The 71,373-nt window shown below is 42.0% G+C and overlaps 3 protein-coding genes across 3 annotated transcripts; all 3 read left to right on the top strand.

Annotated features, from left to right (window-relative positions):
• The first annotated feature begins 12,019 nt into the window (after positions 1 to 12,019).
• LOC135094304 (general transcription factor II-I repeat domain-containing protein 2A-like) lies at positions 12,020 to 12,628 on the top strand. Its single transcript, XM_063994299.1, has one exon. It carries the CDS (start codon positions 12,020 to 12,022, stop codon positions 12,626 to 12,628), a length of 609 nt encoding a protein of 202 aa, XP_063850369.1.
• A 16,968-nt stretch (positions 12,629 to 29,596) lies between these two features.
• LOC135094303 (trichohyalin-like) lies at positions 29,597 to 54,136 on the top strand. Its single transcript, XM_063994298.1, has 18 exons — positions 29,597 to 29,667; positions 39,197 to 39,308; positions 39,816 to 39,903; positions 43,234 to 43,421; positions 43,811 to 43,892; positions 44,721 to 44,830; positions 45,062 to 45,241; positions 45,553 to 45,682; positions 45,956 to 46,053; positions 46,187 to 46,315; positions 46,454 to 46,621; positions 47,732 to 49,857; positions 49,952 to 50,000; positions 50,134 to 50,259; positions 50,668 to 51,195; positions 51,378 to 51,518; positions 52,583 to 52,689; positions 53,212 to 54,136. The coding sequence occupies exons 1-18, from the start codon at positions 29,597 to 29,599 to the stop codon at positions 53,987 to 53,989; spliced, it is 5,211 nt and encodes a 1,736-aa protein (XP_063850368.1). The 3' UTR covers positions 53,990 to 54,136.
• A 9,859-nt stretch (positions 54,137 to 63,995) lies between these two features.
• Positions 63,996 to 70,200, top strand: LOC135094512 (ras suppressor protein 1-like). Its single transcript, XM_063994670.1, has 7 exons — positions 63,996 to 64,173; positions 65,522 to 65,693; positions 66,550 to 66,671; positions 67,073 to 67,155; positions 67,596 to 67,710; positions 68,648 to 68,780; positions 69,581 to 70,200. Exons 1-7 carry the CDS (start codon positions 64,065 to 64,067, stop codon positions 69,675 to 69,677), a joined length of 831 nt encoding a protein of 276 aa, XP_063850740.1. The 5' UTR covers positions 63,996 to 64,064; the 3' UTR covers positions 69,678 to 70,200.
• The last annotated feature ends 1,173 nt before the right edge of the window (positions 70,201 to 71,373 follow it).

The following is a 71,373-nucleotide window of genomic DNA, read 5'->3' as shown; positions in this document are numbered from 1 at the left end:
CTTTTATTTTCGGATATCTTAGATTGACATTTCCTTGCACTTCACAAGATCAGAAAAACAGTTAGTGTGACAGAAGTGATAGAAGATAGTAAGAGATGCAACCTGGTGGCAAAGAAAGAGAGGATGAAGAGTCAGTTAGAGGAGAGTTCGTAAGACAAAAGGTTTCTGATTCCATCCTGTTCAAGGGAGCAGTATGAGTAGAATCCCACACATATGTGAAGCATACTCCATACATAGACAAATAAGGCCCTTGTATACAGGGTTAGCACCTATTTGACAGAGTGAAAAAAAAAAAAAAAATTGTGGATATGGCTCAAAATCTTTCAACTTCATGAAACTTTTTTTTCATATAAAAAAAAAAATGTTTTTAATAAGAAAGTTCCAGTTAAGATTACTATTAAAGGACAGATTGAGGATGTTCAGTGTAGAAGAGGGAGGCAGCTGAATATCAATGAAGAAGACGGGAAAGTTATCAGGAAGATTGTGTCAAGTTCATGGATTGAGAAATTTGTTTTTTGAGGCAATGAACAACACTAAAGTTTGCTCTGCTCCAGTCAGAAATTCTGGAAAAATCAGAAGTTATTTTGTTGTTTATTTTTGAATGAGTTAATTCCTGAGCAGTCAGATATCTAGGAAAATTAGAGTGGTATCATCACCATAGGAGTGGATAAGACAATGAGTTTGGGTCAGATCATTGATGAATAATAGAAAGCGTTTGACAGTCAAAAACCTTGAGGAACACCACTGTTAAAAGACTCAAGAGAAGAACAGTGACTGTTTACCACAGCAGCAATAGAATGATCAGAAAGAAAACGATGTTAATTGACAAAAAAAAAAAAAACATAGGAGGATAGTTTGAAAATTTAAGCTTCTGTTAAGTCTAAGGCAACTGCAAAAATTTCACCAAAATCCCTAAAAGAGGATGGCCAAGACTCAATAAGGAAGGCCAGAAAATCACCAGAAGAGCATTTGCAATGGGACCGAGGTGTAGTAAAAAAAAAATACCCTACCTTTGGCCAAAAAAACAAGTAATAATAAAAACTCACAATTTTGATTTAGTCTCCTTCAAAGTATTCGCCTTTGGAGTCTACACACTTCTGCCAGCGTTCCTGCCACTGTTGGACACATTTCTGGAAATAACTGTTTTAGGATGCTGTAGAGATGTGCTGTTGAATTTTACTTTTTTTTTTTTTTTATGTAGGAAGGACACTGGCCAAGGGCAACAAAAATCAAATAAAAAAATATGCCCACTGAAATGCCAGTCCCATAAAAGGGTCAAACCAATGGTAAAAAATTGATGAATAAGTGTCTTGAAACCTCCCTCTTGAAGGAATTCAAGTCATAGGAAGGTGGAAATACAGAAGCAGGCAGGGAGTTCCAGAGTTTACCAGAGAAAGGGATGAATGATTGAGAATACTGGTTAACTCTTGCGTTAGAGAGGCGGACAGAATAGGGGTAAGAGAAAGAAGAAAGTCTTGTGCAGCGAGGCCACGGAAGGAAGGGCATGCAGTTAGCAAGATCAGAAGAGCAGTTAGCATAAAAATAGCGGTAGAAGACAGCTAGATATGCAACACTGAGGCGGTGAGAGAGAGGCTGAAGACAGTCAGAGGAGAGGAGTTGATGAGACGAAAAGCTTTTCATTCCACCTTGTCTAGAAGAACAGTATGAGTGGAAACCCCCCCCAGACATGTGTAGCATACTCCATACATGGACAGATAAGGACCTTGTACAGAGTTAGCAGCTGGGGGGGTGAGAAAAACTGGTGGAGACGTCTCAGAACACCTAACTTCATAGAAGCTGTTTTAGCTAGAGATGAGATTTGAAGTTTCCAGTTCAGATTATAAATAAAGGACAGACCGAGGATGTTCAGTGTAGAAGAGGGGGACAGTTCAGTGTCATTGAAGAAGAGGGGATAGTTGTTTGGAAGGTTGTGTCGAGTTGATAGATGGAGGAATTGAGTTTTTTTAAGGCATTGAACAATACCAAGTTTGGTCTGCCCCAATCAGAAATTTTAGAAAGATCAGAAGTCAAGCGTTCTGTGGTTTCCCTGCGTGATATGTTTGCCTCTTGAAGGGTTGCACGTCTATGAAAAGACGTGGAAAAGTGCAGGGTGGTATCATCAGCGTAGGAGTGGATAGGACAAGAAGTTTGGTTTAGAAGATCATTAATGAATAATAAGAAGAGAGTGGGTGACAGGACAGAACCCTGAGGAACACCACTGTTAATAGATTTAGGAGAAGAACAGTGACCGTCTACCACAGCAGCAATAGAACGGTCAGAAAGGAAATTTGAGATGAAGTTACAGAGAGGATAGAAACCGTAGGAGGGTAGTTTGGAAATCAAAGCTTTGTGCCAGACTCTACCAAAAGCTTTTGATATGTCCAAGGCAACAACAAAAGTTTCACCAAAATCTCTAAAAGAGGATGACCAAGACTCAGTAAGGAAAGCCAGAAGATCACCAGTAGAGCGACCTTGACGGAACCCATACTGGCGATCAGATAGAAGGTTGTGAAGTGTTAGATGTTTAAGAATCTTCCTGTTGAGGCTAGATCCAAAAACTTTAGATAGGCAGGAAATTAAAGCAATAGGACGGTAGTTTGAGGGATTAGAACGGTCACCCTTTTTAAGAACAGGTTGAATGTAGGCAAACTTCCAGCAAGAAGGAAAGGTAGATGTTGACAGACAGAGCTGAAAGAGTTTGACTAGGCAAGGTGCAAGCACGGAGGCACAGTTTCGGAGAACAATAGGAGCGACCCCATCAGGTCCATAAGCCTTCCGAGGGTTTAGGCCAGCGAGGGCATGGAAAACATCATTGCGAAGAATTTTAATACATGGCATGAAGTAGTCAGAGGGTGGAGGAGAGGGAGGAACAAGCCCAGAATCATCCAAGGTAGAGTTTTTAGCAAAGGTTTGAGCAAAGAGTTCAGCTTTAGAAATAGATGTGATAGCAGTGGTGCCATCTGGTTGAAATAGAGGAGGGAAAGAAGAAGAAGCAAAGTTATTGGAGATATTTTTGGCTAGATACCAGAAATCACGAGGGGAGTTAGATCTTGAAAGCTTTTGACATTTTCTGTTAATGAAGGAGTTTTTGGCTAGTTGGAGAACAGACTTGGCATGGTTCCGAGCAGAAATATAAAGTGTATGAGATTCTGGTGATAGAAGGCTTAAGTACCTTTTTGTGGGCCACCTCTCTATCATGTATTGCACGAGAACAAGCTGTGTTAAACCAAGGTTTAGAAGTTTTAGGACGAGAAAAAGAGTGCGGAATGTACGCCTCCATGCCAGACACTATCACCTCTGTTATGCGCTCAGCACACAAAGACGGGTCTCTGACACGGAAGCAGTAGTCATTCCAAGGAAAATCAGCAAAATACCTCCTCAGGTCCCCCCAACTAGCAGAGGCAAAACGCCAGAGGCACCTTCGCTTAGGGGGATCCTGAGGAGGGATTGGAGCGATAGGACAAGATAAAGATATGAGATTGTGATCGGAGGAGCCCAACGGAGAAGAAAGGGTGACAGCATAAGCAGAAGGATTAGAGGTCAGGAAAAGGTCAAGAATGTTGGGTGTATCTCCAAGACGGTCAGGAATACGAGTAGGGTGTTGCACCAATTGCTCTTGGTCATGGAGGATAGCAAAGTTGTAGGCTAGTTCACCAGGATGGTCAGTGAAGGGAGAGGAAAGCCAAAGCTGGTGGTGAACATTGAAGTCTCCAAGAATGGAGATCTCTGCAAAAGGGAAGAGGGTCAGAATGTGCTCCACTTTGGAAGTTAAGTAGTCAAAGAATTTCTTATAGTCAGAGGAGTTAGGTGAGAGGTATACAGCACAGATAAATTTAGTACAAGAGTCACTCTGTAGTCATAGCCAGATGGTGGAAAACTCGGAAGATTCAAGAGCGTGGGCACGAGAGCAGGTTAAGTCATTGCGCACATAAACGTAGCATCCAGCTTTGGATCGAAAATGAGGATAGAGAAAGTAGGAGGGAACAGAAAAGGGGCTACTGTCAGTTGCCTCAGACACCTGAGTTTCAGTGAGGAAAAGAAGATGAGGTTTAGAAGAGGAGAGGTGGTGTTCTACAGATTGAAAATTAGATCTTAGACCGCGAATGTTGCAGAAGTTAATGAAGAAAAAGTTGAAGGGGGTGTCAAGACACTTAAGGTCGTTGACAGAAAGGCAGTCCGACCTGGGGACATTTATGGTCCCCTCCCCAGATGGGGACTCCGAGGCTGGTGTAGGAGTCGCCATGATGATTTTAAAATTTTTGAGTGAAGGGTGTGTGTGTTATTAGGTGCTTGTAGTTTTGTGTGGAGGAAGAGAGTTGTCTTTAGAGGGCAGGCTGTGACTGCCCCCTTGTGTTGTGGGACACAAAGGGAAACGTTCAGTGAGGTCACAGCTGGGTTTAATTATAAGTTCACAGCACCCCCTGAACAGTGCTTTAGACCTCACTGGGAGTAATTATCGTTTTGGCAGGTGTCTACTGCCTCCTTTGAGTGGGAATAGCCAAAAGTCACAAGGGGCCAAGTCTGTGGAGTAGGAAGCCTGATGAACAAAGGATGTGTTTTGCCTGATAAGGAATGCTTGGACGATGTGGACGGAATGAGCAGATGCATTGTCATGGTGGCCTTGCCAATTCTTTGCTGTCCACAGGTCGCTGCACAGCTTCACAAAGGCGCCAAAGAATCCACAGGTAGTATTCTTTGTTAATTGTCTGACCTTGTAGTGTATATTCATGGTGCACAATACCTCTGTTTTAAAAAAAAAAATCATCAGTTTAACATTGCTGCGCACCTGTCTTACTTTTTTTGGTCTTGGGAAGGATGACTGTTTCTAATGGAATTATTGCAATCTTGTTTCAGGTCCTAGCTGTAGACCCACGTCTTATTGCCAGTGATGATAGTGTTCATGAAGTTTTGATCTTCGTTAGCACATTCCAGCATGTCGTGGGAGATTTCCTTTCTGTTTTCTTTCTGCTGGTCAGACAGCAACTTTGGTACAAATTTGGTGACACCCTCCTCATAAACAAATCTTCTGTTATAATTCAGTGAGCTGTCCCATGGCGGATTCCAACTTCAGTAACAATCTTTTCAATAGCCACACGACGGTTGTCAAACTTTTCCTTGAACCTTTGCAATTATTTCGTCATTCCTGCCAGTGAATGATCTGCCACAACGTAGCTCACTGTCCACTTAAGTGCTACCATCTTTGAACCAGTTGTACCACTACTTTATTTGTGTTTTTCCCATAGCATCATCTCCAACGGTCTTCTGAATCTTCTTGGTACTCTGGGCTTGTGTATCACCAATTTTTTTGCCAGAATTTGATACATTATCTTTGCTCAATGCGCTCGGTCATCTAGACTCAAAAAGAAGAGTTACACTCTTCACGTCTGTACTCAACGCATCACTGCGGGAGACCGGTGACACCTACATAAAATACATTTTTTTGCGCATGTTTAGTAAGGACGCGGAGTGCTGGCGTGGGGACACACCCTTGCCGTTCACATTCCATGGCGCACCTTTCCCGTTGGGACTTGACGGCCCTGGCCAACCTCGCCTTTATCCCCACTCTGACCGTCTCTGGCCATCTCGGCTATCATCCTTTTGTCTCCACGGGCTTGCTCCACGGCCGGGTGGGCTCCTAGGACCTCACAAGCCCTTTAGTTTTCTGGTCACGTGACCTCCCTTCATCTCATGAGTCCCAACCATGACCTGAGTCGGCCCCAGCAACCACCCCATCATCAGTAGTCCTTGTCCGCCTGGCCTCGGTGGTGGACATCAGTAGTCATGTCCACCCAGGCCTCGGAGATGGACGTGTGGCCGCCGGCAGCTTCACTCATTATTATCTTTTATACAGTATTATTTTATTAATATATCTTGACCGCTTTACAACTGTATTTCTTTGGTCAGCACCTCTCCAGAAGTACTAGAAGAAACATATTTACCTAGTACAGCGGCCACCCAATACCCATGAGGATTTTGCTCTTGCATTATTACTTTGTGCTAACAAATTCAAGGTTGGATACTTTTTGACTTCATCTCGTATACTGGCAATCAGATATTTCGTTGTGAAGTGACATGTTTAAAGGCTTGTCTACACGAACATACACTATCTGCAGACAGAAGCGAGAATGTTGTTGGTAACAGACACTGCCTCTGTCTGTGGGCGAACTTTGTGATACAGGTTGACCAGATACATCAGACACTGTGGTTCGTGGAGTGATTCTGCCGCTAGACAGATGGTTGCATCTGGGGGATTGTATGCCAGGAATGTAGTGCATTTATGATGCCAGGGTATTCGAGTTTTAGCTGGAACACTCAAGTGAGAGGTAACTGCACTTGAACACTTTTTTCGTTAGTCAAGAGGGGAGGAAAGGTTTGTGAAGATGAAAGGAAACACAGATTAGTTACATCTAGAAAGGTAACTAGCTCAGCAAAGGCGAGGAATAGCTTAAGTGTTTATTACAGAAACTGTAGAAATATTTTGAATAAAACAGACTTGGTTAGAGGAATGTAATGTGTAGAAAACTTTGATATCATTGCTTTAACAGAAACTTGGTTAGATATGTCAAGGAAAGTATTTACTATATTTGCCGGTGTATTAGATGCACCTCTGCATAAGACGCTTCCCTATTTTACAAGGATGTTTTGTGAAAAAATGTTTTATCATAAATTTATTAAAAAAAATGTAGTGTGTGTGTGTGTGTGTGTGTGTGTGTGTGTGTGTGTGTGTGTGTGTGTTTTACGGAAAAAGGGCCACTGACCAAGGGCAACAAAAATTGTTAATAAAAAGAAAGACACACTTAATGCCAGCTCCCATATATATGTCAGATATAATAGTAATAATAATAATAATAATAATAGTAATAATAATAATAATAATAATAATAATAATAATAATAAAAGTCAGAATAATAAAAAAAGAAGAGAAGGATGGAAGAAGAGAGGATAGATATCTAGAAAGCTGTGTAGAGTTGATAGATGGAGAAATTGAGTTTTTGAGGCATTGATTACTAAATTTGCTTGAAACCTCCCTCTTGAAAGAGTTCAGATCACAGGAAGGAGGAAATACAGAAGCAGACAGCGAGTTCCAGTTTATCAGAAAAAGGAATGAATGATTAAAAGTACTGGTTAACTCTTGCATTAGAGAGGTGGACAGAATAGGGATGAGAGAAAGAAGAAAGTCTAGTGCAGCCAGGCTGCAGGAGGTAGAAGACAGCAAAAAACTGCAACACTGTGGTGATGAGAGAGAGGCTGACCACAGTCAGTTAGAGGAGAGGAGTTGATAAGACGAAAAGCTTTTGATTCTACCCTCTCTAAAATAGCAGTATGAATGGAACATCCCCTTCATACACGATGATCAAATTCCGTACATGGATGGATAAGGCCCCTACACAGAGTTAGCAGCTGGGGTGCGGGGAGAGAAAAACTGGCAGACGACGACTTAGAACACCTAACTTCATAGAAGTTATTTTAGCTAGAAATGAAATGTGAAGTTTCCAGTTTACATTATAAGTAAAGGACAGACCGAGGATGTTCAGTGTAGAAGAGGGGAACAGTTGAGTGTCACTGAAGACGAGAGGATGGATATCTGGAAAGTTGTGTAGAGTTGATAGATGGAGAAATTGAGTTTTTGAGGCATTGAACATTACTAAATTTGCTCTGCCCCAATCAGAAGTGTTAGAGAGATCAGACGTCAGGCGTTCTATGGCCTCCCAGTATGAGCTGTTTCTTTCCTGAAGGGTTGAACGTTTACGAAAAGACGTGGAAAAATGCAGGGTGGTATCATCAGCGCAGGAGTGGATAGGATAAGAAGTTTGGTTTAGATTTAGAAGATCAATGATGAACAGTAAGAAGAAAGCGGGTGACAGGACAGAACCATGAGAAACACCACTGTTTATAGACTTAGGGGAATATTGACCGTCTACCACAGCAGCAATGAAACGGTCAAAAAGAAAACTAAAGATGAAGTTACAGAGAGAAGGACTATAAAAAGCTTTTGATATGTCTAAAGCAACAGCGAAAATTTCACCAAAATCTTTAAGAGTGTGTGTTTTGTTCTTACATCTGGTGTAATGCAGCGCTGTGGCTTTGCAGTACTACCTCACATATAAAACCGTGTGTATCTCTCTCTCTCTCTCTCTCTCTCTCTCTCTCTCTCTCTCTCTCTCTCTCCTTCCCGTCCTTCCTTTCCCCATCCCTGCCCTCCTCTCCCTTTCATCTGTCCCTTCCCATTCCCTCCATCTCCCTTTACTGACCTCCTCCTTCCCTCCCTCCATCCCACCCACCCACCCTCCCTCCTCCCATTCTCTCTCTCTCTCTCTCTCTCTCTCTCTCTCTCTCTCTCTCTCTCTCTCTCTCTCTCTCTCTCTCTCTCTCACACACACACACACACACAGAGAGAGAGAGAGAGAGAGAGAGAGAGAGAGAGAGAGAGAGAGAGAAGTCCTGAGGATTGCTAAATAGAATGAGACCGATTAAGAATGCAAATGGATGGGAGGAGCACAAGTGCGAAGGAAAAAGATAGAGGAAGAATTAAAAGGAGTGGAGGACAGGAAAAGAGAATAGGTACTTATTCCTCAGTGCTTCCTCTCTCCCTCTAATTCTTCACGAACTCCTCACCCTTGCTGCTTATAATTATTCTTTCTACTTTTTCCCTGTCCTCCCATCTTCTTCCCTCACCCTTCCTCCACTTCCTTGCCCTATGTATTCTTCTTCCTCGGTTATGTCCCTTCCTGCCCTTATCCTTTCCTCTTCTTTCCTCTTTCGTCTTGTCTCAAACCTTCCTCCCTGTCACCCCCCTCCCCCTTATCTGTTAGAGATAAGGGACAAGGGAAAGGAAGGGAGAAAAGGGCAGGCAAGGGGGAGGGAGGGTTGGAGAGAGAGAGAGAGAGAGAGAGAGAGAGAGAGAGAGAGAGAGGATGGATGGATGGATGGATGGAGGGAATAGGAATGGGAAGGGGAAGAGAGAGAGAGAGAGAGAGAGAGAGAGAGAGAGAGAGAGAGAGAGAGAGAGAGAGAGAGAGAGAGAGAGAGAGAGAGAGAGAGATTATTAGTAGTAACAATATTTGTGTTTAGTGTAGTACTGCTTCAACTTCACATTTATAGGCCTAAGCTTACAGGCATCTATACTATGACCGCATTAGACGCACGGTAACTATTTTATTAGGTACTTTTTCAGGAAAAAAGTGCGTCTAATTCACCGGCAAATACGGTAATACAGAGGGTCAGATAGATGGTATACATGGTTATACACTATTGTATAAAGATAGGGAGAATAGGAGAGGAGGAGGCATTTCGTTTTATGTTAGGAACACATTACAATGTTGTATTATCAGTAACATAAAAACATATGACAAAACGATATGAGCTGATATTAAGGAAGGATCACGATCAGTAGTACTGGGATTAGTGTACAGGCCATTCAATAATGCAAAGGAAGCCAACAGCGCACTATGACAGGAAATAAATAGAGCAGGCATTTACAATTAAATGTGTGGTAGATTTTAATTTTAGGCATATTTACTGGAGCCTGATGGTAAGTAACAATAAAGCAGAAGAATTTCCTACTGTAATTCAGGATAATTTTTATAAAAACAGGTAATCTTAGAACCATAGCTGGGCATGTTGACAAAAAAAAAAAAAAAAAAAATCACGATAACCAATAAATCGATAACGACAACCTTATTGGCAATGACCAATAACACATTGTAATTCTTTGACTACTTAACTTCCAAAGTGGAGCACATTCTGACCCTCTTCCCTTTTGCAGAGATCTCCATTCTTGGAGACTTCAATGTTCACCACCAGCTTTGGCTTTCCTCTCCCTTCACTGACCATCCTGGTGAACTAGCCAACAACTTTGCTATCCTCCATGACCAAGAGCAATTGGTGCAACACCCTACTCGTATTCCTGACCGTCTTGGAGATACACCCAACATTCTTGACCTTTTCCTGACCTCTAATCCTTCTGCTTATGCTGTCACCCTTTCTTCTCCGTTGGGCTCCTCCGATCACAATCTCATATCTTTATCTTGTCCTATCGCTCCAATCCCTCCTCAGGATCCCCCTAAGCCAGGGATGTCAAACACGCGGCCCGCGGGCCGCATGCGGCCCGCCACACTACTATGTGCGGCCCGCGGCACGTCTCATATTTCAGTCTTACAGTTGGTCTTTTTACAGGAATGATTAAGCCAGCCAGCCCTTTGCATTTTAAAGTCATTATATAAAGATATAAAGATACTATTATATTTTTTGGGCGGTGATGTTCCTCTGTGGTATAGTAACTCCCAACCTCGTCAAGTGTGTGTGTGTGTGTGTGTGTGTGTCCGGCTCGCCGCCACCCGCCAACATTCTCTCTCTCTCTCTCTCTCTCTCTCTCTCTCTCTCTCTCTCTCTCTCTCTCTCTCTCTGTGTGTGTGTGTGTGTGTGTGTGTGTGTGTGTTATTGTTAAAAGTATTTTTCTTAATTAAAGTAAGTGATTGCAAACACAATGTCACCAGCAGGAACTTTACCATCTGCTTCAAGTTTTCTATCGTGTTTTGTAGTGAATGAATTATTCTCATATATTTTTACGTAAATCATGTGACCATTTCGTCTCGTCGACTGCGTTCCAAAGCCAGTGACTATAGGTGACGAGAATACACGTAGTCGTACGGGCCCTGCTCCGTAATATACATGTATTAGACGTGACCATAACTCGTCATTCCTTCGTCTCACCGAGAATCGGCCTTTGACTTCAGTCCTGCTTTGTCCTTCGAGAGCGTCACAGCGTCAGATTTTGGTGTGACTCTTACTGCATATCATTTCATCATGATTTCCAAGAAGCGAACAGTTACTGAAGAACATCGTGTGATGCAGGAAAAGTGGAAAATATCTTACTTTTTTGCTGAAGTGAATGGATAACCAACTTGTTTGATTTGCAACCAAATTATAGCGGTGTCAAAAGAATATAACATTCGGCGACATTACACAAGCACTCATGCTTCAAAGTATGATGTGTATAGTGGAAAACTTCGTGAAGAAAAAGTAAAGACGCTAGAACAGTCTCTCAAAAGGCAGCAGTCAGTGTATCAGCGTGTTCATGAAGCCAGTGACACTGCAGTACGGGCAAGTTATAGGATTGCACGGGAAATAGCTGTGTCATCGAAACCATTTTCAGAAGGGGACTTTATAAAGAAATGCATGATGATGGCCGCAGAAGATATTTGCCCTGAAAAACGTAGATCATTTGCAAACATAAGCCTTTCAAGAAATACAGTTGCAGAAAGAGTAAATGAACTGTCAGAAAATCTTAATAGTCAGCTCAAAGAAAAAGTTGCTAAATTTGTAGCATTTTCTGTAGCAATCGATGAAAGTACAGACATTACTGACATAGCTCAACTAGCAGTGTTCATACGTGGTGTTGATGAAAATATGCAGGTAACTGAAGAATTTGTGGAATTAGTACCAATGAAAGGAACAACAACAGGGGATGATATATTTGTGAGTTTGACTGGTGCACTTGATAGGATAGGTGTTGACTGGAAGAAAACTGTGAGTCTGACAACAGATGGAGCATCTCAAATGGTTGGTAGAAAGGCTGGCGTGACAGCAAAGTTAAAGGAAAAACTACTCACCCTGAATTCAGACCATCAAATTCAGTGTTCATTGCATAATTCACAGGGAAGTGCTTTGCAGTAAAATATTAAAGATGGATCACGTTATGGATGTTGTTGTCAAGGCAGTAAACTTTATACGAGCGCGAGGTCTGAACCACAGACAGTTCAACTGCCTATTGGAGGAAACTCACTCTCACGGTCTGCCTTATCACACTGATGTTCGTTGGTTAAGCCGGGGAATTGTGCTGAAGCGCTTTTATGAATTAAGAAGTGAAATACAAAGTTTCATGCATAACAAAGGAAGAAATGTCCAGGAACTGAAAGACTATGATTGGCTTCAAGATTTAGCCTTCATGGTAGATATGACAGAACACTTGAATTTGCTCAATACAAGACTGCAAGGTCGCAATAAATTGGTGACAGACATGCATGAGTCCATTCGTGCTTTTGAGGTGAAGCTCAAACTTTTTGAACGTCAACTAGCAGCGAATAATGCTGCACACTTTCCTACACTGAAATCATTGCAAAGCACACCTGAGTTTCGTGGAATTATCAGCAGAGAAAAGTACTGCAACATGATTTCCAAGTTACTGAACGAATTTGGAGAAAGATTTGCAGACTTAAAGAACCTTGAGAGTGATTTCTCGATCTTTCGAAATCCTTTCGCTGCAAATCCTGATGAGACACCAGAGGATATTCAGTTAGAACTAATTGATCTTCAGTGCGATTCTGCGTTGAAGGAAAAGTTCTCAAGTGTTGATATTGGTACATTCTATCAATATGTTGGGCCAAGATATCCTCGAATCAAATGTTTGGCATCAAAGATTATGTCAATGTTCGGCAGTACCTATGTCTGTGAGCAACTCTTCTCACTGATGAACTTGAACAAGTCTGGACTCAGGTCTCGGCTCACTAATGAACACCTCAACTCAACACTGAAAGTAGCCATTGCTCAGTCTCTGGCGCCAAACATAGACGAACTTGTACAGACCAAGAGGTGCCAAGTTTCTGGGAGCAGCACGACCAGGAATTAAGGTAAATGATGCTTCCTTTTCTTTACTGGTTTATCTTTTGGTTACGTGTGTGCAAACGCGAGTGAAGGTAGAATATATTATTATTATTATTATTATTATTATTATTATTATTATTATTATTATTATTATTATTATTATTATTATTATATAATTACCTATTATTATTATTATTATTATTATTATTATTGTTATTATTATTATTATTATTATTATTATTATTATTATTATTATTATTATTATTATTATTATTAATATTATTATGGTCATACGTGATTATCTGGCCCGCACATTGAATGTGAAGGTGAAATCTGGCCCCTTGGGATAAATGAGTTTGACACCCCTGCCCTAAGCGAAGGTGCCTCTGGCGTTTTGCCTCTGCTAGTTGGGGGGACCTGAGGACGTATTTTGCTGATTTTCTCTGGAATGACTACTGTTTCTGTGTCAGAGACCCGTCTTTGTGTGCTGAGCGCATAACAGAAGTGATAGTGTCTGGCATGGAGGCATACATTCCTCACTCTTTTTCTCGTCCTAAACCTTCTAAACCTTGGTTTAACACAGCTTGTTCTCGTGCTATACATGATAGAGAGGTGGCCCACAAAAGGTACTTAGCCTTCCATCCCCAGAATCTCATGCACTTTATATTTCTGCCCGGAACCATGCCAAGTCTGTTCTCCAACTAGCCAAAAACTCCTTCATTAATAGAAAATGTCAAAACCTTTCAAGATCTAACTCCCCTCGTGATTTCTGGCATCTAGCCAAAAATATCTCCAATAACTTTGCTTCTTCTTCTTTCCCTCCTCTACTTCAACCAGATGGCACCACTGATATCACATCTATTTATAAAGCTGAACTCTTTGCTCAGACCTTTGCTAAAAACTCTACCTTGGACGATTCTGGGCTTGTTCCTCCCTCTCCTCCACCCTCTGACTACTTCATGCCACCTATTAAAATTCTTCACAATGATGTTTTCCATGCCCTCGCTGGCCTAAACCCTCGGAAGGCTTATGGACCTGATGGGGTCCCTCCTATTGTTCTCCGAAACTGTGCCTCCGTGCTTGCACTTTGCCTAGTCAAACTCTTTCAGCTCTGTCTGTCAACATCTACCTTTCCTTCTTGCTGGAACTTTGCCTACATTCAACCTGTTCCTAAAAAGGGTGACCGCTCTAATCCCTCAAACTACCGTCCTATTGCTTTAATTTCCTGCTTATCTAAAGTTTTTGAATCTATCCTCAACAGGAAGATTCTTAAACATCTATCACTTCACAACCTTCTATCTGATCGCCAGTATGGGTTCCGTCAAGGCCGCTCTACTGGTGATCTTCTGGCTTTCCTTACTGAGTCTTGGTCATCCTCTTTTAGAGACTTTGGTGAAACTTTTGCTGTTGCTTTGGACATATCAAAAGCCTTTGATAGAGTCTACCATAAAGCTTTGATTTCAAAACTACCCTCCTACGGTTTTTATCCATCTCTCTGTAACTTCATCTCAAGTTTCCTTTCTGACCGTTCTATTGCTGCTGTGGTAGATGGTCACTGTTCTTCTCCTAAATCTATTAACAGTGGTGTTCCTCAGGGTTCTGTCCTGTCACCCACTTTCTTCTTATTATCCATTAATGATCTTCTAAACCAAACTTCTTGTCCTATCCACTCCTATGCTGATGATACCACCCTGCACTTTTCCACGTCTTTTCATAGACGTCCAACCCTTCAGGAGGTAAACATATCACGCAGGGAAGCCACAGAATGCCTGACTTCTGATCTTTCTAAAATTTCTGATTGGGGCAGAGCAAACTTGGTATTGTTCAATGCCTCAAAAATTCAATTCCTCCATCTATCAACTCGACACAACCTTCCAGACAACTATCCCCTCTTCTTCAATGACACTCAACTGTCCCCCTCTTCTACACTGAACATCCTCGGTCTGTCCTTTACTTATAATCTGAACTGGAAACTTCACATCTCATCTCTAGCTAAAACAGCTTCTATGAAGTTAGGTGTTCTAAGACGTCTCCGCCAGTTTTTCTCACCCCACCCCCCAGCTGCTAACTCTGTACAAGGGCCTTATCCGTCCATGTATGGAGTATGCTTCACATGTCTGGAGGGGTTCCACTCATATTGCTCTTCTAGACAGGGTGGAATCAAAAGCTTTTCGTCTCATCAACTCCTCTCCTCTAACTGACTGTCTTCAGCCCCTCTCTCACCACCGCAATGTTGCATATCTAGCTGTCTTCTACCGCTATTTTCATGCCAACTGCTCTTCTGATCTTGCTAACTGCATGCCTTCCCTCCTTCCGCAGCCTCGCTGCACAAGACTTTCTTCTTTCTCTCACCCCTATTCTGTCCACCTCTCTAACGCAAGAGTTAACCAGTATTCTCAATCATTCATCCCTTTCTCTGGTAAACTCTGGAACTCCCTGCCTGCTTCTGTATTTCCACCTTCCTATGACTTGAATTCCTTCAAGAGGGAGGTTTCAAGACACTTATCCACCAATTTTTGACCACTGCTTTGACCCTTTTATGGGACTGGCATTTCAGTGGGCATTTTTTTTTTTATTAGATTTTTGTTGCCCTTGGCCAGTATCCTTCCTACATAAAAAAAAAAAAAAAAAACCTTCTATCTGATCGCCAGTATGGGTTCCGTCAAGGCCGCTCTACTGGTGATCTTCTGGCTTTCCTTACTGAGTCATGGTCATCCTCTTTTAGAGATTTTGATGAAACTTTTGCTGTTGCCTTGGACATATCAAAAGCTTTTGATAGAGTCTGGCACAAAGCTTTGATTTCCAAACTACCCTCCTACGGTTTCTATCCTTCTCTCTGTAACTTCATCTCAAGTTTCCTTTCTGACCGTTCTATTGCTGCTGTGGTAGACGGTCACTGTTCTTCTCCTAAATCTATTAACAGTGGTGTTCCTCAGGGTTCTGTCCTGTCACCCACTTTCTTCTTATTATTCATTAATGATCTAAACCAGACTTCTTGTCCTATCCACTCCTCCTGATGATACCACCCTGCACTTTTCCACGTCTTTTCATAGACGTCCAACCCCTCAGGAGGTAAACATATCACGCAGGGAAGCCACAGAACGCCTGACTTCTGATCTTTCTAAAAATTTCTGATTGGGGCAGAGCAAACTTGGTATTGTTCAATGCCTCAAAAACTCAATTCCTCCATCTATCAACTCGACACAACCTTCCAGACAACTATCCCCTCTTCTTCAATGACACTCAACTGTCCCCCTCTTATACACTGAACATCCTCGGTCTGTCCTTTACTTATAATCTGAACTGGAAACTTCACATCTCATCTCTAGCTAAAACAGCTTCTATGAAGTTAGGTGTTCTGAGACGTCTCCGCCAGTTTTTCTCATCCCCCCAGCTGCTAACTCTGTACAAGGGCCTTATCCGTCCATGTATGGAGTATGCTTCACATGTCTGGAGGGGTTCCACTCATACTGCTCTTCTAGACAGGGTGGAATCAAAAGCTTTTCATCTCATCAACTCCTCTCCTCTAACTGACTGTCTTCAGCCTCTCTCTCACCGCCGCAATGTTGCATATCTAGCTGTCTTCTACCGCTATTTTCATGCTAACTGCTCTTCTGATCTTGCTAACTGCATGCCTCCCCTCCTTCCGCGGCCTCGCTGCACAAGACTTACTTCTTTCTCTCACCCCTATTCTGTCCACCTCTCTAACACAAGAGTTAACCAGTATTCTCAGTCATTCATCCCTTTCTCTGGTAAACTCTGGAACTCCATGCCTGCTTCTGTATTTCCACCTTCCTATGACTTGAATTCCTTCAAGAGGGAGGTTTCAAGACACTTATCCACCAATTTTTGACCACTGCTTTGACCCTTTTATGGGACTGGCATTTTAGTGGACATTTTTTTTATTAGATTTTTGTTGCCCTTGGCCAGTGTCCTTCCTACATAAAAAAAAAAAAAGCACGAGTTTTGTCCTTCGGTAACAACTGTTGTTTCCTATTTGCCGATGCCTAGAAAACACGTAAAAACACTGATATTTATTTATAACTTTGCCTTTATGGCCAGAATAATGATATTTATGAAATTTACCTATTCCTATTGTTGGAATTTGGAGAATTTGAACTTTCATTTGTACAAAGTAGAAACAAAACAATGTATTGTATAATACAAAAGTAGGTTTTATTTATTCTAGGATTACATAAGTGAGACAATAAAGCATTAAAAATGAGTAGTTTTCCGCGATTCACACATACACTAAATTACTTTCACAACTCAACTCCCAAATATAGTCTCTCATCATGTTTTCATTATATGACCCTTGGTGACGATATTCAAAGTCTAGTATATCCTGGTGGAAGCACTCGCCTTGCTCCTTGGAGTACGCCTCCATGTTCTTCTTAAGTTTATCAAGATGAATCTCAAGGATATGGATTTTGAAGGACATACTCCTGCAACCCATCTTGCCGTACTTTTTCACCAAGGTCTGAACAAGTTTTTGGCTTCGTGATTCCCCAAGAAGCCAAAACCACTGCGACAAAGCTGTTCCACGCTGCTTTCTCCGTCCCAGTAAGGTTCTTGGGGAACTCCTTGCACTCCATGACCTTTATTTGTGGACCAACGAAGACAGTGGCATCCACTTTTGCTGCAGACAGCATAGGGAAGAAATCTTGGAGATACTTGAAAGCTGCAGACTCCTTATCTAGAGCTCTGATGTATCAGTCTCAACAATTATTATTATTATTATTTATATGTATATTCACCATTTCATATATCCATCCCACATGCGTATGTTCATATATCCATCCCACATGCGTATGTTCATATATTCATCCCATGTGTGCCCATGGCCAGCCAGTCTATCCTATTTTAACCTTTCTTCTTCTCTACCTCTTAAGGAAATTTCACACCCACCACCAGTCCTTAGGGAAAACACCTGTGTTCGCTCTGAGTCTTCCCTTCCTGGTCATTGGCTAAAATAACAAGCCCTCTCATTGGCTGTTTTACCTCATTTCATGGCATCTCATTGGTCATTTCTTCTCCCAAAAAACACAAAAATATGATCCACTAAGCTCATATAAATACAGCCCGCATGGCAGCGAGCACTCAGTTCTGTCCGACAGTCCAGTTCAGTACACAGTCAGTCCCAGTCAGTCAGTCCCAATTCGAGTCAGTCACGAGCAGTCAGTCTTGGTCTCTCACTCAGTTCCGCTCAGTCACAGTCAGTCTTGAGAGACGCTGTTCAGTCATCATTTCATATCACTTCAGAGAGAGAAAACAATCAATCGTCACGTTACAATCTCGTCTCATATCAAGTGTGTACATTCCCTATTATTAAATCAAGAGGAACTCCCATCATACATGTTTTTTTACTCACACACACCAACTATATCAACCTATACCCACGACCCCCAAGCTACCAGAAATACCAAGCTCAGTACCGGTCCTCTACGCTACCAGCACACCTTATCTGATCCAGCAGTGGCAAGTATCACCAACTGGGCAAATACATCATCTAAACTCAGAACAATAATAAGAGAAGAGGTAAAAATATTTTCGATACAAGTGATGGACATCAGTCCTGTCCCTTCATCAATGAATCTAGAACAAGTGGTGATCGCATTAAATATTAGAGCAGTGGTGGTCAGCGGTGTTGTGCGATCGAACACACACGAACTCAAAAGTACACACTGAGAAACGAATATCAAGCCCTATTGCAGGCAAGTTGCGAGGCTTAAATCCGCGTGCTCTCTCTCTCTCTCTCTCTCTCTCTCTCTCTCTCTCTCTCTCTCTCTCTCTCTCTCTCTCTCTCTCTGTGGCTGCATCCTGGTCCCACGCTCTCCCACGTGACTAGCCCCTGTGGCCGCACCCTGCTCATCACCGTACCACCAAACATGACTGCCGCCACACCGTGTCGCCACTGCTGGTCGTCGTTCCTGCTTCCCTCCCGAGGTGTGGGTGTCCCTTGGCTACTACCGCAGGCCATCCCAGTGCTCATGGCCTTGGCTAACCTCCCATCCACCACCCTCTCCACCAGTTCTCACGGCCAGGCTTCACAGGACATCATGCAACGCTCTGTGCGCCGCAGCCGTCATCACTCTTACTGCCGGATCCATCCAAGGTCACCTCCCCACGTTTGTTGCAGCTGTGTCCCTCCAGTCATCTGCTGTCACTTCCTCGCCAACATTTAAGTATCCAATTTGATCCAGATTATTCTTGTCTTTCCACTCCTCATTCTTCTGTTATTAAGTGGTACCTATCTGTCTATTTATCTAATTTTCTATCTGTCTGTCTTCCTGTCAGTGTTTACATAATTCCCTTCTGTCTCTCATTATTATTTGTTGTTGGCTGTGTTATCATTTTGTGTACTATTCTGTGTTATATTTTGTGTTGTGTTATCATATTGCGTGCTATTCTGTGTGTCTATATTTTTGTGCCCATTGTTCCTTGACTATCTGTACACCTCACGCCCAAGACGCCTGCTAGACCGGCTTGTGTTTCACGTGCATTCATGACGGCTTATGCGCGGACAATGCAGCAAACGTGACGATAATGATCAATTTCTATGACGTCAGTAGTGTCGGTGAAAAACATGGTGACGCAGTTCTGATTATGTCCCTTAGCAAAAGACAGATTAATTATTAGAGTCCCTGATTTATCCAGAGGGATGACATTGTGCACGTCCTCTGTCATAAAGTTAAAGAAACATACTGTCCGACCTTTATTAAATGCATCAAATGTTAGGGAATTACGTGTGTCCAATCCTAGTGACTCAAGGGTCGTGTAAAATAATTTTGATGCGTGATGCGCGAAAGAACTACGAACATTATAAATGGTCGCCCCGTTCACGGTGATATGTACATGTGACAGATCGGCGTGATGAAAATATAAGCCATTCTTATCAATTACGCCTTGTAAGCTGTCCATATCAACTATTGCCATGGTCAAATTTTGAGGTATGATTTGCATGAAAGGTAATTCGGCAATCAAAGACGTTTGATTGGTGCCTAACACTTACATCTTATTGAGTGTCCTATTGAAAATGTATTGCATTGGATTTAGAGTCAAAGAGTTATTTAACGATTCTACGATGGGCAGATGAGGCGTGACGCGGTCAACCCATAACTTGCCATCTCGAGCTTAAATTTGAAACTGCTGGCGTCCTGGTGTGAATTAAGAATCCATGTTTTGTTAGCCAATTTTAATCGAATTCTCACATCGACAGAGTCAAGTAGGTATGCGTCCAGACTTGATATATCCGGAAACAAAAGCGCAGTCATCAAAAGGCCGTGCGTTTTACAATCTTTTATCATTTGTTTCTCGTCTTTATTCCCTTCCATGAAATAGTCTTCATCAAATTTATTGATTATGCTTTTTGATCCATCATAATCACAGTGGTAGAAGGCGACGCGACCGATATAATCAATTTTATCCTGAGGGATTGTTGTAATCATTTCAATGAAGGCGTGATACTTGAGCAAAGAGGATGACTGCACAAGCTGTTAAAACAACAAGCGCAAGACTTAAACATCGTATTATTCAAGCCATTACTAAAGACGACGTGATCGTCGTCGTCTAGTGGCGTGCCATCCGCCTTCGCCACGCTAATTCGCAATTCTAGAGACAGCGTTGATAGATCCAAAAATTGTCCTGGAATGCCAGGCAGTCTAAATTCAATGTAAGGGCCGTTAATTCCCGCATGATTATTAGCATTAGTGTCTAAATTAAAGGATAATACGTCCAACTTTCGCCTCGCAGCGACTGACGATGGTATGCAGGCGATTCACCCGCGGGAAATTCTCACTCACGGCCGTCAGATAATTGCTCAAGGGGGTGGAGGTCGCTCCCCCCTGTACAGCCGGTCAGTAATGAGTCATCTTTGTGACTAAGTTGAATATTGAAGATATCTGCTTTATAGCAAGTCTTTCTTTTCAGTTGTCTGGCTGGCTGTTTTCTCTTTTTTTTTTTCTGACTCCAACTTTTCTCTTTTTCATTACTCATCCACCTCGAACTAACCTTTCACCCACGCCCTTCACGGCGGCGACGCTTCGATTTCTTAATGATTCACAAAGTCGTTTCTCCCCCTAAAACATCTGATAATAAACCTTTTCCCATTTAGAGTGTTTCAGGTGCCACAGTGCGCATGAAAAAGGGAATTGCTCTTTTAGCAAAGCCGCTCAACACAGAAAATAAATCGCCACCTCTTCTTGAATGGGATGGAATAAAAGCCCGGATGTCGTCTAACTCCCCCCCCCCCCCCGCCTTTGCTTTGCATAAAATACAAGTCATATTCCGCTCGAGTGGGAGGTGTGAACGCTCTCGTCATGATGACAGCCGCTTCGCGAATAAGATGCCGCGCATAATCACCGGTTGTTTATTTCTGTCTGATATGCAGTAAGAGTGTAATTGATTTACCCCTCACAAAGTGAATGGGCCGGCCAAATTGATCCGCAACTTGAATCGCAGTTGAATCAAAAATAGTTTTACTGAGTGATTTATACGCAATCTGATGAAAATCTTTACCGCCAGCAGATTCCATGCTAATGACTCCTAATAAGTTGTTATGCTGACCACCATAATCATCAGTGACACAGTCCACGTAAAATAGTGCGAAATCTATTCCACCATCAATTAGAGGCGGGAAAGGGGCGGGAATGAAGGTAGAGTCATCTTCAGCGTATGAACTGTATAAATTATACTTTGCGTAATAATCAAAGCCAAAGACTTGAGCCATCCTGGATTCAAATTTCACAGTCAAGTAGCAGAAATGACCATTGTTGTTGCATTGCGGGGCATTCTGAAGGATGCATTCCACCCTTCGCGTTTTTTTCATTATAGTTAAAAAAAATCATCACTCAAAATACAGGTCAAACTCAGTCTTCATATTGCTTTTTAATTCTTCGGGCAATTCGATATTAATGACGTCAATATGGGCGATACCCAGTATCGCCCACCTCAGTGCTCGTTTGAGGTGTGTATGTATGGCGTTTATACATGCGTGCAAGCATAATCACCACTAGTCCCAAGAACTGTTTTGGATAAAAGCAGTTTATCAGACCTACTTCATATTCCTTATTTGGATCAAGATGGATGGGGAGAGTGATTCTATTTTCAAAGCAATGGGGCTGGTTATGGGAGTAGAGGTCGGTGTTGCCCAGAATCATCAAAAACAGATTATGCTCTGCTCCCACCATGATGAAAATAAATAACAATGGCCATTCCAGTTAAGGAATACATTTATACTCATTTCGTCACACATACATCAAATTTATTTTAAAATTTTACATGATATAATTTATTCAAGCTTCCTCACCAGAATAATTTCAACTCCAAAAGGTTGAAGTCGCATCGCCAAGCCTTCCACCACAGGCAGGTAATTATTCATCCACTCATCTTGGCAGCGACCTCTGTAAGCCATTCCTTCCATAATGATAATCTGCTCCACCTTAATCTTTGCCATGGCTAACAAGGCAATTTTTTTTCAGACAATTCTGGAAGTGTTGACACCGGTTCACGCTTGTATCCATCTTGAGTCCTTCCACGTAATGCAAATCCTTTGATGTCGCAGTTGCCTGTCATGCCTTCTCATTACCCTCGACGGCCTCGCCCCAACCATACTGAGTCACGCAGGCCACCAGGTCGGGGAGATTTACGCTTCCTGTGGAAGGCGCATGGATAATGATGCATCCTGGTTCATCTCTCGTGTCCGACATGGCTGGATGAAGCGAGTAGAGTCTCTTTCTAGATGCATGCGTATTCTCGTATCGATAAATAGCATTGAGGTCCCGCGCAATCCCACACAGTTCGGTGAAGACCGCATTTACCGCGTAAGCAATATAACAGCGACGATCGCGGAACACGCCATCGGTCAGTCTACCCTCGACCACCTTTAACTTCATGAGTAATTGGAGGGTAGATCCACACGTCGATCCCTCTGTGCGCGGGGGAGGGGCGAATGTGACGTCGGAGGTTTTTATTCGCATGTATTGGCTGATATTACTCCTCTTGTGTAGTAAAATTATTCATTCAAACTAATGCAGGTGTTATTTTTTGCTTTGTTGGTGGGGAGGGGTGGGAGGTCATGTTATTTATTAGGGGATGTAGGTGATGAGATGAACCTTTTTGACCATAACCCTTATTAATTACCCATCCATGGGTAATTAACACATGCACATCAATGACTCATGCGTTTATTGATTTACTTACATGTTTACAGAGAAAGAAGGAACCTTTCATTTTAGTATGCTTCCCAGACGTGTCTGATCCTGCAGCCTATCAGTTTACTTCGTTGAGCTGTATTTCTAATGGCGTTGGCGGGGAGTTGTGCCAAGCGAAGTAACAGTGATAATAATGGACGCTTATTGGCTGAAAGTCTTTTCGTGTCTCCTTTTCCATCGCCGAGTGCTCGTATGAGATCAAACACACATCCTCCAAAATGGCGGAAGTAAGTTACCGCGATCATCCCATGAAATCCCAGGTTTACCCTCCAATAACTTCAAGAGAGATAAAACCATATTCTCTAAAGGAAGGTGAACAGCAACTCAAATTAAATCATCCAAGGGCGGATTAAAGGTGCATACACACTGCGCTGATGTTTCGTGTTAACACGCCATGTGACGTGTCAACACACAGCAACAGATTGCATCATATAACACAACGACGTTTTTATTTATCTGATGCATGTTACGTCAGAAAGATTTGATTTTTTGTGGAGTGAGCACGTTCTTTCTTACTTATCCTCCAATTTTGTGTTGTAAAAATTGAAAATTAATGAAAATATGTTAAATGAACTCGATGTAGAAGAGGAGCAGTTAGTAGCAATAGCTATAGCGCTTGCTACTTCTGGAGAAAAAACTCAAACAAATGTGATAAACGCCGAAAGGGATAGTTTGGGCGAGTTTCGTGGATTAAATAAGTGATCGTATCCTCTTACATATTCTATTAACTGTTCCTCCATAACGAAAACACTTTGTCACCATAGAATAGTACCTGTTGAATAATATAGAAACACATAACATAGAATAATATCGAAACACTATAAAATAATATCGAAACACTATAGAATAACTTCGAAACACTATTGAATAATATCAAAACACTGTACAATAATATGCGCCTACACCTATCTGACGCAGATTTCCTTCTGACGAATATCTGGGAGTTTTGAATTTGATCTGATGCGTGTTGATGCATGTTATGTCGCGTAACACGTCAGCTGATGTGTTACGCGACATATCAGACCAGTGTGAACTTCATTATGAGAACGCCTGTTCCAGATTTTTTGCTAACACGTGTTAACACGTCATATGGCGTGCTAACACGAAACATCAGCGCAGTGTGTATGCACGGCTCCGCAGCGTGTGCTGCGGAGCCGTGATGGAGGCAATGGCAGTGGAGGTGGTTAGCGGCGGAAGTTAATTTTTTTTTTTCTTGACTTGTTTTGATATGAATCGTTGCGGAGTTGCAGCGTCGGCCAGTTTAAACTTATACCTCTCAGTAACTGACAAGGGAACTAAACAATATTCTTTCATTTCTGTAGTAAACTTGCTATTGCCAACATGGCTATCGGGAGTAACGTGGCCAATATGCTGCCACCTCGTTTGGAGATGAGAATGGCTTTTTCTTGTACACGGGCGTCTTCTTCAAGGCTACAGTGCGAATATCATTCTTGAATTTTTCAGGCAGTTAATGATGGTATCGTCATCCGTCAGGCGTTTCTTCAAAAAGTTGGTGAATATTTCCAAGATGCAATTGACTTCGCGCTTATTCAAACTCTGCAAGACCTGCTTCCACAATTCATAGGAGACGTGAGACAAGAGGAAAGCCAAATCCTTGTATTGCATTATCAGTGGTTTTCCTCATCCATATCTTATTAAGTCGTCCACATCTCTCCAGCTGTCAAATTTATCTGGATATCCACGCCAGTGGATGAAATACTTTCTCATACCTCGCTCGACCTTCGATCTTAATATATCGACCTGGTAATGCGCCAGAGGAGAGGACTTGATTAATTCTTCCTTGTAGAATGCACCAGTCACGTCCTCACCAGCCAAATCCCTTATGTAATAAATAGTGATTTTATGTGAGTAATCCACATGACTTATCTTAAAAAGCTCTTCGGTATTGTTGATGGTATAACCCTCATTGAATTTAAATTACGTTCAGGAAGCACGTTGCAAGCGTACAATGTCTCCCACATCTAATTTTTGACTGACGACTTTCTTTCCTCTTAAATTATTTAAATGCATTCGTTTAAATTGCCTCCTGACTTGTGGCAAGTTGTGGAGGCGGTGAACCTGGGTCAGTATTTGGTTATCACCCAAACCGCGGTGTGGGGTGTGATTGTACGTGTTTATTAGGGTGGGCAAGACGTTAATATACGTCAGTGTATTGTTCTGCGTGAGATATTGATATATTTTCGCCTTTATGGTTGGTTCGGATGACCCTTTCTGCCAAACTTTCCTTTGTTTCGCACGAGTAATTAGAATACAAGGTAATACCTTTCAAAGTTAGATATTTTTTCACTGCTTGATTATAAAATTCGGATCCCTAATCGGTAAAAAGACGCGACACGCCTGTAAAACTTCCCAACTCTAATTTTTTTTTTTTCTTTTTTCAGCTCTTGCAGGCTACAGCGACTGGATTTACTTGTCAGCGTTGCCACTTTCAGGTACCTGCTGAAAACGTCTAGGCAAAACATAATGTATCGAACGCCGCCATTTTGTCTGTGCAGCTTTGTAAAATCTGCCAAATCACAAGTTTAAATGACAGACGGTTTAGGAGCAAGAATTTTTCGCCGCAGTAAACGTTTCAGTGTTAGCTTGTGAAGCGTATAAGTACAGACGCTCTGCAGAAATGCCTTCACATCACGGAGTGTTAGATTCTTAAATCTGTAGAGTGCTTGCATACCTCCTAAAGCCGCAGGATTCGTTATATCCCAATAAAATTCGTCCAAGACGCCGTTCATAGCAGATAGACTCTCTCACAGGGCGGTTCATTTACAATATTCGTGCGCAGTTGAATTTCTCCGAGTGTGTTCGGGGATAAATCACAAAACAAATAACCGTGATTGGATCTAAGCATGACATTTTTATAAATTTCCACAAAGTGTTTTGGCGCGCTCCTTTCCATAAAGTTGCTTGCCCAGACATTCAATTTGATAAATATCTCTGTTTTTCATAAGAATTTAATGCGAGGCATTTAAAGTTATCGTTCTAGCATACTTTCCAGGGAAAAAGACATTCTGCGCTATCATTATAACTGACAAATTTTTATGTCTCCCTTTGGTAAAAGGCCTCTGCTATCGTTTGAGAATTGCCAGCCGTGAGGAAATTATCATCTAATATCAAGAGCATGTGCACTTGCGGATTGGCATATAGATTGTCACCATCATGGAATCAGTAATTTTCTCATGCACTTCGACCTTATCTTGAAAGGCGGAATTTTGCTGCAGCAAATGCGATGAGATGCCACAAATGATAATTCTGTTAAATCCATGTTGATATTTCTCTATAATTTTATTGCAGAGGTGTGTTTTGCCAGAATTTGTATAACCTGCGATAATTATGCGAGCAGGATATCTGAAGAGATTCAGCATCTCTTCGCTAAATGTCTTGTCCATGTTAAGTTCAGAGGGGCACTAAAACACACTACGATATGTTTACAGTATTCATTGCTTTAACCTTTATTTACATGGTCATGTAGGTAACAGCATAACTAGCCTACCAGCTGCATCCTCATCCCTACCCTCTAATTATGACATGGGCCTCTCCCAACTCACGCCTCCTCATGCCGATGAGAAATCGGCTGTCGGCCGATGAGAAATCGGCATGAGGAAAGAAAGACAAATTCATGATGAGAAAGAGGCTGAAGACAGTCAGTAAGAGGAGGAGTTGATGAGACGAAAAGCTTTTGATTCCACCCTGTCTAGAAGAGCAGTATGAGTGGAACCCCCCCTAGACATGTGAAGCATACTCCATACATGGACGGATAAGGCCCTTGTACAGAGTTAGCAGCTGGGGGGTGAGAAAAACTGGCGGAGACATCTCAGAACACCTAACTTCATAGAAGCTGTTTTAGCTAGAGATTTTTTTTTTTTTTTTTTTTTTTTTTTTTATGTAGGAAGGATACTGGCCAAGGGCAACAAAAATCTAATAAAAAAAAATGCCCACTGAAATGCCAGTCCCTAAAAGGGTCAAAGCAGTAGTCAAAAATTGGTGGATAAGTGTCTTGAAACCTCCCTCTTGAAGGAATTCAAGTCATAGGAAGGTAGAAGTTAATGAAGAAAAAGTTGAGGGGGGTGTCAAGACACTTAGGGTCGTCGACGGAAAGGCAGTCCGACCTGGGGACATTTATGGTCCCCTCCCCAGATGGGGACTCCGAGGCTGGTGTAGGAGTCGCCATGATTTTAAATTTTTTTTGAGTGAAGGGTGTGTGTGTTATTAGGTGCTTGTAGTTTTGTGTGGAGGAAGAGAGTTGTCTTTAGAGGGCAGGCTGTGACTACCCCCTTGTGTTGTGAGACACAAAGGGAAACGTTCAGTGAGGTCACAGCTGGGTTTAATGATAAGTTCACAGCACCCCCTGAACAGTGCTTTAGACCTCACTGGGAGTAATTATCGTTTTGGCAGGTGTCTACTGCCTCCTCCTTTAAATGAGATGTGAAGTTTCCAGTTCAGATTATAAGTAAAGGACAGACCGAGATGTTCAGTGTAGAAGAAGGGGACAGTTGAGTGTCATTGAAGAAGAGGGGATAGTTGTCTGGAAGGTTGTGTCGAGTTGATAGATTGAGGAATTGAGTTTTTGAGGCATTGAACAATACCAAGTTTGCTCTGCACCAATCAGAAATTTTAGAAAGATCAGAAGTCAAGCGTTCTGTGGCTTCCCTGCATGAAATGTTTACCTCCTGAAAGGTTGGACGTCTATGAAAAGACGTGGAAAAGTGCAGGGTGGTAACATCAGCGTAGGAGTGGATAGGACAAGAAGTTTGGTTTAGAAGATTATTAATGAATAATAAGAAGAGAGTGGGAGACAGGATAGAACCCTGAGGAACACCACTGTTAATAGATTAAGCCACCACTGTTAATAGAGAAGAACAGTGACCGTCTACCACAGCAGCAATAGAACAGTCAGAAAGGAAACTTGAGATGAAGTTACAGAGAGAAGGATAGAAGCCGTAGGAGGGTAGTTTGGAAATCAAAGCTTTGTGCCAGACTCTATCAAAAGCTTTTGATATGTCCAAGGCAACAGCAAAAGTTTCACCAAAATCTCTAAAAGAGGATGACCAAGACTCAGTAAGGAAAGCCAGAAGATCACCAGTAGAGCGGCCTTGACGGAACCCATACTGGCAATCAGATAGAAGGTTGTGAAGTGATAGATGTTTAAGAATCTTCCTGTTGAGGAAAGATTCAAAAAAATTAAATAGGCAGGAATTTAAAGCAATAGGATGGTAGTTTGAGGGATTAGAACGGTCATCCTTTTTAGGAACAGGCTGAATGTAGGCGAACTTCCAGCAAGAAGGAAAGGTAGATGTTGACAGACAGAGCTGAAAGAGTTTGGCTAGGCAAGGTGTAAGCACAGAGGCACAGTTTCAGAGAACAATAGGAGGGACCCCATCAGGTCCATTAGCCTTCCGAGGATTTAGGCCAGCGAGGGCATGGAAAACATCATTGCAAAGAATTTTAATAAGTAGCATGAAGTAGTCAGAGGGTGGAGGAGAGGGAGGAACAAGCCCAGAATCGTCCAAGGTAGAGTTTTTAGCAAAGGTTTGAGCGAGAAGTTCAGCTTTAGAATTAGATGTGATAGCAGTGGTGCCATCTGGCTGATAAAACCAGATCCTTCAGTCTTGCTGGTAAGGCTTTCCAACCGACTGTTCAGCTGATGGATCCATAAATCAACAAGGTCAGGCACATCTTGATAGGTGATCAGACTTGCTCTAAAAGCAATATGAATGACTCGATGTTCATCCTCGCCTAAGGTAGAAAATTTAACTAGTAACAGAGAAATGTGTGAAAATATTTTCAGGGTGGGGGAATGGCGAACCATGTAACATGAAATATGATCTAATTTCCCGTATAAAGAATTCCCTGTATTCGGTAAGTAGACCGAGTGGATCTCTGCTCACATGTTCAGGTATGTCATATTGATGTCTGGTGAAGCTCCTCATAAAATTTTCCCAAGAATCAATTAAGCGCAGTTCTCCTGGTGCCCCGCGCTCAGCATGGTCTGCTTCCACTTGTGGCATGTCTAGGAAAAAAAAAATAGAAGTAACAGCGACAGTTCATTATTATTATTGTTTTTATTATTATTATTATTATTATTATTGATATTATTATCATTATTATTATTATTATTATTATTATTGAATTGATATTTACCTTGTGTAGGTAGCGAGGGACTTGAAGTCTCAGAAGAATTTAATACATTCTCTGATAATCCATTCAGCCCCTGCTAGTAACTAGTACCTTGTGTAGGTAGCGGGGGACTTGAAGTCTCGGAAGAGAAGATAGGTATACATATATATATCATCACTATCTCTGAACGACATGTTTTTTATGCCATGTCAACTAACAGACTGACTAAACTTCACCTTTTCATGTCATATATATGCCGACAGGCTGGAGGTTATAACGGTACAGCGTGGCCGACCTTGACCCTCAAGCGGTGGGAGACATTGGAATGTACTGAGATGTTGGAGGGAACACATGATGGCAAGACTCGACCACCCTGGCTGCCCAGGACCCATGCAAGCGACTAGCGTGTGGCGGCCGCGTGGTGGCCCATCCTATAGCCCTCAACTTCCCGTTCCCGCCCAAAACAAAGGCCACATGGTCCCTGGTGGCATCGCCAGCCACTTTCCTGATGCGTTCAGTCCTCCTCCCCTTTCCTTCCACTGACCTTGACCACCTCGAATGGTGGTAGACATTGGAATGTACTGAGATGTCGGAGGGAACACGTGGTGGCATGACTCAACCACCCTGGCGGCCCTGGACCCACGCGTGCAATGGGACCCCCATGGCAAGCCACCAGCGACCCCCACCGCCGTGCATCTGATGGCGACCGTGGCGTCAAGCTGTCAGCGACCCCCACCGCCTGCCTTGCCTGATGCGTTCAGACTCCCCCCCCCTTACCATTCAATTACTTCCCATCCATTCATTTAGTCATTTCATAGCCGCCGAAGGATAAGGACGCATGCCCCCGCCTCTCCCTGTCAGCGCCACCGTCACCGTCGCTCCCCTGTAACATGGCCCCTGGTGACATCGCCGTGTGAATGAAATGGGTCCCCGGCGGTCCCCATGAAATGGGGACCGCCGTGACATGCCATTTTAGGATAGGCGACCCTGGTGGCATTTTCCCTACTACTAGGAGCCCAACGGAGAAGAGAGGGTGACAGCATAAGCAGAAGAATTAGAGGTCAGGAAAAGGGCAAGAATGTTGGGTGTATCTCCGAGACGGTCAGGAATACGAGTAGGGTGCTGCACCAATTGCTCAAGGTCATGGAGGATAGCAAAGTTGAAGGCTAGTTCACCAGGATGGTCAGTGAAGGGAGAGGAAAGCCAAAGCTGATGGTGAACATTGAGATCTCCAAGAATGGAGATCTCTGCAAAAAGGAAGAGAGTCAGAATGTGCTCCACTTTGGAAGTTAAGTAGTCAAAGAATTTCTTATAGTCAGAGGAGTTAGGTGAGAGGTATACAGCACAGATAAATTTAGTTTGAGAGTGACTCTGTAGTCGTAGCCAGATGGTGGAGAACTTGGAAGATTCAAGAGCGTGGGCATGAGAGCAGGTTAAGTCATTGCGCACATAAACGCAACATCCAGCTTTGGACCGAAAATGAGGATAGAGAAAGTAGGAGGGAACAGAAAAGGGGCTACTATCAGTTGCCTCAGACACCTGAGTTTCAGTGAGGAAAAGAGGATGAGGTTTAGAAGAGGAGAGGTGGTGTTCTACAGATTGAAAATTTTATCTTAGACCGCGAATGTTGCAGGAGTTAATGAAGAAAAAGTTGAGGGGGGTGTCAAGACACTTAGGGTCGTAGTCAGAAGGGCAGTCCGACCTGGGGACATTTGTGGTCCCCTCCCCAGATTGGGACTCCGAGAATGGTGTTGGAGTCGCTACGAATTTTGAAATTTTGAGTGAAGGGTGTGTGTGTTATTAGGTGCTTGTAGTTTTGTGTGGAGGAAGAGAGTTGTCTTTAGAGGGCAGGCTGCGACTGCCCTCTTGTGTTGTGAGACACAAAGGGAAACGTTCAGTGAGGTCACAGCTGGGTTTAATGATAAGTTCACAGCACCCCCTGAACAGTGCTTTAGACCTCACTGGGAGTAATTATCATTTTGGCAGGTGCCTACTGCCTCCTCCATCTTGACAGAGACTATGGGGATAAGAATTAGTCGGATCAGTTGCTGTAAGGGGACAAGTGAGTCATTACCAGCCGTACGCTCCAGCCTACTAATATAGAATGGTAGTCTCCAGAGTAGTCTGCCAGTAAGGGTAGTTGTGTGTATATATATATATATATATATATATATATATATATATATATATATATATATATATATATATATATATATATATATATATATATATATATATATATATATATATATATATATATATATATATATATATGTGTGTGTGTGTGTGTGTGTGTGTGTGTGCTCATTTACTGGCAACATTTTGTGAAAGGGGTGGTGTCAAGTTAAGCTTGGTAACCCGTTGAGAAAGCTTGGGAAACACTAACCTAGCGTAAGCTTTTTTCCAATTCCTACAGCAGTCCTGCTGTTGAGCTTAAGAAATACGTCTCTTGTCTCGAGTCTCGTGCTTTGTCAGGTCATTCATCTGGGTATGAAGGGTTCGTCCCTGTCTAACTAAGTCGGAGTTGGATTTGGCGTAGCTTTTTCTACATTGTACCGAGCAGGAAGTCTCCCAGCTTTCTTCAGTTGTGCTTGTTCTATAAAATATTTTTACTCTACCGCCGTCGTCTACTATTTTTTTTTCTTGTGATTCACGCAGTGTTCTTCCTTCGTTAGCATCTTTTTGTTCTTCTGTGAATAATTCTTTAATTTCATTAGCTTTAGAACGGACGTATTTGCTGTACCGTCAAGGATATCGTGTTAGGTGTTGTTGGGTCCCGACCCATGTAGGTGCCGCGGGGGATGAGCGGCTGACAGACACACTAAAGCAGCTGATGTTGAATAGTATACGAAATGAAAGGTAACTACTAAGACTATTCACTCCCTCTTCAGTATGAAGCGACACCATAAAAATGTCAGTTTCTGTATTCATTTATCTATCATATTCTAGCGTATACATGCACATTTTAAGGGCCTGCTGAATGGAAAATTGAAAGCAAATTCTTAAATCAAATGGAAATGACAACAGTGACTTGGTCAGAAGTTCACCTGATCTCAGTTTTGTGCTGTGTGTGTGTGTGTGTGTGTGTGTGTGTGTGTGTGTGTGTGTGTGATAGGAATATTGCATTGTTATCTAGTTTTAGCATCACTATTTATGTATTGCTGCTTAAGATGCAGGGCGTAGTGTTGTTGTTTATGTAACACCGCATTAGTAGAGCCTCGAGCAGTAAAAGGAAAATTACTGTCTTTTGATACCCAGATAATTAGGAAAACCCTTTGTACAGTTTGTACATATATTTACAGTTTACATGCAACACCACTTAAGTACTGAGCCAAAGAGAACTGATCTCAGCACAGGGATATGTAGTCTGTCTGTCACTGTTCATGTCATCACAATAAAGTCACTTATACGCTGGCACTTGCACTTATTTCCCTGCTTTATACAAGCAAGATACACCCGTGTAGGAAAGACTCAGGGAGTAGTCTTACTGCAATTGTTCGTGGCAGGACAATTCACACACACAGGACACGGCGCACACCCAGCTGGCCAGAACAGAGCTCTCCACCCAACTGCGGACTATCCGGCAGGTCCTTCCCCTTCTCATTAACAATCTCGCTTGGTCAACAACTTGCACCCACTCGGCGGTGACAATTCCATTACTGCACTGTAATATTACTTATGACACATTACAAATCATTCCTCTTCGGAAAGTTAAAGAAAATACTTGATGTGATACAACATAATTGAAGATTTGTATTACAGTATTATGAGCCTTAGTGGCATGAAGAATTCCATTACAATATGTTACTTGTGGCACATTACACATAGCTGGAACAAGCACAAGGGTTGCACAGTGCACCTTCAACAATGAAAAACTGGATACAAACTGTCAGGGTGCATTTTCTTTTGAATCTTAAAAAGGTCTGAACAGGTTCTGTCAAAACTTACTCAGGAAACTGGGCTGGTAACCACTCCTAAGCAGCGATGGATGGGTTGCCTCGACTCCAGCTAATGTCTTGGGTACACTGTAACCCTTTACTAGTTCGGAAGTCTTCTGATACACAAAGCTGAAAATTCATTGTAAGGAAGAAAAAAAAAACATTACTTGATATGCTTGATTACTTGATATATATATATATATATATATATATATATATATATATATATATATATATATATATATATATATATATATATATATATATATATATATATATATATATATATATATATATATATATATATATATATATATATATATATATATATATATATATATATATATATATATATATATATATATATATATATATATATATATATATATATATATATATATATATATATATATATATATATATATATATATATATATACATTTTTTTTTTTTTTTTTTTTTTTATGTAGGAAGGATACTGGCCAAGGGCAACAAAAATCTAATAAAAAAAAATGCCCACTGAAATGCCAGTCCCATAAAAGGGTCAAAGCAGTGGTCAAAAATTGGTGGATAAGTGTCTTGAAACCTCCCTCTTGAAGGAATTCAAGTCATAGGAAGGTGGAAATACAGAAGAAGGCATGGAGTTCCAGAGTTTACCAGAGAAAGGGATGAATGATTGAGAATACTGGTTAATTCTTGCGTTAGAGAGGTGGACAGAATAGGGGTGAGAGAAAGAAGAAAGTCTTGTGCAGCGAGGCCGCGGAAGGAGGGGAGGCATGCAGTTAGCAAGATCAGAAGAGCAGTTGGCATGAAAATAGCGGTAGAAGACAGCTAGATATGCAACATTGCAGCGGTGAGAGAGGGGCTGAAGACAGTCAGTTAGAGGAGAGGAGTTGATGAGACGAAAAGCTTTTGATTCCACCCTGTCTAGAAGAGCAGTATGAGTGGAACATACAGACATGTGAAGCATACTCCATACATGGACGGATAAGGCCCTTGTACAGAGTTAGCAGCTGGGGGGGTGAGAAAAACTGGCGGAGACGTCTCAGAACACCTAACTTCATAGAACTTGTTTTAGCTAGAGATGAGATGTGAAGTTTCCAGTTCAGATTATAAGTAAAGGACAGACCAAGGATGTTCAGTGTAGAAGAGGGGGACAGTTGAGTGTCATTGAAGAAGAGGGGATAGTTGTCTGGAAGATTGTGTCGAGTTGATAGATGGAGGAATTGAGTTTTTGAGGCATTGAACAATACCAAGTTTGCTCTGCCCCAATCAGAAATTTTAGAAAGGTCAGAAGTCAGGCGTTCTGTGGCTTCCCTGCGTTATATGTTTACCTCCTGAAGGGTTGGACGTCTATGAAAAGACGTGGAAAAGTGCAGGGTGGTATCATCAGCATAGGAGTGGATAGGACAAGAAGTTTGGTTTAGAAGATCATTAATGAATAATAAGAAGAGAGTGGGTGACAAAACAGAACCCTGAGGAACACCACTGTTAATAGATTTAGGAGAAGAACAGTGACCGTCTACCACAGCAGCAATAGAACGGTCAGAAAGGAAACTTGAGATGAAGTTACAGAGAGAAGGATAGAAACCGTAGGAGGGTAGTTTGGAAATCAAAGCTTTGTGCCAGACTCTATCAAAGGCTTTTGATATGTCCAAGGCAACAGCAAAAGTTTCACCAAAGTCTCTAAAAGAGGATGACCAAGACTCAGTAAGGAAAGCCAGAAGATCACCAGTAGAGCGGCCTTGACGGAACCCATACTGGCGATCAGATAGAAGGTTGTGAAGTGATAGATGTTTAAGAATCTTCCTGTTGAGGATAGATTCAAAAACTTTAGATAGGCAGGAAATTAAAGCAATAGGACGGTAGTTTGAGGGATTAGAGCGGTCACCCTTTTTATGAACAGGTTAAATGTAGGCAAACTTCCAGCAAGAAGGAAAGGTAGATGTTGACAGACAGAGGTGAAAGAGTTTGACTAGGCAAGGTGCAAGCACGGAGGCACAGTTTCGGAGAACAATAGGAGGGACCCCATCAGGTCCATAAGCCTTCCGAGGGTTTAGACCAGCGAGGGCATGGAAAACATCATTACGAAGAATTTTAATACGTGGCATGAAGTAGTCAGAGGGTGGAGGAGAGGGAGGAACAAGCCCAGAATCGTCCAAGGTAGAGTTTTTAGCAAAGGTTTGAGCAAAGAGTTCAGCTTTAGAAATAGATGTGATAGCAGTGGTGACATCTGGTTGAAGTAGAGGAGGGAAAGAAGAAGAAGCAAAGTTATCGGAGATATTTTTGGCTAGATGTCAGAAATCACGAGGGGAGTTAGATCTTGAAAGGTTTAGACATTTTCTGTTAATGAAGGAGTTTTTGGCTAGTTGGAGAACAGACTTGGCATGGTTCCAGGCAGAAATATAAAGTGCATGAGATTCTGGTGATGGAAGGCTTAAGTACCTTTTGTGGGCCACCTCTCTATCATGTATAGCACGAGAACAAGCTGTGTTAAACCAAGGTTTAGAAGGTTTAGGACGAGAAAAAGAGTGAGGAATGTACGCCTCCATGCCAGACACTAACACCTCTGTTATGCGCTCAGCACACAAAGACGGGTCTCTGACAAGGAAGCAGTAGTCATTCCAAGGAAAATCAGCAAAATACCTCCTCAGGTCCCCCCAACTAGCAGAGGCAAAACGCCAGAGGCACCTTCGCTTAGGGGGATCCTGAGGAGGGATTGGAGTGATAGGACAAGATAAAGATATGAGATTGTGATCGGAGGAGCCCAACGGAGAAGAAAGGGTGACAGCATAAGCAGAAGGATTAGAGGTCAGGAAAAGGTCAAGAATGTTGGGCGTATCTCCAAGACGGTCAGGAATACGAGTAGGGTGTTGCACCAATTGCTCTAAGTCATGGAGGATAGCAAAGTTGTAGGCTAGTTCACCAGGATGGTCAGTGAAGGTAGAGGAAAGCCAAAGCTGGTGGTGAACATTGAAGTCTCCAAGAATGGAGATCTCTGCAAAAGGGAAGAGGCTCAGAATGTGCTCCACTTTGGAAGTTAAGTAGTCAAAGAATTTCTTATAGTCAGAGGAGTTAGGAGAGAGGTATACAGCACAGATAAATTTAGTATGAGAATGACTCTGTAGTCGTAGCCAGATGGTGGAAAACTCGGAAGATTCAAGAGCGTGGGCACGAGAGCAGGTTAAGTCATTGCGCACATAAACGCAGCATCCAGCTTTGGATCGAAAATGAGGATAGAGAAAGTAGGAGGGAACAGAAAAGGGGCTACTGTCAGTTGCCTCAGACACCTGAGTTTCAGTGAGGAAAAGAAGATGAGGTTTAGAAGAGGAGAGGTGGTGTTCTACAGATTGAAAATTAGATCTTAGACCGTGAATGTTGCAGAAGTTAATGAAGAAAAAGTTGAGGGGGGGGTGTCAAGACACTTAGGGTCGTCGACGGAAAGGCAGTCCGACCTGGGGACATTTATGGTCCCCTCCCCAGATGGGGACTCCGAGGCTGGTGTAGGAGTCGCCATGATTTTAAAATTTTTGAGTGAAGGGTGTGTGTGTTATCAGGTGCTTGTAGTTTTGAGTGGAGGAAGAGAGTTTCCTTTAGAGGGCAGGCTGTGACTACCCCCTTGTGTTGTGAGACACAAAGGGAAACGTTCAGTGAGGTCACAGCTGGGTTTAATGATAAGTTCACAGCACCCCCTGAACAGTGCTTTAGACCTCACTGGGAGTAATTATCGTTTCGGCAGGTGTCTACTGCCTCCTCCTGATATATATATATATATATATATATATATATATATATATATATATATATATATATATATATATATATATATATATATATATATATATATATATATATATATATATATATATATATATATATATATATATATATATATATATATATATATATATATATATATATATATATATATATATATATATATATATATATATATATATATATATATATATATATATATATATATATATAATACATATGTTCAAAGTTGAAATTACATAAACATATTTATATATGTTGTAAGAATTTAAACACATTTAACACACACTGCCAAGACCAAAACACAAGAGACAGCCAATCAGCGGCCGCGTAGACCAAAACACAGTAGAAGCAGCCAATCAGCGGGCGCATGGAGCAAAACATCACAGGCTCGACCAATCAGAGCTCAGTATCATGCTTTGAATCGCCGCGGTCGCTTGTGTACGAAGGTTCTTTCGTTTTGTAAGTTTTTTTTTTCTTTTTGTGGATTTCTCGTGTTATTTCACACGCTGGGGGAGCGAGGTGGTGATGGGAGTGTGGTGATGATAGGAATGTTGGCATTAGGATGTGATGTGTTGCCGGTAGGGTGTGATGAGGTGAGGTGGTTGTATATCGCTCTGCTTGCTACCACTGCCACTACTAGTACTATTGCTACAGTACTTATACTAATCTGCCTAGCATTAAGTCCATTATCTTTATCTTCAGAAGTGGATGGATGCATAGTGGAGTGGAGGAGTGGAGATGAGCTGGTTTGGATCTGCCTCAGAGTGGAAGGAAGGTCTTTCCACTTCCGCTCTCAGTAAAGTGGAAGAATTAGAAAACCAGGCAAGTCTCTCTCTCTCTCTCTCTCTCTCTCTCTCTCTCTCTCTCTCTCTCTCTCTCTCTCTCTCTCTCTCTCTCTCTCTCTCTCTCTCTCTCTCTCTCTCTCTCTCTCTCTCTCTCTCTCTCCGTAGTGAATTGGTGAATTTTGTCAGTGAGTCATTATTGCATGAATGAAAAATTTAGTTTAATTCATGTTTAATTAATTACTCTTCCTCTTTTTCACTCCATCCTCTATTCCTGTTTCTTCTCCTCTTCCTCACCCCCTTTCACTTCTCTGACGCAGGTGGAAAGACTGAAAAGAGAGCGGTCGCAGAAGCAGACTCAGTTAGACACATTACAACAAACTTTGGATAATCAGAAGAGAAAGGTATGTATGTACGTGCCTTTGTGTGTGTGTGTGTGTGTGTGTGTGTGTGTGTGTGTGTACAGAAGTGGCTTACTGCTTATGGTACCTTTGTGCATGTTTACTTGTATTCAAAAGGGTTTGCTGTCAATATCGTGTGTGTGTGTGTGTGTGTGTGTGTGTGTGTGTGTGTTCTTGTACTGTTGTGGGATTGAGTCAAGTTTGCAATGCCCTGCCCTTTAAAGTTAATTTGGGTATTATTATACATGCCGAGTCGTCTCACAGCAAAAAAGAGTATTGCTCTCAGTGAAGTGCTTGGGTCACATATAACACAGAGATGTGCATCTTTACCGCTGCAAATTGTTCCTTCCTAAGATAGTAAGTTTTTTGTCAAATTTACTATTAAGGTAGGTTAGGTTTAGTTAATGTTTTTTTTTATTTTTTATGAATTTCTGCTTGTTTACATTGTGTGTGTGTGTGTGTGTGTGTGTGTGTGTGTGTGTGTGTGTGTGTGTGTGTGTGAGGTATACTGTATAAAAAAAATTGATTTACAGGAGAAATGGTTACTATATTCATTAAAAGCACATCAAAATCTACCAGAAAAATGTAATTTTGTCTAAAAATGTTAGACAGTTGCACTTGTATAAATTTACATCAATTTCTCATGTTTATCTGTAAAGCTGTGATGCTGTGAGGTTGTGACAGGATGAAGGAGAAAATCACCTCCTCTTAATATTACAATTGCATTAAAAATAATATAGGTATACTTAACCATTTATTTCTCTTTCCTTTCTATATTACAAATGCAAAAAACAAAGATTACTAATTCATATTGTTTTCCATGACAGAATGAACGAGAAAATGACCTCCTGTTAATATTACAATACAAATACTTAACCATTTATTTCTCATTCCTTTTTTTTATGTTATAAATTGAAAAAAAAAACAAAGACTACTAATTCATATTGTTTTCTGGGACAGAATGAAGAAAATGTGAAGGAAAAACAGCGACTTCAGAAGGAAATAGAACAGTTGGAGATAAACTGTGAGCATCTGCAGGGACAGGTGAAGAAAGGGGCTGCAGGGGGACAGGTGACCCCTTTACACCACCACCACCACCACCAGCTTGCCAACATCACCACCATCACCACCACTGCAGCCTCTGGTATGATGGTGGTGTCTACACATGGCAGTCCCTGTATACACACACACACACACACACAGTTTAAAAAAAGAAAAAGGACATTTAAATAACAAAAAAAAAGAAAATATGATGGTTAAAGGGAAGAAAGAGATTTCAATTACAAAAAAAAAATAAGCATAATCCTTTCTCTCTCCCATTCTCTCCCTCTCCCTTACCTACTTTCACAGCACTGATATCCTTCTCTCCCCAGCAGTGGAGGAAACAGAGGCGCTGCAGAGGAAAGTGGAGGAGCTGGCAAAGGAAAATAAAGACCTGAAGAACAAAATAGCAGAAGGAAAGGTAAGAGAGAGAGAAAGAAAAAAAAAAGGGGAAGAATGAAAGAAAGAAAAGTAATAAGGTTAGAGAATTAGTATATAATGAAATAACTTCTATTTTTCTTCAGATATTGAAAGGAATTAAGAAGAGAAATTAAAATAAAAAGAAAGATACATGAATTAATTTGATTTTATTGTGAATAGCTTGCTAACTCTCTCTCTCTCTCTCTCTCTCTCTCTCTCTCTCTCTCTCTCTCTCTCTCTCTCTCTCTCTCTCTCTCTCTCTCTCTCTCTCTCTCTCTCTCTCTCTCTCTCTCTCTCTCTCTCACATACACCTCACCACTACCACTGGTGCTCCTCCTCCTCCTTTCCTCTTTTTTCTCTTCTTTCTTCCTTCTTTTATTCAAATAACATTTTCCTCCTCCTCTTCTTCTACCACCACCAGAACCCCCAAAGCAATGGAGATGACTTTTGGGGAGGTTTTGGGGGGGGTAGGAGAGCACAGAGGACCCCAATTAAGACCCCGAAGAAGGCTGCAATAGAGACCAGTGACGAGAACCCCTTCCGTGCACCCCAGCTGGTCCTAAACACCCCGGCAAACTCCAGGAAGGATCTGTGGGGTAGGTTTGTTACAGAGAGGGGAGAGGTGTGTGTGTGTGTGTTTTAATGTAGGAGGGATATTGACCAAGGGCAACAAAAATCCAATAAAAAAAATGGCCGCTGAAATGCCAGTCCCATAAAAGGGTCCAAAGTGGTAGTCAAAAATTGAAGGATAAGTGTCTTGAAACCTCCCTCTTGAAGGAATTCAAGTCATAGGAAGGTGGAAATACAGAAGCAGGCAGGGAGTTCCAGAGTTTACCAGAGATAGGGATGAATGATTGAGAATACTGGTTAACTCTTGCATTAGAGGTGGACAGAATAGGGGTGAGAGAAAGAAGAAAGTCTTGTGCAGCAAGGCCGCAGGAGGAGGGGAGGTATGCAGTTGGCAAGATCAGAAGAGCAGTTACCATGAAAATAGCAGTAGTAGACAGCTAGAGATGCAACATTGCAGCAGTGAGAGAGAGGCTGAAGAAAGTCAGTCAGAGGAGAGGAGTTGATGAGACGAAAAGCTTTTGATTCCACCCTGTCTAGAAGAGCAGTATGAGTGGAACCCCCCAGACATGTGAAGCATACTCCATACATGGACGGATAAAGCCTTTGTGCAGAGTTAGCAGCTGGGGGGTTGAGAAAAACTGGCGGAGGCATCTCAGAACGCCTAACTTCATAGAAGCTGTTTTGCTAGATAAGATGTGAAGTTTCCAGTTCAGATTATAAGTAAAGGACAGACCGAGGATGTTCAGTGTAGAAGAGGGGGACAGTTGAGAGTCATTGAAGAATAGGGGATAGTTGTCAGGAAGGTTGTGTTGAGTTGATAGATGGAGGAATTGAGTTTTTGAGGCATTGAACAATACCAAGTTTGCTCTGCCCCAATCAGAAATTTTAGAAAGATCAGAAGTCAAGCGTTTTGTGCTTCCCTGTGTGAAATGTTTACTTCCTGAAGGGTTGGACTTCTATGAAAAGACGTGGAAAAGTGCAGGGTGGTATCATCAGCGTAGGAGTGGATAGGACAAGAAGTTTGGTTTAGAAGATCATTAATGAATAATAAGAAGAGAGTGGGTGACAGGACAGAACCCCGAGGAACACCACTGTTAATAGATTTAGGAGAAGAACAGTGACCGTCTACCACAGCAGCAATAGAACGGTCAGAAAGGAAAATTGAGATGAAGTTACAGAGAGAAGGATAGAAGCCGTAGGAGGGTAGTTTGGAAATCAAAGCTTTGTGCCAGAATCTATCAAAAGCTTTTGATATGTCCAAGGCAACAGCAAAAGTTTCACCAAAATCTCTAAAAGAGGATGACCAAGACTCAGTAACGAAAGCCAGATCACCAGTAGAGCGGCCTTGATGGAACTCATACTGGCGATCAGATAGAAGGTTGTGAAGTGATAGATGTTTAAGAATCTTCCTGTTGAGGATAGATTCAAAAACTTTAGATAGGCAGGAAATTAAAGCAATAGGACAGTAGTTTGAGGGATTAGAACGGTCACCCTTTTTAGGAACAGGTTGAATGTAGGCAAACTTCCAGCAAGAAGGAAAGGTAGATGTTGACAGACAGAGCTGAAAGAGTTTGACTGGGCAAAGGTGCAAGCACGGAGGCACAGTTTCGAAGAACAATAGGAAGGACCCCATCAGTCCATAAGCCTTCTGAGGGTTTAGGCCAGCAAGGGCATGGAAAACATCATTGCAAAGAATTGTAATAGGTAGCATGAAGTAGTCAGAGGGTGGAGGAGAGGGAGGAACAAGCCCAGAATCGTCCAAGGTAGAGTTTTTAGCAAAGGTTTGAGCAAAGAGTTCAGCTTTAGAAATAGATGTGATAGTGGTGCCCTCTGGTTGAAATAAAGGAGGGAAAGAAGAAGAAGCAAAGTTATTGAAGATATTTTTGGCTAGATGCCAGAAGTCACGAGGGGAGTAAGTGCATGAGATTCTGGTGATGGAAGGCTTAAGTACCTTTTGTGGGCCACCTCTCTATCATGTATAGCATGAGAACAAGCTGTGTTAAACCAAGGTTTGGAAGGGTTAGGTCAAGAAAAAGAGTGAGGAATGTACGCCTCCATGCTAGACACTATCACCTCTGTTATGAGTTCAGCACACAAAGATGGGTCTCTGACATGGAAGCAGTAGTCATTCCAAGGAAAATCAGCAAAATACCTCCTCAGGTCCCCCCAACTAGCAGAGGCAAAACGCCAGAGGCACCTTCGCTTAGGGGGATCCTGAGGAGGGATTGGAGCGATAGGACAAGATACAGATATGAGATTGTGATCAGAGGAACCCAACAGAGAAGAAAGGGTGACAGCATAAGCAGAAGGATTAGAGGTCAGGAAAAGGTCAAGAATGTTGGGCGTATCTCCAAGACGGTCAGGAATACGAGTAGGGTGTTGCACCAATTGCTCTAGGTCGTGGAGAATAGCAAAGTTGTAGGCTAGTTCACCAGGATGGTCAGTGAAGGGAGAGGAAAGCCAAAGCTGGTGGTGAACATTGAAGTCTCAAGAATGGAGATCTCTGCAAGAGGGAAGAGGGTCAAAATGTGCTCCATTTTGGAAGTTAAGTAGTCAAAGAATTTCTTGTGTGTGTGTGTGTGTGTGTGTGTGAGGGGAAGAGTTTGCAGGGTAGGTTTGTGAGGAACTTTTCTCTCTCTCTCTCTCTCTCTCTCTCTCTCTCTCTCTCTCTCTCTCTCTCTCTCTCTCTCTCTCTCTCTCTCTCTCTCTCTCTCTCTCTCTCTCTCTCTCTCTCTCTCTCTCTCTCTCTCTCTCTCTCTCTCTCTCTCTCTCTCTCTCTCTCTACACACACACACACACACATATATATATATATATATATATATATATATATATATATATATATATATATATATATATAGCTTTGGAATGACTGAACATGCCAGGGAGGCTGGCATTGGTGCCGCCAGTCAAGGCGTCACTCTGGGCCGTGACAGGCACTGACTGGCTGATACAGTGCTACTGGTGGTTTTGTTGTGTGGTGATGGTGGTGGTGGGAGGCGCTGACTGGCTGATACAACACCACTAGTGGGCTTGTTGTGTGGCAGCAGTTGGGTGGTGGGATCAGTGTGGCAGAAGTGGTTGGTCCCTCCTCATGCTGGGCAGGGCCTGTAAATCCTCAGGGTGTACATGGAGCTTGGGGTTGAATTCTTTCATGCACAGTGCTTCAAGTATTGCAAGGTTGCTCACATCTGTACACATATCTATCATTGCATTGTTTTCCTCCCCCTCCTTTCATTTATTTATTTATTCTTTAGTTTTATTTACTGATATATTTACATATTTTATTTTGCTTCCTCATCCTCCACCACCTCCACTTCCACCATCTCCTCTTCCACCAACATCACCACTCCTAGGCCAGCCCTGCAGTACCCCCCAGGCAGCCCCCACAGACCCTCCCAGGCAGGATGAGGGGGGTATGGCAGCACTGCAGGTGGCACTGGAGAAGGCACAGACACAGCAGGCGACACTGGAGAGGGCCAGCAGGTCAGCAGAGGAGCAGCTTGGCACTGTGAGGAGGCAGCTGGAGGAGGCCATGGAGAAGGTGTGTGTGTGTGTGTATGTGTGTGAAATAGTGTTCAATAAACTTATTGTGTGTGTGTGTGTGATTTTATGGTAGGACGTTAATTCTACCACTACTACTACTACAACTACAATTACTACTACCATCACAACCACCAGAAATCATGACTCTCTCTCTCTCTCTCTCTCTCTCTCTCTCTCTCTCTCTCTCTCTCTCTCTCTCTCTCTCTCTCTCTCTCTCTCTCTCTCTCTCTCTCTCTCTCTCTCTCTCTCTCTCTCTCTCTCTCTCTCTCTCTCTCTCTCTCTCTCTCTCTCTCTCTCTGCCAACAGAACCAGAGGATGGAGCAGCGGCTGAAGGCAATTCAGAGTGAGAGGGAGTGTGAGAGGCACAACTCTGAATCTGCCCGCAAGGCACTGGAGGAGAGGATGAGGGAGAGGGAGAGGGAGAGTAACAGTGACCTCAACCTGGCCAGGAAGGAAGTGGCTGACCTGGGTAAGTGAAGTGAGAACATGGTGGGATAATTCATTGTGTTTGCTAATATGGCTGAAACAAAAGAGTGTTCATCTGAGACTTGTGCAAATCATGAGCCTCAAGGAAGCAGGTCATTCAGTGAGAAAAATAAATAACACTTGGCAACATCCAGGACAAGTCTGGCATTGCTTATGGCAGTTCAGGGAGGAAGGGGATTGATATGCCTCAACCTAAAAAATGTGGGTGCCCCTGGAAGACAACTGAGAGGGCTGTTACTGTCTTTAAGCTTGCAGTGGTCTTGACATCAGGCTCCACTGCACACCTTAACACAGTAACAGCCCTCTTGTTTGTTTTCCATGCACTTATCATCATAGTTGTTACAAGTGTTATAATAATCTGTAACACACCACATATTTTTCTCTCTCTCTCTCTCTCTCTCTCTCTCTCTCTCTCTCTCTCTCTCTCTCTCTCTCTCTCTCTCTCTCTCTCTCTCTCTCTCTCTCTCTCTCTCTCTCTCTCTCTCTCTCTCTCTCTCTCTCTCTCTCTCTCTCTCTCTCTCTCTCTCTCTCTCTCTCTCTCTCTCTCTCTCTCTCTCTCTCTCTCTCTCTCTCTCTCTCACAGAGCGGCAGGTGCAGGATCTCCAGGCCAGGTCACAGCAGCAGGATGCTCTCTCTAGGACTTCCCACAATGCACTGCAGGCTGCACTGGACAAGGCAAACCAGCAGGTCTGTGTGTGTGTGTGTGTGTGTGTGTGTGTGTGTGTGTGTGTGTGTGTGTGTGTGTGTGTGTGTGTAGGTGGTGCACAACTGTCCCTCTCCTGCCTGCTCCCTCTCCCTTCCTCTACTCTAGCCTCTCCCTTTCTCCCACTCTCCCAGGCAGCAGCACTGGAGAGAGAGCATCGCATGGCTGAGAGTCGAGTGAGGCAACTGCAAGAGGAGGCAACCAGGTTCGACAAGGCAGTGCAGGATGCAACCCACTTGGCTACCACTCTGAGGGGGAGAAGGAGGTGGCTGTGGCCCAGGTGTGTGTGTGTGTGTGTGTGTGTGTGTGTGTGTGTGTGTGTGTGTGTGTGAAGAGAGGAGAAGAGAAGATAGTTTGGGCCAGTTGTCTGTTTGTGTAAGTATGTCATCTCTTCATTATCTCTCATGTATTCCCTCCTCATCATCTGTTCTCACTGTCTCTTCTCTCAGGTGTTGTCTTCATTATCTCACTACCAGGTGTCATCTCTTCACTGTATCTTCTCTCAGGTGTCGGGACTCAAGGTGAAGCTGTCGGTGGCAGAAGTTGACCTGAGTAAGCTGTCAGAGCGGGTGGAGGAGGCGGAGAGACTTGCAGAGGGCAGAAAGATCTGTTTGGAGGAGAAGGAGAAGGTGTGTGTGTGTGCACGTGCACATGTGTGTGTTTGGTTAATTTGTGAAACTATATACTCGTATATTGACTTATTTATCTGTTTTTATTTAATTTTATTTATTAATATCATTCATTTTCTTGCTTAATATGCATGAAGCTGCTCATATTTATTTATGTATTTATTTGTTTATTTGTTTATTATTATTCTTTTTTGTTACATTTGTGAAGGTGTTTATTTATTTACTTTAATCTATCCTAACCTAAACCTAACTTAATCTAACCTAACGTAACCTAGCCTGTTTATTTGTTTTGTGCATGCGTATGTTTGCAGGCTGTTGGGGAGGCTGAGGCAAGTGTGGCCAGTTTGCAGCAGCAGGTGAAGGATTTGCAGATTCAGCATGAGCAGGGGGTCACAAGGGAGGTCACCAGGGCCAAGGAGCAATGGGAGGCCAAGCTAATTGGTGTGTCTGTCCTTCTGTTTGTGTGTGTGTGTGTGTGTGTGTGTGTGTGTTAATCTCATATTGCTTCCATTTATAAATTTTTGTTGTTTTTGTTTTTTTTTCCTTTTCTCTTTCCCTTCTTTACCTCTATTTGTGTTATATTTTATTTATTTCTGCTTTCTTTAATTTTTCTCTTCCTCTCATTTTTCTTCCTTTTAAAATTTTACTTTCTTTCCTCCTTTTCTTGTTTCCTCCTCACTAACTCTTCCTTCCTCCTTTTTTTCTCCTCCACAGGTGTAAGGTCACAGGAGGAAAAGGTGGAAGAGTTAATGAGGCAGCTGGAGGAGGCAGAGGAGAAGGTGGAGCAGATGAAAGTGGAGGCAAAACAGCAGGTAAGCTCCAGGTATTTTTGTTACATTTATTCATCCACACTCTCCACTCAGCCCATCACACCCTCTCCACTCTTCCACACCCCAGACAAAATGTCTATTTTACAATATGTTTATGTAATTTGTGTTTCTCCAGTGTGAAAAACTGAAGGAGGAAATGGAGGAAGCAAAGAGAGATGGAGAGAAGAAGACTTTGGAGGCAAGGAAGGAGGGAGAGAGGAAACAGGAGGAGATAAAGAGAAATATGGAGGAGCTAATGAAAAAGGTGAGAGAGAGAGAGAGAGAGTTGAAAAATATGATGGTAGTAGTAGTAATAGCAGTAATAATAGTAATAATGAAAAATTGATTATTGGTAAAAGATATACTACTACTACTACTACTACTACTACTACTACTACCACAGGCACATGCAGCAGAGGAAAGGGCACAGGAGGCCAGCAGGAGGGAGGAGGCAGCAAGAGGTGAGAAATTAACAGCAGAATTGAATGCCTGGGAGATGGAAGGCAAGATTGACCCTCTTAAGAATGAACTAAGTCACTACTTGGAAGCTGCAAACACCCTTAAGACAGAGGTGAGGTTAGGTTAATAGTTTAGGTTAGGTTTAAGTTAGGCTGGGAGAGACTTAAATTTTCTCTCTCTCTCTCTCTCTCTCTCTCTCTCTCTCTCTCTCTCTCTCTCTCTCTCTCTCTCTCTCTCTCTCTCTCTCTCTCTCTCTCTCTCTCTCTCTCTCTCTCTCTCTCTCTCTCTCTCTCTCTCTCTCTCTCTCTCTCTCTCTCTCTCTCTCTCTCTCTCTCTCTCTCTCTCTCTCTCTCTCTCTCTCTCTCTCTCTCTCTCTCTCTGACTTTTCTAAGGCCACAGATGATCAGCTGGGTTCTCAAGAGTGTTTCTCTTGTTAATAATGTAGAAATCCATGTCACTTCAGCTAGAGCCTTTGGAAAGCAGTGACAAGAGTGTTTCTCCTGTTAATAATGTAGAAATCTTGTTAATCTGTCACTAGAACTGTAAAAAAAACACTCTTAAAACCCGCTTGTCACTTCAAATGGATCGAGCCTTTGGAATGTAGTGGAGGTGCATCATAGAGGTGTTGCAGAGTATGGGACCATCAGGCACCCACCCACACACTCTTGGTTGCTGCACAGTCACTCCTGGGCCATTGAGTGCTCCCTTCACACAGTCTTTAAAGCTTCACTCCAAATATCTGATCTAGTCATTCTCCTCACTGGTTTGTTGGTCTCCATTCTCTCCACACACCCAAACCATCTTGACACACACTCAAAATACCACTTCTCACTGCATTTCTTATTCTACCTCTCCATGTTAGTCTTCACACAGAGCTTGCCAGAAGGGATGAATGACTAAGAACGAACTCTTGCATCATTCACACACAAATTAACACACTCCTTCCTCTTGTTCTACTACTACTACTGCTACTACTACTACTACTACTACTACTACTACTACTACTACTACTACTACTCTTAAATTTACTCACAGACTAACACACTCTTCCTCTACTACTGCTACTACTACTACTACTACTACTACTACTACTACTACTACTACTACTACTACTACTACTACTACTACTACTACTACTGCTGCTGCTGCTGCTACTGCTACTGCTACTACTACTACTACTATTACTACTACTACTACCACTACCACTCCCATCCCCTTACAGATTGAGGCATTGATGGAGGCAAAAACAGAGGCAACAAATCAACTTTCTTCCGCTCTGTCAACCGTGGAAGAAAAGAAGAGGAAAATTGATGAACTGGAGAGAAAAATGGAGGTGGAAAGAGCTGAGGTGGACGTACAGAGAGTGGAGGAAAGAGAGAAATTGATGGAGGAAAAACAGGCCCTCCTTGAAGAGAAAAATGGCCTAGTGGAGGAAAGAGAGAAATTGATGGAGGAAAAACAGGCCCTTCTTGGAGAGAAAAATGTCCTGGTGGAGGAAAGAGAGAAATTGATGGAGGAAAAACAGGCCCTTCTTGGAGAGAAAAATGCCCTGGTGGAGGAAAGAGAGAAATTGATGGGGGAAGGAGAGAAATTGATAGAGGAAAAGCAAATCCTGACTGGAGAGAAAAATATCATAGAGGAGGAAAGAGGGAAATTGATGAAGGAAAGAGAAACCTTGATTGGAGAGAAAAATGCTTTAGTGGAGGAAAAAGAAATCTTGATTGGAGAGAAAAATAATATGGAGGAGGAAAGAGAGATATTGATGGAGGAAAAACGAACCCTGACTGGAGAGAAAAATATCATGATGGAGGAAAGAGAGAAGCTGATGGAGGAAAAACAAACCCTGACTGGAGAGAAAAATAATTTGGAGGAGGAAAGAGAGAAATTGATGGAAGAAAATCACATTTTGATTGGAGAGAAAAATATCCTGATGGAGGAAAAACAGATCCTGGTTGGAGAGAAAAATATCCTGATGGAGGAAAGAGAGAAATTGATGGAGGAAAAACAAACCCTGACTGGAGAGAAAAATATCCTGATGGAGGAAAGAGAGAAATTGATGGAGGAAAAACAGATCCTGGTTGGAGAGAAAAATATCATGATGGAGGAAAAACAGATCCTGGTTGGAGAGAAAAATATCCTGATGGAGGAAAAACAAACCTTGACTGGAGAGAAAAATAATTTGGAGGAGGAAAGAGAGAAATTGATGGAGGAAAAACAAACCCTGACTGGAGAGAAAAATATCCTGATGGAGGAAAGAGAGAAATTGATGGAGGAAAAACAGATCCTGGTTGGAGAGAAAAATATCATGATGGAGGAAAGAAAAGCCTTAATTGGAGAGAAAAATGCTTTGGTGGAGGAAAAAGAAATAATGATTGGAGAGAAAAATAACATGGAGAAGGAAAGAGAGAAATTGATGGAGGAAAAACAGATTTTGGTTGGAGAGAAAAATATCCTGGTGGAGGAAAAACAGATCCTGGTTGGAGAGAAAAATATCATGATGGAGGAAAGAGAGAAATTGATGGAGGAAAAACAGATCTTGGTTGGAGAGAAAAATACTATGGTGGACAAAAGAGAGAAATTGATGGAGGAAAATGAAACCTTGATTGGAGAGAAAAATGGTCTGATGGAGGAAAGAGAAACCCTCCTTGGAGAGAAAAATTCCATGATGGAGGAAAATGAAACCTTGATTGGAGAGAAAAATAGTCTGGTGGAGGAAAGAGAGAAATTGATGGCAGAAACAAGTAAACTGATGGAGGAAAACCACAATCTGATTGGAGAGAAAAATAATATGATGGAAGAAAGAGATAAATTGATGGAGGAAAAAGAAGCCTTGATTGGAGAGAAAAATAATATGATGGAAGAAAGAGATAAATTGATGGAGGAAAAAGAAGCCTTGATTGGAGAGAAAAATAATATGATGGAAGAAAGAGATAAATTGATGGAGGAAAAAGAAACCTTGATTGGAGAGAAAAATTATATGATGGAAGAAAGAGATAAATTGATGGAGGAAAAAGAAACCTTGATTGGAGAGAAAAATAATATGATGGAAGAAAGAGATAAATTGATGGAGGAAAGAGAAACCCTCCTTGGAGAGAAAAGTACCATGGTGGAGGAAAGAGACAAATTGATGGAGGAAACATGCAAACAGTTAGATGAAAGGAGGAAACTGGAAGAGGAAGTGGAGAGACTGAACATCAACAAGAATCTAGAGCAAGAGAGAAACAAGGTGGAGAGAAAGAGACAAGAGGTGGAGGAGATGAGGGAGGAGGAGAGAAATTCCCTCCATGCTTCTCTCCAGCGACTGAGAGAAGAGATGGAAGGGAGAGAAGAGGAGTGTTGCATTCTGAGGTGAGAGAGAGAGAAATGAACATTGACAGACACACAGATGAACAGACAAATATTTACATTTAAACCTAACCTTTTCCTCTCTCCGTCCATTTAGGTGCCAGCAGGTGTCATCACCACCATCAGCTCACCTGTCTCTCTTGCAGGTAAAGTAGTAATAGTAGTAGTAGTTGTAGTAGTAATCTAATTCTCAATAACTACAGACTCAAAAAAAAAAAAAAAGAAAAATTGAAATAACAGGAGAACCAGCCCAATAATTTTTCTCCATTTCCTTCACAGCAGGTGGAGAGAGAGAGGGAGGAGATGCAGAGGAAAGTGGAGGAGGTGAGGGAGGAGTTTGACAGTTACCGGCAAGTAATTGTTATGCTGGACAGACAGAGAGGACTGGTGCCCTGTGTGGCAGAGGTAAGGGCTCTCTCTCTCTCTCTCTCTCTCTCTCTCTCTCTCTCTCTCTCTCTCTCTCTCTCTCTCTCTCTCTCTCTCTCTCTCTCTCTCTCTCTCTCTCTCTCTCTCTCTCTCTCTCTCTCTCTCTCTCTCTCTCTCTCTCTCTCTCTCTCTCTCTCTCTCTCTCTCTCTCTCTCTCTCTCAACCCATCTATTTATAATTCTAAAATATTATAGATTTGACCAAACTTTTTCTTTCTCTCCCTCTCTCATTCACATGCAAAGAGAAAGAAGAAAATGATAACACCTGTATTAATCTCTCTCTCTCTCTCTCTCTCTCTCTCTCTCTCTCTCTCTCTCTCTCTCTCTCTCTCTCTCTCTCTCTCTCTCTCTCTCTCTCTCTCTCTCTCTCTCTCTCTCTCTCTCACAGGTGCAAAGTGAGAGGGAGGAGGAATTAGAGAGGCAGGTAAACAGTTTGGAGAAGATCAACAGAGCTCTGCATCACAACCTTCTCTCCCTGCAAAGAGAGAGAAGAACAGGAAGTGTGAAAGAAGAGGAAGAGAAAGAAGATGAGGAAGGGAGGAGAACAGACAATGCACTGATGAAGATGGATGAAGAAGAGGAGGAGGAAGAGGAGGAGGAGGAGGAGATGGAAAAGAACACAAACAAGAACCAAATGAGGAATAAAGTGAACAATTTGAGTAAGACACTGCAAAGATTAGAGCATTGTTACTCTCTCTTCACCAATCAACTGGAAGATTCACTGGGGAAGATAGAGGAACCACAGAGTCCAGGCAGCACACCAGCACCCAGATTGGCATTCCTGCAGGCCACAGCGGCACAGAGGCTCTCAGCACTGCTGGAAGTGAAGGAGAGAGTGAGGAGACTAAGAGAGAGACTGGACTGCTTGGGAGAGTCTGCCCATCTTCTTCATCTGGAGCTTGGGAGATGTGTGGAGGTAAGTGTGTTTTGCTCTCTCTCTCTCTCTCTCTCTCTCTCTCTCTCTCTCTCTCTCTCTCTCTCTCTCTCTCTCTCTCTCTCTCTCTCTCTCTCTCTCTCTCTCTCTCTCTCTTTATATATAGAGAGAGAGATAATTTTTGCATAATTTCCACTTCATCTCCACTCATCTCCGCCTTGCAGGGATTGATGGAGCAGGGTGCAAGATTGGAGACTCTGCAAGACCAGGTAGAGGAGGAGGTGGTAGAGATGAGGGAGAAGCTGGCACAGGTTATTCTCCATCTGAGGGAAATGGGAGGACACCTCATCTCCCACTCACAAATGGTCAGTGTGTGTGTGTGTGTGTGTGTGTGTGTGTGTGTGTGTGTGTGTGTGTGTGTGTGTGTGTGTGTGTGTGTGTGTGTGTGTGTGTGTGTGTGTGTGTGTGAAAGAGAGAGAAAGAGAGAGAGAGAGAGAGAGAGTATTGTGTGTGTATCATAGAGAGTGAAAAAGAGAAAGAATGCATGTGAGTGACTATTTGTACACTCTCTCTCTCTCTCTCTCTCTCTCTCTCTCTCTCTCTCTCTCTCTCTCTCTCTCTCTCTCTCTCTCTCTCTCTCTCTCTCTCTCTCTCTCTCTCTCTCTCTCTCTCTGTGTCTCTCTCTCTCTTTTATATATATATAAAGGGAATATTTATTTGGCACAGGAAAACACCAGAGTGAGATGTTTGGTTGATTAATCACTTATCATGGCAATAATGGTTACTTTACAATGCTTGCTGTCAACTGAGGACCCTTTGCCCCTTGCCTCTAGCAGTAGTAGTAGCAGCAGTAGTAGAAGTAGTAGCCTGTGTCCAGGTTGAGGAGGAGGGGCAGGGGCAGGACGGCAGGTCGGAGAGTGGTAGTGTTGCAGGGCGGCTCTGGGCACTGGGCAGGCTGCAGGACACTCATTGGAACAGGATTTAGTACACATATCCTCCAAGACCTTGACAGAATCACTGCCACTGAGCAGCAGCAGCAGCAGGGGAAGTGGTGTGGCCATGGTGAGGTGCTGCAGGGGATTGTGCAGATGCTGGAGCTTCACATCCACCACAGCAGCAGCATGACAAAGCTCTCCTTCCCACCCACCCCCACCTGTAGAAGACCCCTCCTCCTTCTCCCCCCTTCCCTTGCCCTTGTAAGCAGAGAGAGAGAGAGAGAGAGTCTAGCAGAGGTCTGTTTCTTTTATCACTTGTATTCTGTAATATGTTCACGTGTGTGCTGTTACCAGAAGTGTTGCCTGCCTGCCTGTCTGTGTGTGTGTGTGTGTGTGTGTGTGTGTGTGTGTGTGTGTGTGTGTGTGTGTGTGTGTGAGGGGGGGCATATTCTAATAAAGCAAAGTTGATATGTACATTCTCTCCTTATTTCCAGGCTGAGGAACTAATAGAGCAGATTTCAAAGAAGCTGGAGGAGATGAAGGAGGAGGAGGGAAACAAGGAAAAAAATAAGACAACAGATAGACTAGAGCTTCTCTTAAGGTATGTTTTTTTTTTTTTTTTTTTTTTTTTTTTCCTCCTGATGTGACCTCAGTGGCAACAACCCAGGTCACTGGGTCAAGCACTTTGAATTCTGCTGGCTGTACACTAAAGTACTTGTAAAATTGTCCAGTACTTTGAGTTTGTGTGTGAGTACTTGTGTTCAGACCCTTGTGTGATTGCCAGCCTATGTAGGGAAATAGATGATGATTATTATTATTATTTTTATTATTATTATTATTATTATTATTATTATTATTATTAGCATTACTTATTGCTCCCATTCTATAATTATTACCATCATTTATCACATCCTTCTTCCTTTTCCTTACTTTTTCTTTCCATTTCTTGGTTATCACTTCTCCCATCTCCACTTTTGATGTCCTTTCTTCTTTCTTCTCCTCCCAAGTCAATTTTGTGTCATTCACTCAATCTCCTCTTCCCAGAGGTTCCTTATCATCATTATCTCTGTTTTATTTTTCCTCCCCATCTTCTCATTGCCACCTCATCCCACCCATGCCACAGACTGCAGGCCGAGAGAGACAAGCAGTCTGCCCTCTGCACCAGCCTGCTGATCGACCTCACACACACACAGGACCTGCACACACATGCACAGAGACGCTCAGAGGAGCTCGGCAACCTGAACGCTGAACTGAGCAGCAAGAACGACCTCTTGGGGTCCTGCAATGACATACTACAGGCCAAAAATAAGGAGTTGGCAGGCCGCATTGAAGAGCTCGAGGGCCACATTTCTGAGCTGCAGTGCAAGAATGACGTGCTGTCTATGCATGGTGACCTGCAGGAAGGCTACAGGCAAGTTGTGAGGGAAAATGAACTGCTGAAGGAGGAAATCTTGGTCTGCAGAGAAAGAACTGACTTTTTAGACCAGGAAGGGGAAGGAAAAGGAAGATCATTCACTCCTAAGGCCCTGGTGAAAGAAGAAGTGAAAGAAGAGAAGGAGGAGGAGGAGGGGGAATCAGGGAAGGAAAATAAGGTGGAGGAGGGAAAGCTGAAGGAATTACAACAGGAAAATGATGAACAGCGAAGAAAAATTGAAGACTTAGAGGAAGAAAAACAGAGGAAAACTCAACAAATGGAAGAGGAAAGGAGGAGGAAGATGAAAGAACTAGAAGAGGAAAGCAGGATTAAGATGAAAGAACTGGAAGAGGAAACTGAGAAAAAGACAAAAATAATGCGAGAAAGAGAAAGAGAAATGGAGAGAGAGAAAAAAGAGACAGAGAAAGAGAGAGAGAAACTGGAACAAGAAATAGAGAGAGAGAGAGGGAAGAGAAAGAGGAGATAGAGAAACAGAGAAACACCCTGAAGGAACAATTGGAGGAAGAAAAGAAAGAAAGAGAGGAAATGAAGGAAGAGAAGGAAAGAGAAATTATAAGAAAAGAAGAAGAGAAGAAGGAGATAATGAAGAGGAAGGAAGAAGAAACGAAGGAGATGGAACAGAAGCTGAAGGAAGCACAGGAGGAAATGAAAGAGAGGAAGAAGAAGGAAGAAGGAATGAAGGAAGAACTGAAGAAAAAGGAAGAGGAAATAGGACAGTTAAGGAATAAACTGGCAGACAAGGCAAATGAGGTAAGTGAGAGAGAGAGAGAGAGAGAGAGAGAGAGAGAGAGAGAGAGAGAGAGAGAGAGAGAGAAAATATTTTGCATTATATTAGGAAAACAGACAAGAGAGAGAGAGACCACCACTAACAACATTACTTACCACCTCCTCCTCCTCCATAGACAACAAACTTAGTGGTGGAGAAGGCAGGTTTGGAGGTGGAGAAAAGTCAGCTTTGTAATAAGGTGGATTCGCTCACTCACAGAAATAAGGTGTGTATGTACATGTGTCTGTATCTGTCTGTCTGTCTGTCTGTGTGTGTTAAAAAATGCCTGTCTGTCTGTCTGTCTGTGTGTGTGTGTGTGTGTGTGTGTGTGTGTGTGTGTGTGTGTGTGTGCGTGCGTGCGTGCGTGCGTGCGTCTGTCTGTCTGTCTGTCTGTCTGTCTGTCTGTCTGTCTGTCTGTCTCTCTCTCTCTCTCTCTCTCTCTCTCTCTCTCTCTCTCTCTCTCTCTCTCTCTCTCTCTCTCTCTCTCTCTCTCTCTCTCTCTCTCTCTCTCTCTCTCTCTCTCTCTCTCTCCCTCCCTCCCTCCCTCCCTCCCTCCCTCCCTCCCTCAACATAGCTACTACTACCAACCTGTGACTGTCCCTCTCTCCCCCTCTCCCAGCAAATGGCAGGTGAGATGAGGGAAGAAGTGAGAACATTGAGGGCAGATCTTCTCACTCTCAAGACCAGATGTGCACAACATACCAAAGAGACGAAGAGGAGAGAGGAGGAGATGAAGAGAAAGGAGGACGAGGTGAGGAAGAAGGAAGAGAAGATGAGTGGACACATCAGCCGACTGGAGGAGTCACAGAGGGAAATGAAGGAGAAGGTAAGTGGAAGAGGAGAAGGAAGTGTGGAGGTGGAGATGAAGGAGAAGAGTGGAGAAGAAGAAGAAGAAGAAGAAGAATACTGGAGGATGAAGAGGCGGAGGAAGAGGAAGAAGATAACTTTGATAATATACATGTGTGTGTGTGTGTGTGTGTGTGTGTGTGTGTGTGTGTGTGTGTGTGTGTGTGTGTGTGTGTGTGTGTTTATTTACCTAGTTGTGTTTTACAGGAAAAGAGGTATGCTCGTGCTGTCCTTTCTCCATATCTATAAGCATTCAGCTTAACTTTAAATTCATGAATATTTGTTGCTTGTACCACTGTTTCATCTAAGTTGTTCCATATTTCTATGCTTCTATTTGAGAAACCATATTTCTTGACATCTCTTCTACTTGCTCTTTTCTTCAATTTCACTCCATGTCCTCTTGTAGCTCTTGAGACCCACACAAATAAGTCTTTTTTGTCAACTTTATCCTTACCCTTTAAAGCTCTGTATATAACAATCAGGTCTCCTCTTTCTCTTCTCTCTTGTAATGATGGAAGCCTCAATCTCTTCTTAATCTTTCTTCATAGGTTAAATCTCTCAAACTTGGTGCCAATTTGGTTGCAGCTCTTTGGATCCTTCCTATTTTCCTTATTTCCTTTTTATGATGGGGTGGCCAAACAATTGTGGCAAATTCTAGTTTTGGTCGAATCACATATTCCATCAACTTTTTCATCATCTCTTCATCCATGTAAGCAAATGCCTCTTTCATCTTTCTTAGTAACTCATAGGTTTTCCCAACTATTTTGTTTATATGTTTTCTGGTGATAAATTATCACTGTTTGTGATAATTTATCTTTTCTTCTTTGGTTTTCTTAATTTCCACTTCTCCCATGGTGTAGGAACTTGTCAATCTTCTTTTGCTTTTTCCTAATTCCATCCCCTTGCATTTCTTTGCATTGAATTTTATTTCCCATTTCTTACTCCATTTATATATCTTATTTAGATCTTTCTGTAATATTTCACAATCCATATTGTTTTCCACTCTTTTCAATAATTTTGCATCGTCTGCAAACAGACATATAACTGTCAACCTCATCCATCATGTTGTTGACATACACCAGAAACATTACAGGGGCTAAGACTGTTCCCTGTGGTACTCCACTTGTAACTCTTCACCATTCTGATTTTTCTTCCTTTATTACTGTTCTCATTTCTCTGTCCCTCAAGAAGTCTGTAATCCAGTTCAGTGTGTTTCCTTGCAAACACTCTATATTTTGAATTTTCCACAGCAGTCTCTGGTGTGATACCTTATCAGATGCTCTTTTTTTTTTGCTCTACTATAAAAGCTCATTAAATTCGTGACACAGATCTGTCTGTCTGTCTGTCAATCAGTGTATGTGTTTCTTCTAAATATTCCATCCATCTGTTTTTAACTATTCTTTCTGCTATTTTTGCTGCCACACTTGTTAGGGACACTGGTCTGTAATTCAATGGATCTTCTTTATTACCTCCTTTAAAAATGGACACAATATTGGCTCTCTTCCAGTCTAGAGGAATTTTTCCTTCCTTAAAAGAACATACTATGGTATTGTGTATACCTGCCAGTTGTTCACAACATTCCTTAAGTATCCAGTTGGACACTCCATCCAGTCCTTGAGCCTTACTTACATCCAAATCTTTCATAATCTTCTTAATTTCACTTATTTCCACCTGTATCTCTCTCATCACATTGTCCCTGTGCCATGCTCTTTCTCCTTCAAATTTGCTTTCTTTGGTAAATACTGACTGGAAGCATTTGTTCATTAATTCCACTTGTAACCGTGTGTTTTCATACGTAATGTCATCTTTCATTAATTTGTCTATTGTTTGCCTGTTTTTCATCTTCCCATTCGCATATCTGAAGAATAACTTCGGCTCATCTTTGCATTTGTTAACTATATCTTTCTCATAATTCCTTTCTTCATCTTTCAGGATTCTGATATATTTGTTTCTTGCCTTCTTGAAATCTTCCCATTTCTCACTTCCTCCTTTTTTTCTCTATCTATTCCATGCTTCTTCTTTTTCTTTTCTTGCTGTTATACATCTCATATTGGACCAGTCTTTTTTTCCTTTCCACTTCCTTTGTTTTGATCTTCAGTACATATCTACTGACCCCTTCATTATAAATTTCCATGAATATGTCCCACTTTTTATGTGTATTGCTTGCCCTGAACAGTTTCCATTTAGCCTCTGCAAAATATTCCCTCAACCTGATAAAATCTGCTTTCCTGTAATTATATCTCCCATTCTTGTAAATTTCATTCCTATTTTCTTGTGGACCACTGCCTATACTGAATTCAATTAACAGATGGTCACTTTTACCTAGTGGGCAGTGATAATTTATTCCTACGATGATGTCCATTTCCTTTGTAAACAACAAGTCTAGCCTTGATGCCTCTTCATTACCCCCAAATCTTGTATTTTCTCCAATCCACTGTGTCATAGTATTTGTCATTAAATTCAGAAGCATATATCCCCATGACTCTTCTCCCCCATCCGTGGTCCACTCTTCCCAGCATACCTCCTTGCAATTAAAGTCACCCATAAGTGTTATATTGTTACTCTTTGCCAGTATTCTCTCCAAACAGTTACTAGTATCTCTTAACAATAATTTATAATCCTCTTGTGTCCATGCATTCGTCTTTGGGGGTACATAAGCCACTGCAAAATCTCTTCTTCCTTCTCCTTTCCTTTTTGTTTGAATTCTAATTACTTCTGCCATTCCTTCTCCTGTTTCAACGTCTACCACTGTTATACTCTTCTTTGTAAGTAACATGACTCCTCCCTTTCTTATTATTTCAATGTTTTATCCACACATTATAATTACTATTACCAATTCTTATATTTTCTGTTGTCTCTTTTAGTTTGACTTCAGTAATACCCATAATGTCGGGCTGCTTTATCTTAATATAATTATTCAATTCTCGCAATGTTGATATTAAACCATTTATATTTGTATATGCCACTGTCCACTTTTTATTTTTCCAGACATTATTTACATTTTCTATACTTTTTTTTTTTTTTTTTGTCATATACCACTTCCTGAGCCTCTCGTCTTTTACCTTCCAATAGAACTTTTTTTTCTCTTCCTCTGTTCTGTTCTCGTGTTTTGCCTTTGCTTCTTTTATTAGATCACTTACCTTGAGTCTCTCCTCATTCATGTCCCTCTTTATCCAAACTTTCCTGTATTGCTCTATCTTGTCCAGTTTCCACGCATTCAATATCACTTCCATGGCTGTTGTTTGTGCCCTAAATTTTACTTTCAGTGGTTGCTCTCTTCCTTCTATATACTTCCCCAGTCTATGTATTTCCTCAATTTCACTTATCCAGTCCTCCCCTTATCTATATTTCCTACAACGCCCTCTGCTACTTTTTTTTGTTCTCTTTCCCTCTTCTATCTTACTGGCTCAGTTTCCTCTTTTAATCTATATGAGGCGCTGCGGGCCAGAAGTGCGTAAGGTAAAATTTGGAGAAATCGAGTTATAGCTTGCTCGGTACAGAGGAAGGGTGTAAAAGTCGTGTGGTAAGGTCGGCCAAATCAATTTCGACCTTCCTACCCCTTATACGAAGGTTGGAAGTCGAGCGAAATTGTGCAGAAAAACATAGCGAGATACCACTGTTTCTGCGAGCCACAGGTCCGTAAGTAGCGCGGGCTGTCAGACGCGGCCGGCCCAATCAGCAGCGCGCTAGAGCGTGACGTCACACCCACGCCTCGCGGCAGCCAATCACAGCGCAGTTACCATGGCGACGCTCACAGCTGGGTAGGAGAGGACTAGTACTCACTCTGGACTTTTAACACTGCCACGCTCACACCTACGCAAGTTATTCCCGCACTTTTTGCCGTTTTGCAACGCTACGATGGCTTCTGCAAGCACCTCTACCACCAACCCTGTTGCTGATGTTCGTCCTGAAGCTGCAGGGGAGGAGGTGTCCCTGAAGAGGAAGAAGAACGAAGCTGAGTGGAAGAAGAATGTAGCGAAGGCGAGGAAGAACAGTGGCAAGGAATACATCAGTCGAAGCACCGGGAAAGTGATGGCTGCACGTCGTGTTCGTGACCCCTGTGGCTGTCCTAAGAGCTGCTTTGACAAGCTGGGAGAAGAAGCTGTACGTTCCATCTTCACCGAGTATTGGAACATCGGTGAATTCAACGCCCAGTCAGCCTACCTCCTGACAAGAGTGAAGTCAAAGGAGGTGAAGAAGGTGTATTAATACATACCATAATCATTAAACAAACAGACTTTTATCAATATTACACACCTTTGAACATACCAGGATGCCAAACTGAATGGTACGAGTATTAAAGTTCCGATCACGAGCAATTTTTTTTTTCGCTAGGAAAATATTCATAAAAAATTTAGTTTTACAGCGATCCTCATGAAACTTTCATAGATTCCTTATTATAATAGGTACTCTTAATTTAAATACTTAGAACCACTGTTACAGAGAAAAAAAATTATGGTTCGGGGGTAGCGAAAATTTTTTTTTTCGTAATATTCCGAAAATTTTCACATTTTCCACCAAAACCTACACAACTAAATAGAACTTCTCAAGACCTTTCTATTGATGTATAATACACACATATTTAGAATAATCTTAGGTGCATTATCAGTGTTAAACTTTGAGCGCGTTTATCTCGAAAGTTAATTTTTGCGCTTACGTACTTGTGGCCCGCAGCGCCTCATATATAACAATATATTTCTTTTTGTCCACTGTCCCTTACCATCAATTCCTTCTGTTTGATCACTTTCACAATTTCCTTACTTAAATCTGTCTTCCTTCTTTTCACTTGTATGATTTCTGTAAAGTTAACTTTTTCTTCCTCTTTTTCTTTCCTCCAGATTTGATGTTCACTTCTCATCCCTATCACTTCATTTTCCTGTTTTTTTTTTTTTCTTTTTTTCAACCATATCATTGTTTTCCTTCAATTTTGTTTTTAGATCAGTACATAGTGTTTTCAATTCTTTGTTTTCCTCTCCCAGGTCGTGTTTTTTTTTTTTTTTTTTTTTTTTTTTTTTTCTCACTTTCAATGAGGTCACTGATCATCCCTTCCATCAAAGCCACTTTCCTTCCTTGCATTATATCATGTAGTTCATTATCTTCCTCAAATCCTGGGAATGGTGACCCCGTTGGCAACACTGCTCCCTCCTGTGGCGTCTGCCTTTTTTTTTTTTTTTTTTTTTTTTTTTTTTTTTTTTTTATGTAGGAAGGACACTGGCCAAGGGCAACAAAAATCTAATAAAAAAAATGCCCACTGAAATGCCAGTCCCTTAAAAGGGTCAAAGCAACTTGCTGGAGCTTTTACTCATTTTGTTACATCTGTTATTAATTAAATTTTCCCTTATCTTTTTTTTTATTTCTGGAGACAGGACAATGCTACTTGAGCACAGCTCCTACCTGGGAACACATTGTAGGCTCCTAGTGGTGGCTGTGGTCAAACAAAATCTTTCTCTGCTGGAGCTTGGATCGCTGCTTGTTTACTCGACAACGATGTGTGTGTGTCTGTGTGTGTGTTAATGATTTCTTTACTATTTTCCTCCAGTTAAGAAACCTGGAAAAGGAGAGAGACAATCTGCAAAGGAAACTGGAGGAAACAAGGAGGAAGTTGGAGGAAATGGAGGAAAGCGCTACTGAGAGAATGGAAGTAAGAGAGAGAGAGAGACTAGATAAAAGAATATATAAATAACCAAAAATGAAAAAAAAATATGGACTTTATATACATTTGCTAATTTTTCTTCCTTTCCTTCCTTCCCTCCCTCATCCCTTCACTCATCCCAAACTCCCTCCTTCCCTTCTTTCATTTCTCCCCTCCTTCCCTCCTTCCATCCCTCCACTCACCCCAAACTCTCTTTCAGATGAGGAAGAAGCTGAAGAGCCTGGAGGAGGCAAACGATATCTTGAATGCAAAGGTTTCTCTGATGAAAGCAAAAATTAAACAGCTGAAAGCTGCTGGGTGTGCAAGGGAGAGGCAGGGAGAGTGGGAGAGGTGCCAGGGAGAGGAAGATAAGATACTAGAATGCCTTGGGAAGAGAGGAAGAGAGAAGGAGGAGGAGGAGGAGAATAAGGAAGAGGAGAAATCTTGTATTAGTTTTAGAAAGAAAGGGAGATTAGATGCAAGGAAGGAGAAAGGAGAGAATGAAAACCTCAGGGAGAGTAAGGGGGAGAGTGAAAACCCTGGGGAGAGTAAGGGAAACAGTGAAAGCCCTAGGGAGAGTAGAGGAGAACCAATCACAGACATACAAAACACTCAGTTTATTCCTGCAACAAATGACACGACCTCACAGCGACCCACAGCTGCCAACCTGAGTCACGCATCGGTCACGGCGAGTCCCAGAATGACCCGCAACATGATCAGGAGGTCACGGGGGTCCCAGCAGCAGCTTGGGTCAACAGAGGTCACGGCAAAGGGGGGAGAAGGCAAGTGAATTTGGACATGGTGAAGGAAGAAGGATTGGAAGGACTGCCCAGAAAAGTCAAGGAAGGTTAGTGGTAGTAGTAGTAGTAGTAGTAGTAGTTGTTGTTGTTGTTGTTATAGTAGTAGCAATAGTAATAACAGTATTATTCTCATCCCTCTCTCTCTCTCTCATCCCTCTCTCCAGGACTGAATAGTCTGCCCACAGGGTCTGATAGTCCTGGGATAGTCAGGAGGTCCATGGCTGCTGCTACTATTGCCCGGAAGAAGGTGAGTCTCTCTCTCTCTCTCTCTCTCTCTCTCTCTCTCTCTCTCTCTCTCTCTCTCTCTCTCTCTCTCTCTCTCTCTCTCTCTCTCTCTCTCTCTCTCTCTCTCTCAATTTTATTCATTCATTCATTTCCTTCATTCATTCAAAATAAGATAATTAATATTTATTTATCTATATTTCAAGGTACGTGTATGTATGTATGTATATATGTATGTACGTACGTATGTTTGTATTACCATTATTTATTTACTGACTTGAATTACTTGTATTTACAGAAATTACTTCCATTGAGGGCAATAGATACCAACAGCCCTTGCAAGATGAGAGAAATTGAGCCTAAGAGGTCCCTGCGCTCCTCCTCCTCCTCCTCCACCATCTCCTCCTCCTCCTCCTCCTCCTCTGCTGCTGCTGCTGCTGCTGCCAAGTTAAGGAGTCGAGCACGCAGACCAAGATACCAGAAAGATGAGGATTGTAAGACACAGTAGCTCTCTCTCTCTCTCTCTCTCTCTCTCTCTCTCTCTCTCTCTCTCTCTCTCTCTCTCTCTCTCTCTCTCTCTCTCATATTTTATCAATCTATCTGCATTTATTATTTTAAGGTATTATCTCTCTCTCTCTCTCTCTCTCTCTCTCTCTCTCTCTCTCTCTCTCTCTCTCTCTCTCTCTCTCTCTCTCTCTCATATTTTATCAATCTATCTGCATTTATTATTTTAAGGTATTATCTCTCTCTCTCTCTCTCTCTCTCTCTCTCTCTCTCTCTCTCTCTCTCTCTCTCTCTCTCTCTCTCTCTCTCTCTCTCTCTCTCTCTCTCTCTCAAGTTCTACATTTTTTTATAAACGAATATTTTTGTTCTTAATTGTTTTCTTTCTTTTTTTATGTTTAGGGTGAGGAAATGTTGTCATGGTTTTATTTTCTTCCTTTCTTTTTTGTTACGTTTTTGCTACATTTTTGTAATTATTATTATTACTAGAATGAAAACTGCTATTTCTACTATTACCACTATTATTACTACTACTACCACTACTACTATTACTGCTACTAACTTTTGTCTACCATTAAGAAAAGTACAATTAATTTTTAGTACATTATTATTATTAATTATTATTATTATTATTATTATTATTATTATTATTATTATTATTATTATTATTATTATATCGCCTTAAGGAAATTTGTATTGGTATATAATTCTTCCCTATGTCTGTCTGCTCTCTCTCTCTCTCTCTCTCTCTCTCTCTCTCTCTCTCTCTCTCTCTCTCTCTCTCTCTCTCTCCCCCATGGTATTAAGTTGATAATGTTTCTGTTCGAGGATTTTTTTTTAGTTTTCCTGCTATTGTGAAAAAATAAAAACTTTCATTTATTTATTTTATCTTAACCTATTTATTTATTTATTTATTTATTTAGTACATTGGAAGGATTTATTTGTAACAATACATTCTCTCTCTCTCTCTCTCTCTCTCTCTCTCTCTCTCTCTCTCTCTCTCTCTCTCTCTCTCTCTCTCTCTCTCTCTCTCTCTCTCTCTCTCTCTCTCTCCACAGCCATGTTTAGCCCCAAATGACAGCCAGATGCCTAATTTAGCCTCGTAATTGGAGAGAAATATATAAAGATAAGTGACGCAAGCGTATGGTCCTCCCTGCGCGTAAAAATAGAGGGGGAAAAATAAACATTTTTTGAAAGGAAAGATGCTGCAGTGTTGCCAGATGAGGTGGTGATAAAAGTCTTGAAGACGTGAATGTTTATATTACAAGCGAATGAGTCATGTTATTTGTCTTTTCATATTTATTTGCAGTGTTATATATACAGTTTGGCGTGGTGTTGGGTATAATAGAAGAACAAGGAAATTTAACTGGGCGCGGCTCCGGTGGGTGGCAGGATACAAACGTGCCAACCTTACCGAATGAGGTGAGATAAAATTAAATATACGTAATGAAGTAAAGGAAAGGCATAAAGACTCAAATCAACAAATACACAAAAATACAAACATCTCACAGACACAAACATATAAGCTCTACCAACTGAGATGACGAGATGATAAAAACAATTATTATTAATAATATAAAACACACAAAACCGTAAAAAAATACTAAGTAAATACACAAATTATGTATCGCTTCTTGAAACTTCCTTTATTTTCTTATATGCTTATGTTTAGGGAAAAAAAATAAAGTTTGTTATTGTGAATAATGTTGGCAGCCTTGGCCCTTCCTCAGGAGAGACGAGTGAGAAGAGAGAGACTGCTCACCTGTGTTTTAAAATGTCTAAGGCGGTGAGAAAAACGCTAGAGGAGTCCCGGGAGGGCGGAAATCCTGAGCTGGACCTCCAAGATAAGCAGATAACCTCCCTGGAAGAGCTGCCCGGCCTGTGTGAGTGTTGGGGAGGAGGAGTGAGAGAAACACATTTACCTGTTTTGTCTGTTTCTTCTAGGAGTTTATGAAGGAAATTAAAGATCACACACACAACCAAGAAGACCCGGGTTCGAATCCCGGGAGTAGAGAGGCAAATGGGCGAGCCTCTTAATGTGTAGCCCCTGTTCACCCAGCAGCAAATAGGTACGAGATGTAACCCGAGGGGCGAGGGATTGTGACCTCTTAGTCCCGGTGTGTGGTGTGTGAGTGGCCTCAGCCCTATCCAAAGACCGGTTTCTGTGAGCTCTGAGCTCTTTCCCTAGGGTAACGGCTGGCTGGGTGACCACCAGACGACCGTAGGTGAATCACACACACACACACACACACACACACACACACACACACACACACACACACACACACACACACACACACACACACACACATACATCACAAACCTATTTGTGTGTTTATTTATTTTTTATTTATTTATTTTTTATTTTATTATTTTTTAAGGAGGTTATGAAAGAAATTTAGGTTTTGTTCAAGTTAGTTTAAGGTGAGAGAGAGAGAGAGAGAGAGAGAGAGAGAGAGAGAGAGAGAGAGAGAGAGAGAGAGAGAGAGAGAGAGAGAGTACCCTGCCCACTCACTCATATTAACACCTGCAATGTTTTTTCTTTATGGTTTTATATAGAAATAAATGAGTTTTGTGATAGTTTAAGAAACCTGGTGAGAAATTAATACCACCACTCTCTCTCTCTCTCTCTCTCTCTCTCTCTCTCTCTCTCTCTCTCTCTCTCTCTCTCTCTCTCTCTCTCTCTCTCTCTCTCTCTCTCTCTCTCTCTCTCTCTCTCTCTCTCTCTCTCTCTCTCTCTCTCTCTCTCTCTCTCTCTCTCTCTCTCTCTCTCTCTCTCTCTCTCTCTCTCTCTCTCTCTCTCTCTCTCTCTCTCTCTCTCTCTCTTGAAGCCTCCATGGCCGGTGGCTCCATGTAAGTTTTAAAGGTCAGCTTGGTATCATAGGTGACCCCAGCACCGCCACCTCACCTTGTGGTGGCGGCATCTCCCCCTCAGTCAAGACGCATCACTGTGCAGGACGTGTAGATGCTGAGCAGCTGCGTATTGTGTGTGGTAGACTTGTTCCGTCACTTGCCACTCATACCGTGTGGCCACATTGCCTTGTTATTGTGGATATTCATCAGCATCTGTTTCACCTCAGCCACACTTCCTTCAACTCTCACTATTTTGTCTTGTACTATTACTGGCAGTGATGGAGCTGGTCTGTGGGGGGGTCAGCAATGCATACCTTGTCTGAGAAATGCTGAGCCCTTCTCCTTCTCACCACCACTCTCACTCTCCACTCTCCACAGTACTGATGGAGCACCTGACCCGGCTGTCGCTGCCACACAACCGGCTGACAAAGATCCCGCCCTCCATCGCCAACCTGGTCAACCTGGAGATACTTAACCTGTTCAACAATGCCATAGAAGAACTGCCCACCTCCATCTCCTCCCTTAACAAGCTTAGGATTTTCAATGTGGGGTGAGGGGGAGAGGGAGAGGGTGGCAGACTTAGATTAAGCCAGTGTGTGTCAGGGAGAGAGTGAGAGGAATTGTCCAACTCTTTCTATTCTCTCTCTCTCTCTCTCTCTCTCTCTCTCTCTCTCTCTCTCTCTCTCTCTCTCTCTCTCTCTCTCTCTCTCTCTCTCTCTCTCTCTCTCTCTCTCTCTCTCTCTCTCTCTCTCTCTCTCTCTCTCTCTCTCTCTCTCTCTCTCTCTCTCTCTCTCTCTCTCTCTCTCTCTCTCTCTCTCTCTCTCTCTCTCTCTCTCTCTCTCTCTCTCTCTCTCTCTCTCTCTCTCTCTCTCTCTCTCTCTCTCTCTCTCTCTCTCTTAATCTATGTGTGTGTGTGTGTGTGTGTGTGTGAGGGAGAGAGTGAGAGAGAGGAACTGTCAACCTCTATCTCCTTCCTCATCAAGCTCAATGTGGAGTGAGGGAGAGAGCAAGAGTGTGTGTACATGTGTGTGTTTGTGTGTGTGTGTCAGAGAAATAGAGAGGGAGTGATGGATAACAGCAATGTGTACGTGTGTGTGTGTCAGAGAGAGAGAGAGAGAGAGAGAGAGAGAGTATAGAGGCTTAGTATATTTAACAGGGAGAGAGCATGCCTGTGTGTGTGTGTGTGTGTGTGTGTGTGTGTGTGTGTGTGTGTGTGTGTGTGTGTGTGTGTGTGTGTGTGTGTGTGTGTGTGTGTTGAGAGTCATTCACATTTTATTCAACATTCTAAATAATCCTTTTCAGTATCCTGTAATCCTATCTAACCCAATGTAATCCTATACAATCCTCTTTAATCCTATCTAACCCTATCAATTCTATCCAGTCCTATTTAATCTTCCTCTTGGCAGGATGAACCGCCTGGATGCCCTGCCGAGAGGATTTGGATCCTTCCCAGTTCTTGAAGTCCTGGACATTACTTATAACAACATCTCAGAGGAGGAGAGTCTGCCAGGGAACTTCTTCATGCTGGGTGAGGAGGAGGAAGAGGAGGAGGAGGACAGGTAGATGAGGGAGGAGGAAATAGAAGTGGAGAGGGAGGAAGGACAGGAGGAGAAGGAAGGAGATGGCAAGAGATATGAAGAGATAGTAGAGGATTGAGAGGAAGGGGAAGAGGAGGAGAGAAGAAAGGAAGAAAGAGACTAGGGGAAGGTAGAGAAAGAGGAGGAGGAGGAGGAGGAGAGTTTTCTGTGATGCCCAGAACATAGAAAACAAAAATTTTCACCCAAACTCTGAAATTCTTACCTCCTAAAGTTAAAAGGTTAGGTTAAGTTAGGTTAGGTTAGATAAGATTAGGTTTAACATTTAATAATTTCCAACAACTCAATACATTTTTCCTCCCCATGTAAGTTTCTGCCCCCCGTCTCTCCCCAGAATCTCTCCGGGCCTTGTACATGGGAGACAATGACTTTGAAGTTCTTTCCCCACTTATCAAGAACCTCAAGAACCTCCAAATTGTAAGTATTCGTAGTGTTGTAGTGTTGTAGTTTAGAGAAAAAAAAATCTTGTTTTAAAAATGTCTTATTCAGAGGCCACAGGAATAATCTGTCAGGTTCTCTTGAGTGTTTTCTTGTTGATGGTGCTGAAAACTTGCTAATCTGCCTCTGGAATCATAAAAACACCCTTGAAAACCCCAATAACTTCCACTGCATCCTGTTGAACTATCACTGGAATCATGAAAATGCCCTTGAAAACCCCAATAACTTCCACTGCAGCCTGTTGAACTATCACTGGAATCATAAAAACACCCTTGAAAACCCCAATAACTTCCACTGCAGCCTGTTGAACTATCACTGGAATCATGAAAACACCCTTGAAACCCCCAGTAACTTCCACCACAGCCTGTGAAAGAGATACAGTCCTTGCTAACATAATCTTTCCCTCCATCTGTCAACAGTTGAGTCTGCGTGACAATGACCTCATCATTCTGCCAAGAGAGATTGGCGAGCTGACCAGACTGAGAGAGCTTCACCTGCAGGGCAACAGGTTGGAACTGCTGCCCCCAGAGATTAGTGAGTGACCCAAATAGAGAATCTGGTGGAGGTCTCAAGTGGCACAGGAGACATGACAAGGGTGACTGAGAAGGGATCTGGTGGAGGTCTTGAAGTGGCACAGGGGACATGACAAGGGTGACTGAGAGGAGATGGAGGTCTTGAAGTGGCACAGGGGACATGACAAGGGTGACTGAGAGGGGATGGAGGTCTTGAAGTGGCACAGGGGACATGACAAGGGTGACTGAGAGGGGATCTGGCGGAGGTCTTGAAGAGGCACAGGAGACATGACAAGGGTGACTGAGAGGGGATCTGTTGGTCTTGAAGTGGCACAGGGGACATGACAAGGGTGACTGAGAGGGGATGGAGGTCTTGAAGTGGCACAGGGGACATGACAAGGGTGACTGAGAGGGGATCTGTTGGTCTTGAAGTGGCACAGGGGACATGACAAGGGTGACTGAGAGGGGATGGAGGTCTTGAAGTGGCACAGGGGACATGACAAGGGTGACTGAGAGGGGATCTGGTGGAGGTCTAGAAGTGCACAGGGGACATGACAAGGGTGACTGAGAGGGGATCTGTTGGTCTTGAAGTGGCACAGGGGACACGACAAGGGTGACTGAGAGGGGATGGAGGTCTTGAAGTGGCACAGGGGACATGACAAAGGTGACTGAGAGGGGATCTGGTGGAGGTCTTGAAGTGGCACAGGGGACACAACAAGGGTGACTGAGAGGGGATCTGGTGGAGGTCTTGAAGAGGCACGGGGGACATGACAAGGGTGACATAGACATAATTTCTCAGGGTCAGTAATCAGGGAAGAACAAAAAAAATTAAGAGGATCTGATGGAGGTCTTTGAGTGGCACAGGGGACTTGAGAAAGATGACACAACCAAAATTTTAAATCAGTACATGGTAGAGCAACAAATTAAGGTTTCTAACATGACCCAACTCTTCCCAACAGGCAATCTGGACCTGATGAGCCAGCGTAGTTGTCTCCGCCTTGAATGCAATCCCTGGCAGCAGATAATTGCCGACCAGCTTCTGCTTGGCACCTCGCACGTCCTGGACATGCTGAAAAACGACTCTTACAAATTGTGAGTATAGAAACTGTAGTGGTGGTAGTGGTGGTGGTGGTGGTAATAATATACACTCAGATCTAGTAATTTCACTGGTGTAGTTGTAGTATTATTATTAGTGGTGGTAGTTTAGTTAACACTCATATTTAGTCAATTCCCAATACTGTAGTGTTTGGAATCTGTCATGTGGAAGGTATGTGGAGTGACAAGACCAGGCAGGGCAGGGAGAGGAGTGTTACAGTGGGTGAGACTGAAGGAAGGAAGTAGAGGAGGAGGGAGACCATTAGAATAAGGAAGGAGGGACAGGATGAAGATAAGAGAAGAGGAAAGGAAGAGAACTTAGAAAGAGGAAGGACAGATATGTGGTGAGAGAAGAGAAAGGAGGGAAGAAAGAAATAAAGAGAGCAGAGAAAAGGAAGAAGGAAGGAAGAAAGGACAGGATAGTAGTGATAGGAGAGGAGAGAGAGAAAGGAAGAAGGAAGGAAGGAAAGAGTGGTGATGGAAGGAGAGAAAGAAGAAAGGACAAGATGGAGTAGATATGAAAGAGGTAGAAACAGAAATAGAAGGATTGAATAAGGGAGAAGGAAGGATAGAATAAGAAATAAAATAGACAAAATAGCTAAATAAGGAAGAAGAAAGAACAGGATAAGTAATAATATACACAGAATAACCAAACAAAATAAGAAAGAGGTCAAAAATTGAATAAGAAGTTAAATATAACATCATATATGACCTTCCCGTAACCTTGTGTCTTAGCTTAGCATCATGTGACCTTTCTGTGGCCCTATGAGTTGACCTGTGACCTCCCTTGACCTTAGCCTGTACCAGCGCTACCTCTCCACTGGGTCACAGCCTCCACCCAAGAACTTTGAAGCCAAAAACCGAAAAATTTCAAGAAAGAGGGAGGTTGCGTAAGGAAGGAAGAGGAAGACTGGGAAGATTGGAAATGGGGAAGAACTGCAAGATTTTTAGAAAATGTAATGTGGGAGAAGAATTTTGAGGATGAAAACTGCAAGATTTGTAAGAAACAGGAGGAGGAGGAGAAAGAATGGAAGATAGATGTAAGAAAATAAGAACTGCAAGATTTATAGACAGTGTAAAGTGAAAGAAGGATTTTTGAGGCTAACTGCAAGATTTGTAGGAAACAGAGGAGGTGGAGGAGGAGGAATGGAAGATATATGGAAATAGACCAAAACTGTGAGATTTATTGAAAACATAAGGAGGAGGAAGAATTTTTGAGAACTAAGAGTTGCAGAAAATATTAATCAAACCAAAAAATATAGAAGAGAAAGAATTTTTTTTATGATTATTTTATTTCTTTTTATTTTATTTATTCACATTTTAAATCAATCAGAATTAATCTCTCTCTCTCTCTCTCTCTCTCTCTCTCTCTCTCTCTCTCTCTCTCTCTCTCTCTCTCTCTCTCTCTCTCTCTCTCTCTCTCTCTCTCTCTCTCTCTCTCTCTCTCTCTCTCTCTCTCTCTCTCTCTCTCTCTCATCCCAAAAAGTGTTCATTAATATATATGAATAATAATTTAGCTTTAACTTTTTCTCTGTCTCTCTTTTAGCTGGCAAGGGTTTTCCATTCAGCAGAATTATAATAAAAGTATAATTTATTGATTTTTAAAAATAATATAAGTTGAATTTTTTATGTTTTCTTTCTTCTTTATTCATTTTTAAGAGTTGGAAAGATATATTATTATTATTATTATTATTATTATTATTATTATTATTATTATTATTATTATTATTATTATTATTATTATTATTATTTATTTATTTTTATTATTTATTTATTTTTTTTTTAGAGTTAAGCTAGAAATTCATTGTGCCTTAAACTTACAAAATGAACTTGTTAAGGAAATCTTTGTGCCTTAAAATGTTGAACTTAAAGAGGAGCTGAACTTCAAAAAAAAAAAAATCTTAAATCTTTGCTTTAAACAGATAATCTTTAAGCATGTAAGATGAACTTTTGAAGGGGAAACTTTTTAATCTTGGTGCCTTAAACTTGTGAATGTAAACATTATGAGAAAACTTTTTAAAGCTATGAAAAACTTTAATTTTTACTGATTTATTTATTTATTTATTTATTAATTTGCCAGCTAAAGAAGAGGAAAAGAAATAGAACTTAGTATTACTTAATGTAATGCTGCATTTTGGTGCACAAGTAATTGCCACAATGACACAAGTAATCTCTCTTAAGTAATTGCTTCTATCAATCACTTGAAGGTGCTAAATCCTGTAATAGTAATTGTAGTGTAACAGTGAAGGTTTACCTGTTATAATTGTTAGTGGTAGGCAGAGAGTCACTAGCTCTTACTTGTTAATGTGTTCGTGTTTGTTAAAGGGAAGATAATGGAAATAACATTAGCTGACTCATTTTGAGACTGACTATTTATTTGTGCTAGAAAAAAATATATGATGTGTTTTTTAAGTCATGAAAGGATTAGCTAAATTAGTGAGCTGAATCATTCTAAAGCTAACTTAACCTAATCTATTTATTTATGGCCGAAAATGTGTGGAGAATTCCACTCCTACCATCCTTTTAGACAGGGTGGAATCAAAAGCTTCTCATTTTATCAACCCCTCTCCTCTAACTGACTGTCTTCAGC

This window comes from Scylla paramamosain, chromosome 45 (assembly GCF_035594125.1).
Source record: "Scylla paramamosain isolate STU-SP2022 chromosome 45, ASM3559412v1, whole genome shotgun sequence".
NCBI lineage: Eukaryota > Metazoa > Arthropoda > Malacostraca > Decapoda > Portunidae > Scylla > Scylla paramamosain.
Note: the sequence above shows the minus strand (reverse complement) of the source record. Positions and strands in the feature narration are given on the sequence as shown.

Bases quoted from the DNA above. Each gene is read 5' to 3' on its own strand.
- LOC135094304 (XM_063994299.1), top strand. From the start codon at position 12,020: ATGCATGAGTCCATTCGTGCTTTTGAGGTGAAGCTCAAACTTTTTGAA.
- LOC135094303 (XM_063994298.1), top strand. From the start codon at position 29,597: ATGGGACCCCCATGGCAAGCCACCAGCGACCCCCACCGCCGTGCATCT. The intron at 29,668-39,196 runs GTCAGCGACCCC...CTACTTTCACAG, and splicing joins GGCGACCGTGGCGTCAAGCT to CACTGATATCCTTCTCTCCC. The intron at 44,831-45,061 runs GTGCAGGATGCA...CTCTTCTCTCAG, and splicing joins CAACCAGGTTCGACAAGGCA to GTGTTGTCTTCATTATCTCA.
- LOC135094512 (XM_063994670.1), top strand. From the start codon at position 64,065: ATGTCTAAGGCGGTGAGAAAAACGCTAGAGGAGTCCCGGGAGGGCGGA. The intron at 64,174-65,521 runs GTGAGTGTTGGG...CACTCTCCACAG, and splicing joins GGAAGAGCTGCCCGGCCTGT to TACTGATGGAGCACCTGACC. The intron at 67,711-68,647 runs GTGAGTGACCCA...TCTTCCCAACAG, and splicing joins ACTGCTGCCCCCAGAGATTA to GCAATCTGGACCTGATGAGC.